This window comes from Seriola aureovittata, chromosome 5 (genome assembly GCF_021018895.1).
Source record: "Seriola aureovittata isolate HTS-2021-v1 ecotype China chromosome 5, ASM2101889v1, whole genome shotgun sequence".
Lineage (NCBI taxonomy): Eukaryota > Metazoa > Chordata > Actinopteri > Carangiformes > Carangidae > Seriola > Seriola aureovittata.
In genome coordinates, this window is record NC_079368.1 from 12,590,417 (window position 1) to 12,662,505 (window position 72,089).

Genomic DNA, 72,089 nt, shown 5'->3' on the forward strand with positions numbered 1-72,089 from the left:
GCCACTGACCCACAGTCAAATACCAACGCATGAGTGTGTGAGTGTCTGTGTGTGTGTTTGCGTGGGTGTGTGTGTGTATGCGTGTGTGTGTGTATGTGTGTGTGTGTGTGTGTGTGTGTGTGTGTGTGCTTGCATGTCTGGAGGGAGTTTGTCCAGAGTTCACAGTCTGTGCATGTGTGAGCCTGTATGTGCATCAATTCATGGCAGTGTGTGTGTGTGTGTGTGTGTGTGTGTGTGTGTGTGTGCGTGATCGTGCGGTCAGTTTACTTTGTGTGTGTTAGTGTCACTGTTGGGCAACCACTGAACAGACCCCCAGCTGTTCTTAAACAGTGAAACAGCCTCCCCTGCTCCCCTTCTTTTAATGTGCAGCCTGCTTCAGACTCAGTTCCCATGAAATTGGCCCTTCTCTGGCTTGCTCAGAGATTGCCCGCACTGTAAATGGCTTCTCTGGAGTCTGCCAAGGGCCAGTGGGGGCCAATTCAAAGACAAAAAGAGACAAAGAGAGACTGGCAGATCCAAAGTATCCTGACTGCTCCTGTAGCCCCGCTCAACCACAGCAATAATTCCTAATCTGCATTTCTGCTCAAAGAAAAGTAACAATAACATATGGAATACATACATTTATTGGACGGATCCAGGCTTTTTGCCCTAAGCCATTATTCATTTGTGAGCAGTATTGTGTAAATAACGGTGAAATAACTCCAGTGCTCTTCAACAAGTGTTGATCAAAGTGCACGGCAATTGACGGGCTGACAAGTTGTCTCATAGAAGACGAATTTTACAAAGTGAGTATCAGGATAAAGAGGATACATGAGACCTATACGTGCTGCTCACTGGTTGCACTGCACTTTTCTTCCAAGTGACCCAGCTAGTGAAGTCATTATGCTTTCCACTCTCTCAACGGGAGGTGGGGCTTTTTAGTGAAAACTTATTCTACCCCGCTGCACAAAGACCAGTGTGCAGTCGCAGTCTCCTCCACGCTGTGAGTACGCAGCGCCTGCACAGATCGCTCCGATTTGGAACTAAAGCCCACATTGCATGAACCCCTGCATACCTTTACTGCAGTTTTCTCGGCCGTGAAAGACCCTCACTTTTCCGCTGTGGCTGTTTTCCAGCAGATACCGTGATCCCGAAAACTGGAAGCCCCGAAAGCTGGACCTGTGTAGAGAGAAGCTGCGGGAGTGGTCTGGAAACTTTTTGCCATCATGAGCACGCGAACGGTCAACCTTGATACCTACAGCCTGTCGCTGCTCACGGCCAAAGAAGACATCCTCAACCCCCGCTCCTCCACCAACTGGTAATGCATAGTGCTCTTGAAGAAAAATTGCATCTGCCTGCCATAGCACAACCTGATTTGTCTGAACATTAACATGAAATTTTAATTGTCAACTTTATAATAATTCTACGTCATTATAATGAGGAAATTACGAAGTTGAATCAGTAACTTTTACGTTCATATTCTCCATCTTGTTTTTTTTTCTGAATGAGCCTTGGCCGCGTTTACGCACAACCAAAGTGGCTGTTGCGTAAACAGAGGCTTGATTTTAGTTAATCCAATAAGAGATACAGAGATGACCAGCAAAGGGCTAGCACGCAACCTGGATTATATTTACAAGTCCAGCCATGACAAATGCATGCAGACTGGTTTAGTGGCACAGGGATGTATTGAGTCTCCCCCTCCTCCGGGAGAGCTGATGTTAGGTGTGGATTGCCGTCCATTACACACGCTAGGCGGCTGGTGTGGCTCAGAGCGCAGCACCTGGCCGGCGGCCCGCTTTCCTCACCCAGGCCTTACGCTCCATGACTTTGCTATTCTTCCCTATGAGCTGCGAGGCTTCATTCTTTGTGCTGAGGATCATGTTTCTGCTCGTGCTGATCTCTGACAGGGGTTGTCTTTCATGGAGTGGAGCTTTAATTTGACAGACAGCATAATATGCATGCAGGAGTACAATCCAGTAACCAATAATGACCAGTATTACCAATAGTAACCAATAGTAACCAATCAACTACTGTTGAGCAATAAATGTCTCCAATGAATAAATGTATTTTAATTTAGGAACAAGATATTAAAAACCAACTGTGCAGAGTGGACCTGAAACATGAATCCAGAACCAGACAATCAAGTGTTTTATGGCAGAACTTGCTCGATGTTTTGAATTTCCGACTTAGATTTCGACTCTAGATGATTCTTTAACTCATGGAAAGTTGGACTGATTTACTCCATTTATTCCTGAGCACCTGACGCTTGTCTCATTCTGTCCTTTTGTCACAGGGTTTGGCTGGTCTGTCACTATGGTGCCCAATCCTTCTTTTCCAAACAGTACCACTTGCCAACTCTGTCTGCCTGTCTCATCCTCTTTCTCCTTCTCTTATACTGTGTGTGTGTGTGTGGTATTGTCATCTTAAGCTACAGACATGTTCTCACTGGGAGAATTAGACATACTATGACCCCTCTCTTTCCACGTATCCACTCACAAGTTATAGTTTTGGGGAAGTAGGCCAAGGCTCAAGCCCACATGTATGGTCATGTGGAAGTGAAGGACTGATTCTGTCTGTCTCTGTTTCATCTTCCTCTGCCCCACATCTCTCTCTACCACATGGTTTCCCTGCTCACTTTCTTCCCACTTTCTTCCTGGCTTTTCATGACGCCATGCAGACTTGAGGAAATGAGTTTAAGGAACACTATGTGTTACTTTTGACAATCTGAAATCTGACATCTTCATGAATGGGGTGGGAAAGAAGTTTCCCCATTCCGGGCAGAACATGCTCAGTTTCCATTCTTTCTTGCATTTGGAAAAATATCTAAAAGTTTCCATGTTCAGTATCATTGTGGAGGTTTTGTCCCATGGCAACACCTCCATATTGACACTTCACTGATCCAGCAGTTCCTCATTCAAGAGAATTTCCCTAAGTTTCAGTTAACAATAGACCTGGATTGTGTCTCTGCCAACCCACTGCCTGTCAGACAATCACAGAAACTCTCTCTCTCTCACACACACGCACACGTACAGATGCATCTATCCATGCACATGTTAAGTTGTGTGAACAAGAGAATAAAAAGAGAAACAGAAAGGAGAGAGAGAGAGAGAGAAAGAGAGAGAGAAATCCCCCAGCATTCATTGAGCCCACTTTTGAAGGCTAAATAACTCTGCTGGAACTGAATAGAGAGGTGGGAGAGGGACACGATGATGTCATGATTCCCAATGTCAAACCAGTGAGAAAGACACCCATCGTGTGTGTGTTTGTGTGTGTCTGGTTGTAGGTTGAAGGGATTTTATATGCGAGTTTGCATGTGAATATATTTGTTTCTGGATGTGAATATGCGGAGACTATTAAATTGAGTCGAGGGCGTTGAGAAGTTTGCGTGGAGAGGGGTAGGAAGCTTGTTTTGTTGAACGATCCCGCCCCCACTGTGTGGCCTTGAGGTCCCTGTGTGTATTATCTAATGACCTTGTGTCCTGAATGGGAAACAGACCCTTTGTGGGTGAGACTCTGAAGAAAAGAGGAGCAATTTCAATGCATCCCTCATTCAGACCTCTCTGCTCAACATACAGCCTTGGAGGTCTCTCCTCAGTCTCCCAGACCACTGAGGACTACAAAGTGTCTCGCTCGTAGGCTGGAAACCTGCTCCGTCTGCATGTGTTTTCTGTTTGTGTGTGCTTTGAGAGACAGAAAGAAAGAGAAACAGTGAAAAAGCATGTTCCCAAGGACACTGTCCAATCCTCAGAGCAGGAAATACTTCTAATTCCTAGCAGGAGAAATCAAGATTTATGTCCAGTTTACAGCAGAATAAATGAGTCAAATAGGCACTTTAGGTAGGGTCATTGCTCCTAATGGGGCCATGTACAAATGGAAATATTTACAAGCAACTACGCTGAAATCTTTCATATGAGCCTTTGATTTTCATTTTTACAAGCTGAAGTTGTAGCACAAACGTAAAAAAAACAAAAAACCTTTGTTTTTAACAATTCAATAAACTCCCTCCGTCAATGGTTTGTTCTGCACATTTTACACATTTGCAGCTCAGCCAGCGAGACAGTGTAAATAAGAACAATTTTCCAAACCAGCATGTATTACCAGAGGTATTTTCCTGCCAAATATCAAATAGACTCCAGCACCAGCCTAGCCAAGCATGCAAAAGAGGGGGTAAAAATCAGTTTAGAAAATGTTTACAGCATTGTTTCAGCCTTGCAAAGCATATCAGATGGGAATTCCTACTGAGCTGTGAAGCAGTGTGACCTCTTTTCATCAGAATTGGGTGTGTGCTGTATCCAGACATCTGTGGACCCTGGTGACTCTGAACACACCTTCTTCATAGACATCTTTCTTGAAGTCCACACTTGGATACTGTGTGCTGTGCTTGTGTTAAGTGTTTCACCATGCTCTCTTATTACAGCGAAGCAGTGACGCATTAAGTAAATATCTGATTTCTTTGTAGTAACAGAGTGATTCAGTTTTGATGAATTACTCAGAGACCAGTCAGTCTTGTCTTCATTCATTCTAGGCTGTACGTGTGAAACGTGTAGTGTAGCCATATTTCCGTAGATAAAACAAGCTTCTTAGAAAGTGACTTTACAGATATATTGTGACAGATGTGCTGTAATATTAGTAATTGCTGACACAGACATACAAAATTCATGAAACCTGTTTGTGTATTTTTTATTTTTTTAACCAGTCCAGATATTACTTTACCAGGTAAAGACTAATTTATTTGAGAGTAAAAGAATTTCCCAAGGAGTGAAGAGGAACTTACTGTTGAAGGATAAGTTAAAGCCTTTACTCGTGACCAGTCTTTTGGCAGAAGTGTAGCTGCAAAGTGATCTGACACCAAATGGTATTGCAGGTCATGGAATTACAAATATTAAGTTTCAGTTTTAGTAGCGTCTTGAAATAGAAACCTTTGGGAACACTCATTTTTTAAGGCCTCCAATTTATTTGAGTAATACATTTTAAATGGGGCTCAAGATGAAGTTCCTTTTGTTAGAAAATATTCCTCGAGTATTGTAATACAACACATTTTAACCAACTGTATTCATTTATTATCTGGATATAGATATAGATGGCAACAACCAAGGCCGGAGGCATTATGTTTTTGGGTCGTATGTCCAACTGCCCGTCAGTACGCATGCATGTGCATTTTTCCATCTTTCCTTTCTCATAAACATGATATCTGAGTAGAGGGAATTTCATTACATCGGGCACAAACATTCACTTGGATCAAGGATGAACTGATTAGAGTTTGGTGGTAAAAAATCGAAGGTCAAGGTCACTGTGACTTCACAAAACACGTTTTCCACAAATGAATACGCTAATTATGACACAAATTAACACAAATGTCTAATTGGATAAAATAATGAAGCTTCAGTGTGACATCATAATGTTCTCAATAACACTCCTGGCCATTATTTAATGCTGTAACTCAAGAAGGGGGGATTGTGACCATATTTCCTGCAACTTGGCTGGTTGGTGGAGACAAACAACTCCAAGGTGGTAATTCTAGTATCTTTTTATTTTTGCCCTTGTTTGTCTTTTCTTTCATTTTGACAGTCTGTTGAAAACTTGAGTAATCAATCTTACTGATTTTCATTTAAGGAGCAACACACTATCCTCTCTGATCTCTTGTGAAGGGACTCTCCTGCTGATGATAAATGGAAGAGCCTTTACTTCATCATTGGCCCGGGGTGTCTGTGTTGCTGCTACTTGCCAACATTTCCACAGGCTCATGCATGATTAACCAAGGTCTGAAAAGTTCCTGGGTCTAAAGTTACGTGCTAGATGGAATACACCTGTGGGTGTTGGGAGAGGATTGGAGGGAAGAAGGTAAAATGCAGGGCTACCAGTGTGTGTGGATGCACATCCTTGAGTGCTGGTGCTTATGTATACTGTAGGTGTACAGTATTTGTTGACTCCAAAGGGAGATTATCTGTGCAAATGCAGCAGGTCAGTTATCTTGGTTGTAAAGATAAACAAACATTATCATCACGCTGTTATCAAGAAGTTACCCACTGCCTGAACTTCCTTGCACGGGTTCTGCTTTTCTGTTCAGTTCCTTAATTATTCACAAAGACCCACCTGTCAAAAAGAGATCCAACAGCAATATTAATGCTGGGTGCTGACACATGAGCTGTTCCGTAATCCTCATCTATCTTGGCTATCTATCATAGCTTTCTATGATGAAACAAAACCTACTGATCACCTGACTCTGGAATCCCATAGAAGGAAACAAGCAGTCTGGTTGGTTTCCTCTGGCTGTTCAGGAAAAGGCTTCAAAGGCCACACACAGCGTTGTTGTCAGGCTGAATGATAACAGGACGTTTGATTGATCCTTGATATAAATAGCGGCATACTGGCAGTTACACTGGGTCAATGCCCAGTCCACTCTCTCTCTCTCTCCTTCCTGTACAATACTTTACAATAGCTGTCATAGTGTGTGACATAGATGTCCACTGATTTCCAAAGAGGTTTGCATCTGATCACTTACTGTTGCTGTGAAAACCTTGCAGTGCTTAGGCCATCCAAAGTCTTTTACTGTGACATTAGGGCAAAGATTAAGTATTCAAGATTCTTTAAAAGCTATTGCACACCTCCAACATGCACCTGACCGCAGCACTGTGTGGGTGTGCCTTCTGCAAAACAGTACCCTCATCTTGCCTAGCTGCTTGTGTGAGCAAGTCTGTGGGTGGCATGTTGGTAGATGATGACTATGAGGGCTATAATGGCTGTTATAAGTATCTCTGTTTAGTGAACTTAGAGAAACGATTCGAGCAGTAATCACTAAACAACTGCTTACTCCTCCCTTAAACATTGTTTAGATTTCATCTGGGGTCTAAGACGAACCTGCAAGGTAATGTTGGGTCTCAGGCATGATGAGAGACGACTGCAGAAGGTTACACTGTATGAGTGTATTTTGTTTGTGTGTGTGTGTGCGTGTGTGTGTCTCTGTATTTGTGAGTTTCTTAGCGTGCAAACGGATGGGTGCAAGACCACAAATTGACACCGTGTTGAAGTGTGACTTGTAATTGCACCATAGAAGACGCAAAAGGTTAGTAATTAATGTTTCATGAGTTGGTGGCACTGCAGTGCTGTTGTTGCTCCTCGGTGTCAGTTTTCTATTGGAAACAAAATAACTCCAACATTATTAACCATAAAGCGGCATTGTATCCAGAGGGTGTGGCATATCTGTTCTACTATAGTAAAAGTTTTATATAGAGGTTGTCGTGAACAATAACAAAAACATAACAAGTATTCTGTCAGTTGTCCTTGCACCAGACCTTTCTATCAAATCCTCCTTTTGTTCATTCAACAAAAGAAGTGCCTCAGAGCTGTTGACCTTAATCCAGATGCCCTCTAACGCATTGTTTTCCACTGGAAATCTTTCCTTTTTATGCCTACAGCAGTGGACACAACAAATATGTTACTGTTGCCCTTTGCAGCTCAAGATAAAGCCTGAGAGACTCTGTTGGAAAAGTTTGGCTGTATCTTTATGAAACCAGATGAATCTTTAATGCTATGAAAAATGGAAGCTGGACTGAGGTGAATTGCTTGTTTAATCTAACTAATGGACCTTGAGTGTAGCAGACAGAGTGTTATTTCCAAGGGTGTGTCAGATAGCTGTCTAAAAACATCTGTATTATAGTGTTTCTTCAAACATTGGCAAGAGAGCGAATATGGTGCATGATGTGTGTGTCTGTCCAGCTGAGGCACTTTCAAGGGATATCTTGCAGTGTCACAGTCAAGTCACTAAACCTTGAGTCCGAGTTGAGTCTCGAGTCCTCAGTGTTTGAGTCCCCGTTACCTGAGTCTGAGTCCTCAAGCTTGAGTCTGGGTCAAGATCCAACTGCTGGACTCGGTTGGTACAGCACTGGATATCTGAGCAACAATGATATCACACAAATAGATTCTTCTGCTGATGTTTACGTGTATCTGAGTTGCAGGGTTTTCCAAAGATATAATCTGTGGAACCAAGCCCTTGGCACTCAAGTACGTTAAGACTCTATTCCATTATGAGAGTGGCCTAACTATCTGAAAACTGCCTTAATGCTCGGATTGCAATATACTGAAGCAGGATATAGTGAGACAGTGATCTGGCCCACCAGCTCCCGAGTATCTCCCACACAGCTGCCTCATTGCTGAAGAATTAAGTCATATGCAATGATGAATGAGGTCAACGAGGTCAAAGTAAATGACTCTTTTAAAGATCGTGAGAGATAGAGAGATAACAGTTGTGTTGCTTTTGCCTGAATTCCAAGAAATAAACCAACCTGTTTCTGAGAAAAATTAGGATGCGTTTTAAAGTCTCTCCCCTCTCGCATCTTTATTTCAAGGCAGCCGAAACATGCCAATAAAGACCCTGAATGAATGTTATGAAAGTAACCAAGCATATGCTGACACGTCTTGTCATGTTCTGTGTGGCTGTGGCTCTCTTATGAGGTGAACGTGCCACGCGCAACACTAGCAGTGTCTGACAGCACACAAATCTTTTGACAGATGATAACATATGTCTTGTTATTTTGCTCTTAATTACACGGTTATGAGATCGTCAGACATATGCACTGACACCCTCATGCATACAAGTGTGCACCGTGACACAGTCCTTTCTCATTCCCCATAGCTGCCATGACACTGTGAAGTGCCATCAGCTGTGTTTGCCAAGTTGCTTAAGCAATTGCTCCCAATTCACCATGGCTACCAAGGAGCAACGCAATTATAATTGTGATATTCTGAGGGTTAACTATTACCGTATTGCAGCACAAGTCACACTGGATGCAGGGCCTTCACTGAGACTTCCACTTTCCCTTTTTCCCTGCCTTGTTTGTTCACTCGCAGGTGGTGGGATTGGGTTGTGGGTGTGTGAGGAGAGTCAGAGGGGCTCTGTTGTCCTGACGACCCTGGTGGGAAAGCTACGTTGTTTGTTAAGAGAGACTGAATGGAATGGGGGAGATGAGTGGAGAAGGACTGATGAGGCTGGGAAGGGGTTGCAAATGAATGGGCAAGGACACTTGGTAAGAAATATAGAGGAATAACAAGATGAGAAAGAACAACACGTGAGAGGCAAGAGCAAGCAATGCTGTGAGTGAAGGCAAGTTCAGCAGGGTGGTCTTGGCAAGAGGCTGTTGAAAAGCAGAATCAGCAAATGACTGAAGTTGGGGGAGTGATAGGGTGGAGAAAAGGGAGAGATTGGAGGACAGGTGTAGGGGTGAAGAGGAATGAGAGAAACATCAAAGCAGTAAGAGAGGCTGCTGAGAAGAGGTCTAAGTGAGGTCTAAGTGGATATGTGATACTTGAGAGAGTTTGCTTTGTTTAACTGAAGGAAATGGTTGAAGATAAGATGCCATCATGTTTTAATGGTCCCATAATAAGGGGGGGCTATTCCTCTATGTGTGTTGTGTGTGTGTGTGTGTGTGTGTGTGTGTGTGTGTGTGTGTGTGTGTGTGTGTGTGTGTGTGCGGAGCAATGTGGGACAGAGCATGAACAGGAAATGCCAGAGCAATCCCGGTGGACAACGATTTTAAGAGGGTTTATCATCATTCATTCCTCTCCTCTCCTCTCCTCTCCTCTCCTTTCCTCTCCTAACTTTCCCATGCCAGGTGTGGTAAAATAAATTCTGTTCCCATCCACTCCCCTATAGCTCTCTGAACAAACCGTATGCCTCCCTGTAAGAGTCATAACAATTTACTCCATAGAGACCCACGACAATCGCCCTGTAATACTTCCATCAAGACACTTGCCCCCAATAACCACATACTCTTCTGCCCCCTTAGAAACCTCTTATACACTCTGGCTGTTTCCCATTGTGTGCCATTGTTAAATGTGCCCCTCTTAGCCTACCCATTTATACCTATCCACAGCCCCTGGTGCTTTTCATCGTTTTGCCCAGTGTGACCCCATCTTTGAGTGGCTTTTCTCCAACCTGAATATATCCCTCCCTCTGGCGCACCCTCTCCATGTGCCCCATCACTGTTTAAGCAAACACTCTCACAACACTGAACTTCATGTTCCCATCTTCTATTAAACTCTGCTTCTACTCTGTTTTGGCCCCAAGCCTAAAGGGCTTTTCTTTATGAGTATGGGAATTGGACCAGACTGACCAAACCAGGGTTCAGCTTACTTTAGCTGCATACTGTCTCTTTGAATAAATCAAATAAATACTTACAATTTAAAAAAAGAAATCTGCTTTTATGTTGACAATATTTTTTAACTATGCACTGTTTCTCAGGTAAATGCATATGGATGTCATTTTAACAGTAAATGAACTATGTGTGATCTCAGAATGAATTGAGTTTTACCTTGAGGTGTAAACATACCTACATCCTCTCTGTAATCAGCTTGTATGTCACACACAACCGAGGGGGTCTAGACCGCTTCCTTCTGCTCAGTTCATATGTTAAAAAGCTTACAAAGGAAGGATACTGTTTCTGTGAATCTCTTTAAAACAAGTAAGACTGAGCTGCTCCAAGTTTCAGACCGTCCACGGTTTTAAAAAATAGTGACGTGTCGTTCGGAAATAAATATTGTTGTCACATTCTGTCTTTGACACCAACACGCCTACAATGACACCCACTCGCCTCGCTTGATGGTAAGGATCATATTACACAGACAGAAATGTGGTAGCTAAGTAATTAGTACGTGTGCAGCTCTACTTACACAGTTACAGGCTAATGTTATCTGTGGATTAACTCATGGCTGTAACACGAGACCAACTGCTGTCCACGCACCCCACCACTACTACCCCTACCCCTGCCTCACAGTTCATCACCTGACAACACGGTGCTCGCTACAGTTCAGCTGCCCATGAGTTTAAGTGTTCACAATGTCTTTTGTCTGTGTTTGTTGCGACTTTACTTGTTTCAGGACATTTTGAATTGAAATCCACTATACAGCAGCATAGTTTCTGTCTGTCTGTCTGTCTGTCTGTCTGTCTGTCTCTCTCTCTCTCTCTCTCTCTCTCTCTCTCTCTCTCTTTCTTTGTCCATCCCCCGCTCTTTTCCATCTGCCTCAGCACAGAGAGGGCTGTTTTCTGTCACATAGTCCTTGGCAGTGATTTAATTACTTATTTGTTTAGTTTGTCATATTCTAAACTTCTCTGGCTCCGTGTTTTGCTGAGAAAGGGCATTTTCCTCCCTCCCCTCCTCCTTTCAGCATTCCATCCAGTCTCTCCCTCTGCCCCTCACCACCTCACCCCCCACTGACTGATATTGTATGCACTCTGTTGTTTACTTACTTTTTTTTCCCCCCTACATTTAATTTAGCTACACTTTCTGTTCTTTCTTATTATGTTGTTCTCCATCACTTCTCCCACTATTTACCACTCTCTCCAGGCCAAATAGCTTCAGTGGTCTGTAATAGTCTCCAAGGGAGTCTGATGTGTCCTCCACCCAGTCACATATTACACAGATCAGTCAGTATTACTCAGTCAGGGTGGATCTGGGCAGGTACTCTTATTGGTCAAACAGCCAGTGCAATTATACGTCAAACTGACTTGCACAACTGTTGGGGGACATAACCACAATTTGTCATCAGTATGACTGTTATTACATAAAAAACAAATAAATATATTTAATGGTGGCAAAGTACGAGTTACTTCAATGCATGTCCGATTCAATGCATGGATGTAGAAATGAAGAAAAAATATATAAAAAAAAAGATTGTGACTTTGCACTAACATGAGATCACGTTCCCAGCCTATGTCTCAACATCCTGTAGTCAGACTGTCAACGTTTTCAAAAGTATTTGAAACATGCAAGGCAAGCAGTGGTTTTAGCATTACTTTGTTTGCAGTGGAGTCACTGGAGCCCTGCAAGTTTACTTGATTTGAAGTCAAGTCAATTTTTATTTATGTAGCGCCAAATCACAACAGAAGTTATCTGAAGCCACTTTTCAAATAGAGGAGGTCTAGACTCTACTCTTTATAATATTATTTACAGAGACCCAACAATTCACACCATGAGCAAACACTTGGCACATCAGCAGTTCATACCAGTACAGAGTTCAAAAGTGTTACTGTAATATGGATTCATGTCATATCCGACAGCTTTGTGTTGATCTGAACTATCAGAGCAAAAGGTGAAGCTTTTCATCACAGTTTCTGCAGTTTCTTGCAATTATTGTAAGATTACTGGAGACGGTTGGATTACTTTTTGTGTGGTGAAATGTCACTGAAGCAGAAACATTGTTCATTATGTTGTATCATTTACATTATTAAAATGGCGAAAGAGTGTTTATTCTTAGAGTTTAAACCTGACATCTGCCTCAATACTGCTATAATTTATGAAACCTAATTTTAAGCTTTACGAAATGTGAAGCATTGACTGAATCAAGTTCTTTGTGTGTGTGTGTGTGTGTGTGTGTGTGTGTGTGTGTGTCTGTGTGTGTCTGTGTGTGTCTGTGTGTGTCTGTGTGTGTCCAGTAGGATATCCTGACAGTCTGTTTGGCCACTGTAAATGCTGTTGATTGGGACTTGGCATGGCTTGGTTATAGGATCAAGGTTTCTGTGCTAAGCTCTACCATCACATAATAACCCAAATGCAGAGTCTCTGCCAGAGGTTTACATAAGGCCTTTCCCCCCGAGCCAGCTTCACTTCTGACACAGTAGTACATGTGGAACAGACCAGACACTCTATGGTGGACTGGAGTTTGACCGTATATGTTTTACTGTAAAATAATAATATGCCTCTGATTATTATTCTTGCACAATTTAGGATTTTGTTATGCACCGCTTTTCTCATGGGACATAAGCTGAATCCCATCTCAGCAGGAGAGGGGCATGTGGAGTGTCCTGTCTTCAGTGGGAATGACAGCAGAAGGATATTACGTTACACCTTACTTCATAAACCACAGTTCTGCTTGGAGATGTTTGGCTTGTCTATATGCGCCTTCACCCCACATCATTGTGGGGGTCCACAAACATCCTGTTCGCTGTTGTCTTTAGTTTGTGTCTGCTCTTTGCCTTGTGACCTTATGAGCACATCAACGTTGTTTTCGATTGAGCTATACGTCCGATTGTAAATTACTTTTCTTCGTTTTCTGTTCAATTAATAACCAATATAAATAAGAATAGAAGAATAGTACCTCTCCAATGTAATTTTAAGTTCTCCTGCGGGAGTCTTTGGTGCTGTGTTCCAATCTCTTCCTGCTCAGCAGCTCTAACTAAGGGGCCCTGTTTCTTGGTCTGTGGGGATTACAGTGGTTACAGCCCACTCTCTGCAGGGCACCTGACTGAATCCGCTGGATCAAGCCATGAGTATGAGGACCAAGGATATCCCTCTCTGCCTGCTTTTTCCCTTCTCTGTTTTTTGTTGCGACTCTCCTCTTTCTTTACCTGCTTTTCAACAGACACTGCCACGTCCTTTATCTCTCTCGCTCTCTTTCTAACTTTGTCTCCGTTGTTCTTTCTGGCACTCTTTCTCCAAGCGGGTCCAGGTCAGCTCTGTTGTGCGATATTAATAAGCACAGAGAAGTGTTCACAGAAACACCATCCCTCAGCAGCAGAGTACAATATTTTGACATCTACGTTTCATCACTTAATGAAGAGCCAAAGAGAAAATTACTGCGAATCGTAGATGATGCTGGACATTCATGCCTTCACTTTTACAACCAAAATAGTTTTTTTTTTGTTTTTTTTTTAACCAGAACAATATAAAACCTAATAAAACGTTTATGTATTTAAAGCATGTGTGCTTCCTAGCAGCATTTTTCACCACATCACAGTTTGAGCATGCCTGTGATTTACCCTGCCACATTTCTCAGTGGTGATGTTTACATTGATGCATCACCTTAGAGCACCCTGTACCACTCTGTAGGCCTCTGCAAGCCAGACAGCTGTAATGCCAATCTCTCTTACTCCTATTCTTCTCTTCTTTGGCTTTATCAGTCTCTCATTCCGACACTTCCTCTCTCTTACTCACATTTCTCAAACTCTGCCCATAAACCCTTAATTTCTCCACGTCTCTGCAGCCCAGACGGACGGAGGAATGCGCGTACCACTGGGGTCGCCGCGTGGACACTATATGAGTAACATGCCGGGCAGGGGGTGGGGGGGGGGGGGTATGACTTTTTCAGCAGTTGAGTCTGGCTGGACTTGTTTTGCCCATGTTTGGCAAGAGGAAATGAGTGCTGTGTGCTGTGGGGACGTCTCTGAGCTCCCCACTCCAGCACAGACAGAGAGGTAGACAGGCTAAAAATAGCATTGGGAGCCCAGGTCAGCTTTGAGCCAGGAGTAAGAAGATTGGGGGAGGTGGGCGGATGTGCTTTAAAAAAACCTTCACTGGTAAAATCACCCGTCTTGACTAATGCCTTTCATGAGAGTTGGTGGGACCGCTGGGTATGTGTGTGCAGTAAGATGAGCAAGAGAAAAAAGGAGCGAAAGAATGATCTGATGGAGAGTTTAATCTGGGCAGTGAATCCCGGTGAGAGCTCCCAGCCTCTCATCCATTTTCCTCATATCTTTCTCTTCGTGCGCAGTTTATCATATCGCAACAGCGTGCATAACCACAAGTCTCTCATATCTCCCCCGCTGGCAAAGATGGAGTGAATAAATGACCTATGAGACCACAAGATCTTACTGTCAGAGGGAAGCGCGGGGTAGGAAGTGTGGAGTCGAGGGAGAAAAGATGAGATGAGATATTGCTTCATGTTTGTGAAAGAAGTATGGCGTGCTACAGGATCTGAAGTAGCAGGGAAAGAAATGTGCTGTTATTGGAGATGGGGGTCAGAATAATGATTTAGAGTAGCAATGATGGTAAGATATCAACAAAATATATGGAGAGACTGGGGATGGTGAAGTGAACAAGGAAAATGAGAAATAGCAGCTGGTTCCAAGGCCCAAAATATATTCTCATAGGTTCATTCTGTTCATTTTGTATAACAATACACAAGAACAATGAAACGCATCCCCGGAGAGCATCAAAACAAAAAAAAAAAAATGGATGAAAGCACAAGGAAAGAAAAATCTCTCAAAGTCTTCCTAGACGTTACAACACAAGGGAAGTGTGTACACTGCATTCAAGCGCTCCCTGTGTATTACCACACTCAAATGGTTCAGAGTTTAGCCTGGTGTAGTGGAATGCTTGGATAAGTGAAAACAAGGCCTTCTCCAGCACCGCTCACCATCTGCTTCTGTTATGTTCATCTTGAAATGGTAGAGCGTAGCATGTTTGGAGGTATTACAGGGGCTCTGGTAGTCCAAAACAAACCACCCCTATTGATACTGGCTCAGGCTTACAGTATATTGTGTGTGCATGTGCTTATGTGTGTGTGTGTGTGTGTGTGTGTGTGTGTGTTTATGTAGGTATGCCTTTGTCTTTGTATACTCTGAGATGAATGGCTGTTTATTTGTTTTAAAGCTGCTTTGAGAAGCTGGCTGTGGTTATGATGCGCAGATTTCATTTCTCATTGTTAATTACTTTTTAAAAAGTTGATGTTTCTGATTATGACGTCATTGTTTCTTCTTCTCTTTTGCTCCCCTTTTCATACCCCTCACACCCCTCACTGACCGGCCTCTTTCCCTATATTTCAGTCTTCTCTTCTCTTCTCTTCTCTTCTCTTCTCTTCTCTTCTCTTCTCTTCTCTTCTTTTCTTTTCTCTTCTCTTCTCTTCTCCACCCTCTGCCCCTCCCTCTCTCAGAGCTGAGGTCATAGCTGGCTGGCTTCGGAGGTGGGCTGGAGTACAGACATAAGAGAGTCTGTTTTTCTCATTAGTCAGTGGAGCTCTCAAGAAACCTACATGTGTGAAGGGATCGGGGTCTATGTGCTCTGTTTGTTGGGGAAAATGTTACTACCACTGAAACTGCTGATGCTACTACAGCATTACAGTAACAAAGCTAATCAAGTGGTGAAGACAAAAAAGCAATATGTTGGGCACCATGGGTCAGCTACAGAAGAGACTCATTGTCTTGCTCGAGGACTCTTCAGCAGGATAAACACTTGTGATGTGAACTTGAACCTCCACCTTCTGTTTGGAGAGCTACACTCACTTCGCCACACTGCTGGCATATCCAGATAATCATTCAGTGGTTTACCACAGGTTTTGACATTATCCTCGTCTACAGTGTAGTATAAGCTCTGCTTCGAAAACATGCATTATGCAGAACAGTGAACATTTGTAAACCGTATTGTGAAAGATATTCCTTTCATTTCATGTCAGCACCGAGGAAGTTTCACATAGTTTGACGTGTTCACTGAACCAAAGAAATGATAGCACATTTCATTTAAGTTGCAATCATGCAGTTAATCTTTTTGATAAAACTGTTTGAGGCGTGAGCAGTACCACAGAAAAGCAGACGAAGGTTCAAGACGGTAACTTGATCCCCTCAATAAACCTTATTGTGCCAGTGCATTTTAAAGATGCGTGTCCTTCCTCAAGGCAGACTACAGGAGAGAGAGGGAAATGCTTTAGCACAATAAAGGTTATTAAAGGGATGAGGTCTTCACCCTGTTTATACTTTCCTCAAAACGATTTTTTAGATTCTGACCATTTCATATTTTAGCTGCTTTTGTAATATCATTGCATTTGCAAACTCCTTGGCCTTGTTCGTATCCAAGACAGATTAAGTAAAGTCCTGGAAAGAAATATGTCTGAAAATAGGATCTTTGCAAACTCCATCTTAGTAAAAGCTCTGGCAGAACAAAGAGTCCCCCACAGCACAGTGTATCCTCATGTGCAAGCCTGTTCCCTGTGGGTGGAGAATTTGCACATGTAATTAAGACTCCTTCAGAGGCACAGCGACCTTTGACCTTGACTGCTTGTGAATGGTGACCTTTTAGAATTTCTTGAGGACCAAGGATCAGTAAATGTGGCTTGGTGTCTGAGCTCTGGATGCTGGTAAGACTAATGAGGGAGTGGAGTGTGTTGTTTCTATTGGTATTGCTCCTAGACTAATCCCTGACGAGATCTGTGCATGATCCGGGTGACACAAAGCTTAATGCTGGAGACCCCTGGATAATGTTTCCACGAGTTGCCTTATACTGCCACAAAATGTTATTTAAAAATGCTTGATAACATGATAGATACACTTGTCAGAATTATCAGCACAATGAAAAAAAATGAGAGAGCAGTGTCAGCCTTCGTCCTCACACATGCAGGGCCAGCTTGCAGCTTGCTCAATAGGGCGCACAATATGGTTATTGTCTCCTCAGCACACACTCCCTCTCTCTCGCTTTCTCTCTCACACACACACACACACTGATTGACTTTTGTCACTCTTTGTTCTTTAGACAGACAGAGACTTGTTGTATCAGGAAAAAATAACAGAGTGATTCAGAGATGCTAACTGAGTTAGCTGGCCTGATGTCAGCCTGCACACAGCTGTGCTGTTGTTTTTACAGTACTTTTTGAATAGAAACAAATACAAGTTTTAAACTTTCTCTTTGTCTTTGTGTCTCACTCTGAGTGTCTCTCACACACTCCCTCCTCCCGACACACATCCACAAACACACTCACACACACACACACACACAGATCATTCACCTTTGGCCCGTTGTAATAGCTGCTCATGGCCTTATGCTCTTGCTACCCAGCTCCAGATGTTCTCAACACACCCCCAGGAGTCCTACAGAGAGAAATTTACACAGACACACAGTCAGACACAGACATGTGCACATACATGTGCACAAACACAGACATATACACACACACACACACACACACACACACACACACAGTCTTAAAAAGCTTTGAAAATTCGTCTCTCTGCAGGCCACCTATTAAAGTCACTTAAACTCACACAAATTTACCCCCAGTTGTGTTTCAAACACACACAAGAAGCTTGTCATGTCAAATAGCACATGGGTATCACTTTGGATTCTGAACTAGCAGTATAGATAGCAGCTGACATATCATAGGAATCATTGCTTTTGATTAGAATCTCTTAAGAAGTCGTACTTTTCTGCAACAAAGCTAACATGTACACTGATATTTATCCATCTCAGAATAATAACTACCATAGTCTGTTCAGCATTGGTCTCATGAAAACACATCATAAGTTGTTGAGTTGCCACAGTGACCTGCAGTTTGACTGACTGAAGGGTGCGGTAGGACAGGTTTTCACCTGCAAAATGTCAAAAACCCTGTAGCTGTGAACAGCAGTGGCTGCATTTATTTCACAAGCCATCAATCTATGAGGTCAACACTTTGAGTGAATGTTACTGTGCTGCTGAGCGCCTTCCTGTTTTACACATGTACTGTAAAGGCCTCTGTGTAACAAAGGCTGAAAGGGAGATAGAAAGGAAAAAGTGAACAAGTGTATGTGTCACAGATGCAGAATGCACAGAATTCATTTTTATTGGTGCATTGTAAAGTTGCTTTGCTTCCTGCAGGGAAGCTTGTTATGATTTAGACAAAGTATGTGCAGAAAACATCTGGCCATGAATGTGTGCGTGCCTGTGTGTGTGTCCCTTGTGCACAATGATAGACTGAACACATGGTGTGCCCAGCTGTCCCACATGTTCATGCTTGGATATGAATGTTTTGGATGTACCTTTCCTCTTGGGCATACAGAAATCAAACAAGTAGTTGTTTAGTCCAGAAAATTCAATCGTGTTTTCTAATAGTCAACATTATAAATGTGTCTCACATGTCTCAGTAGCTGACCCATGTGTGTGTCTGTGCACCCACAGGGCATTATTCGCGTATGATGGAGTGACCAACAAGCTCAAACTGGCTGACTCAGGAGGTAAGATCGACTGTCATGTGTTCTTCAGAAATGGAAATTTTGAATACCTGAGCGCCACAAAGAATGATGCTTGTCAGCTTCCTCACTTTGGCTTGAAAGGAATTCACATGTCTTCTTGCATTTAGTATCCTGTTTTTCTTTTGTCTCCCCCCCAACCGTCCTTTCTAACAGCGGGTGGTGTGGCAGAGCTGGCTGGGAAGTTTCACATATCCAAGCCGCAGTATGGATTGTGCAAAGTGGGAAGTGGGGAGACAGGAGGCCTCCGGATTGCTATGATCAGCTGGGTGAGTGGCAGACAGGCTCCTGGGGCTTAGCTCATGTAAGCTTGAGCCTATCATAACACACATACCAGCACAAATTACAGAAAAGCACATATATATATACGCTTTGCACATACACACGCAGGCGCTCACAGATTCATTTAGTTACAGCAAAAGTCATTTAGCAGCTCCAAGATAATGGGTTTAACATCTTAAGTCACCACATACAGACAAATCTATGCACTTATTAACCTGTAAAATGCCTTGGAGAAAATCCTAAGCTGCTTGGCTTATTCACATTCTATGGTTCTGTTTTGACACAGGCTTACTTGGCATCTGACATGTGGGAAAATGCTGAGAGAATGTGCTATTATGTAATTGTAGTAAAAGACATTTGTCAGACATTTGTGGGACACTTAAATGATTCAGAATGTTATTTTTACATAGAGTTGTAGCACTGTTTTAAACAGGCATCTTGCCACTGCCTGCGATTGGCTGAAACTGGCATAAAAATACAGTACATAAACTCTCATTATCCATTTACATAGTGATTGACATAATATTCGAGCTTTCAGTTTCTTCCAGTTTTATGAAATGGAGATTAGTCTTTATGACATCATTGCATATCCTATTGTTCTTCAGCCTGTCTTCCTCCTCTTTTTTTAGCCTCTTCAGAGAGAGGTATGAAATGAATGTAAGTGTCTACATCCTGTGTTTGTCCGTAGGTCGGCCCAAATGTGGATGAATACCGCAGGACAGAATGTGCCAGCCACGTTCCAGCCGTCAAGAGCTTCTTCAAGGTGCAGTAGATCAAGATGTGCTTCATCACTTATCATTTACCTTTGGATCTGACTCGTACTAATGCTCACTTCATCCACTAGTTTGTTGTGTTTGTTTGAAGAAAAAGTTTTGACTTCTGTTCTGTTTTCCCTGGACTCTAGACTTTGTACTCTCAAAATCTATATTTACACACAGTAGTTTACTTTGTATTGTTTTGAGAGTTTCCTGTCCTCAGTCCACTTCCTGTTCTATTGGTGTGTTGGTCCTGCGTATGATTGGTCTATCTACCATGTCACTACCAAAGGGAGACTGCAAAGTTATGGGTTGAAAGCTCCATTGTTTGTGGTGTAACTTGTGGGCAGATTACAAACTCAAGTGGTGACAGGAGAGACAGGAAGCAGAGAATATAGAGCTTACACTCAGGTGCATGTGTATTTATAGGAGCAACTCCATCCATCCATGTGTTAGCTGCAAATTCTCCTCTATCAATGTGCCCCTCAAACAGTGTTTATTTAGTGTTTCAATCTAACTAGGAGAAGTTCCGCTGACCTCTAGGTTTACTAGTTTCCAAATAAAGGCATCACCCAGCCAACTGCAGAAGCATCTGGGGAATGTTTGTTGTTTTTTTTTTTTGTCTCTCTTTTTTAAACAGAAAATTTCGAGTCTGGAATTTTGTGAGCTGCTGTCTGTAAACCCCTTACCCCTCAGTGAGACTGTGTATGTGTGTGTTCGTGTGTGCATGTGTGATCACCCTTGGGCCTCCGTACATTTTCATGCGGGATTTCAAAATTGTAGAGAAATGATTTCATGGTCAGTATGGATGGGGGGTGGGGGTGGGGGTGAAGAAAATTGTTTCTCGCTCTTTGAATTGTGGGAGAACAGTGACCTCTAACCTCAGCAAACACACACATGTATACATTAAGGCCTGTGACATGACAATGCAAATAACCCCTCGTCACTGCTGCATCTGCTAACCCGCCTCTCTGTGACTATGAGAAAAAAGGGGAACAGGAATAACTGATTTTAAATTAAGATCAAAGTCTTGTTCTGATAGTTGTTATCTGAGCTGAAACTTAAGAACTTGCAAATTTAATTTTACAATACTCAGCAGAGCAAACTAAGATTTATTAGTTAAAGATGACTCAGACTGGAAGAGAACATACTGCATCACCTTAAACCACGGACATTATAGCCAAGCATATGGAATGCATTTGCAGAAATATCCTGACCCAAAGACTGTGGTGATGATACATAACTGTGTTATCTCGTCCTCAACTTTGCCAGCAGACGTGACGTTTTTCACACTCTGTTAAAGCCACGTTACTGCCTTTAATAGCCTTTCCCATCAAGTACATTTTTCATGAACAAAAAAGCTTCTTTTTTTTTTTTTTTTAACTTGCTTCATATGCTGACAAAGAAGAACTAAAATATCAAGGGAAGCTTGTAAAACAGCTCAACTCTCTGCCTCATACCTCTGTCTGGGAAATCATCTGGGGTTGGTGTGTGATAAATTCTTGAAAAATGATTACGCACACTGGTTTGTTTTATAGTATATGTCAATGTTTGGTTTTTCCAGTAATGTGAAATTTCACAGCCACCCGGTAAAAATGAGTAGTCCCAGAAGTGACACTGTACACAGTTTCATATCATGTGTTTGTGTAGACCTCACAAGTATCTAATTTATCAAGAATTACAAGCATCAAATTGCTTCTATTTCAGACTCCAGATGTCGATTCTGCTTCTTATCCATGAAAAATTTGTGGCAACACACGGTTGATCAACCAATAAATAGTCAGTTAATTGATGAGTCTATCCTTGGAAAATGAATCAACAACATATTTTTCGGTTTAGACAGTTGACTGGACAAAACAATTTGTGATGGGGCATCAAGTGGCGCAGTTGGTTGAGCAGGCACCCCATATGCAGAGGTTAAGGTCCTTGCTGCAGTTGGCCCCGGTTCGAATCCCGCATCGGATGGCCCTTTACTGCATGTTGTTCCCCCTCTCTCTGACTCCCCATTTGCTCTCTCTCTCTCCTGTACTATCAATAAAGGCATAAAAAGCCCCCAAAAATAATAAAAAAAAAAAACAATTTATGATGTCCCCTTGTGCTCTAGGAATTTGTCAAAGGCATATTTCAATATTTTCTTACGTTTATTACATATTACATATTGCTTTACGAATTTTTTAGCTGCAGTGGTGCCTAAGAAAGCATCTCTATGAATGAATTTAGTCTCTCAGCACTAGTTGAAGGATATTTTTAGGGTAAAGGAGATTAAAATAGTGGGGTTGTAGATTGTTGCCAATATTATCACTATTGTCCACATTTAGCAGACAATAAACAGATCCGCAGCCTTTTATAAATCTGATCTCTTGAACTCATGATGCCGGGGTAACAAAACTACAGAGATAATCTACATACATACATTGACTGATGATGAAGAACTGGGGGCTCAGTTTGTTTGTTGTCTTACAATCTTGGCTTTTGTTGCCTTGGATACAGTTAGTAAAACTTTCCCTTGGCACTTTTTATTTGTTTGCTTTTGTTATTTGTTTCTTTCCTCCCTTCTTTCTTTCCCTCTTTTTTTTTTGTTTGTCTCTCTCTTCTGGCTTGCTATGCTGCATGTCCCAGCTGGAAGTGAGGGGGTTTTGTCAAGGCGAGTCTGCAACAGCAGATTTGGGTGTGTTACATAGTACACTCTAGTGTGGCATTAAGTTATGAAAACTAAAATATGAATAGGGTGCAGATGTTTCCATTGTTCTACATCGCCATTGAAATAATAGCATAGTAAAGTAGAGTTAGACCAGCTATGTGTGTGTGTGTGTGTGTGTGTGTGTGTGTGTGTGTGTGTGTGTGTGTGTTTGTGTATGTATGGGCATTAGATGTTAGATACTGTTACTGTGAGCTATGCATTGTAGGAGACGTGAAGTTGGACATGAGAGGATCTGATAAAGAGTAGGCAGATATGAGATAGTAGGCAGTAGAACTGGAGATAAATACACAAAATAAGTTTTGATAATAAAATCCATCTTCAGTCAATCAAATGTACGAAAAGTTTAATCTTATTTGACCACATGACTGCTTGGCACAAAGTTTTTAGGGTGTGGCAGGAGATTTGAATTGCAACAAAGAACAGTAGTTCTATTGTAAATAAGGACTAAAGCAACACATTTGGGTCAGGGCACTAAACCCTGAAGCACTTTGAATCATTCACATCTGTCATCTCGCCCTTACACACACTTCAGAACAGACTCTTTGGTTCATGTCAACCACCATAAGCCCTTTATACTGTATGTCTTATTTCAGCCAAGGAGCTCTCATTACAAAAGCAAATGTCATGACTTCTTAGGAGCATAATATGTGATAAATAGAACAAGAATATGGTGGGGTGTTTTTTTTGTATTTTGGTTTACAGTAAAAGGAAAGTAAAATCTCTAACAAAGTTAGGAAAAACAAAACTAAAAGTCAGAATTCTACATGCAAATAATGATATTTACCATAAGTATCCCATCTATCAAACCTTAATGGGGGGCACATTAGTATCCCCACATCCACCTACTGCCTCTCACAGTCTGAACAACTCCTGAGTAGGAGAGAGACTGTATGAAGCAGTTCGGTTCCAGAGCACAGAGACAGTTTGTGCAGAGTTGAGCCCAATTATAGCTGGAAAGTAACTCTCAACCTGTCACATCACCTCGAGCTCCTTTTCCTCCCAGAGAGTTTATATCCTTACACCCGTAGTGAATTTTCTTGCCAAGGTCATCAATGCCACAGATCCTAAAAAGATTGCGAATGCCTCCTATTTGAACACTATTTTGCGATTTTCCCATGAAAATATCTAGAGATAGAGCGTGGATAGGGGTGATGATGACAACTTTGTTTAACTAGAGCTGTTTACTATTGGAGATAATAACGGGATAGCAGTGCTATGAGCTCAAATAGAAAGAAAGCTTTCTGTTTGGCACTTGTGAAATCATTACATTGCTGCGAAACATGGGCCTAAAACTGCGTGAAAAGAAGAGGGAAGAGAATATTTAGGGCAAGGTGGCAGACTGAAGTGAGGGGAGGGGCTTCATTTAATCTCAAACATTTAGGATTTACATTTAAAAAAAAAAAAAAAAAAGGTTTCGTTTTGAAATGAGAAACCCCCAAGCATTTGAAAGCTGTCGAATGACTCCCAGCCATGATATGCTGTGAAAAGGTTTATGAAAAATGTATGAAAATAATAAGAGGTGTAAAATTATGTAAAGTATGTAAGGAAGAAAATATAGACACACGGACAAACATTTCTTTTTTTAAGAGCAAACTGTTCTGATATTGCAAGTTTGTCAATCTGCTAGTCATCCGCATACAGCTGTCTGAACTGTGCATGTTTGATAAAACCCATTTGCCCTGCTTTTATTAGAACCAGTCTGCATTTATTTTGCATATGAGCGATGCTGTTACTAACCCTAGTTTATGTACCTCCTCTACTTAATGAATCACAGTACATTAGGATGCAGGATTGGTGTCAGAACACTAGTAACAGTGATTTTCTGCACTTGCACTTGGCGAAACTGAACAGTGCACTATGCTATGGATTGTTGTTTCCGTGATTTTCCCTGGCAGCACTGTGGACTGCTTGTCTGGTCTCTCTCTGTTTGTGTCTCTGTGTGTGTCTCTGTGTGTGTCTCTCTGTGTGTTTGTGTGTGTGTGTGTGTGTGTGTGTGTGTGTGTGTGTGTGTGTGTGCAGTTGGCAGCCAGAGTGATATGGATTATACACTGTACTGACATGTATTATAGGGCACATTGAATGCTCTGTTCAGTGTCAGTGTCAGTGTTGTCACTCAGATAAAGCTGTGGTTTCCTGTTGGAGGCTGACAGACCTGGCCCTCCATCAACAAGCCTGGACTCACTCTCCATGGAAATTATTCTGAGGTCCTGGTCGCATACAAATGCCTGTGTACATACACGGACATGAGCCCATGCCCATCTGTGCTATAGAAAAAGCATCAGTGGAACACGATATTTTGTTCTGTGATTGAGAGATATTACCTGTCAATAGTCTTTTGTTCATATCTCTCCCTTGCTTGACTTCCAGGTATTGAGCAAGTGTTGCATATGAGGTCTGTTCTCGTTTTCTACCCTTTTTTGCAAACACACATGGTTTCACGCCCTCTTTTTCTCACTGTCGCTGTTTCAACCCCAACTTTTCATTTTTTCCCATCTCCCCCTCTGCTCTCCCTAACCATCCAAACCAATGCATTCCTGTCCTTACACTAAAGCCAGGGAGTGTTTTCATTCTCTCACAATCCTTATAAGTGAAGCCGTTGCACAACTGTTTGGCTCCAAGTTTGCATAACTCCAAGTCAGACCAAGAGAAAACCACCTGAGGGACTGTGTGTGCTTGTGTATGGATTTCTAGCCTTCGTGTGTGTGTGTGTGTGTGTGTGTGTGTGTGTGTGTGTTTGTGTGCGTGTGGCTGCAGTACAGTATGTGAGGGTGGATTAAATTCACATCTGTCTTAGTCTGTTTGCCATGTCATCTCTTTTCATTATATGTCCTCCTTGTTACAGGAAGCACATGTGTTCATTAGTGCAGAGAAGGCGGAGGATGTGACAGAGGAGAAGATAAGAGCAGAGCTCAGCAAGGCCCATGCCCATGCTCCTGCACAGTGGGTGAGGAGGAGCTCCAGGTCTGCTGACAAGGAGGAGTTAGTGGTGAGTCTCCTGCAATACCTCCTCAGTCCATCAGATGGAGGCAGAGACTTGCATAAGCACCTTGTGACACTAGTTAAGGTGGAAACTCAGCATTGCAGGTTACCTCTGCAGGGGCTTCAGGGTTTTACTTTTGATGCCAGTATGTTTATTCAGACATGCTTGTGTAAATAATGAAAATAAAATGGCATTTGAGAGGGTTTTAAACATAGTTATTGAAAATGATACAGTATAATACAGTGACCTGAAAATGCCCCTGTATACATCAGTGGGAAGTTTAAGAAATTTGTGGCTCTGTATTCACTGTTCCTTTGTTTTTTCTTATAGGGGACAAACTACAGAAAAACCAATGCTGCAATGGAGATGAGACGAATTAACAGAGACTCCTTCTGGGCACGTGCAGAGGTATGCTAATGTAGCATTTAATATACATAATTTAATATCCTATAGCTGTGTGATTACTGCCATTTACATTTGGAAAGTGACTTGAAGAGGGATATTTTTATGCCTCCCCGCCGGTGCCAGCTGCAACTGGATGTATTACGATGAATTATTCTTGAGGGAATATCTTCAAATTAGGTACAAACGTTCACTTGGACTCAAGAATGAATTAAAAAGATTTTGATGGTGAAAGGTCAAAGTCACTGTGACTGAAACGTGTTTTTGGCCATAACTCTATTATTCATATGCTAATTATGACACAGTCTAAACACAAATGTCTAACAGGATAAAATTGTGAGGTGTTAATTGTAGGTTTTATTTGAAAATGAAATGAAAGTACAATATACTGTTGTCTCACATTGTTACCCTTTGCGTGTCAGCGTGAAGAGGAAGAAAGGAAAGATGAGGAGAGGAGACGAGCAGCAGAGGAGAGACGGCGCCTTGAAAGAGAAAGAATTATGAAGGAAAGAAGGGACGCAGAAGAGAGAGACAGAAAGATGAACGAAAAACTACAGATGATTGAGGAGCAGAGGTTGGAACAATGTCTGCTTCCTGTCAGTAGTGCCCTCTAGTGGCTGTATTTTTCTATGGCCTGGAACAACAAAGTTCATGGAGGTCCACAATAAATGCACTGAACTTTTGACAATGATTTTTGGATAACAATAATAAAATTGAGCTATTTCATTTGCTTTTCTGTTTCACAGAAGAAAACAGGCAGAACAAGAAGAAGAGCTGCGCAGAAAGGAGAAAGTAAAATGGGTGAGTGACAAGAATTTCATATCTTTTGCATATAAAATGATGAAAAGTCCCTCTGGCAAAAGCAAACCATGTTTTTGTGGGTTTTAACTGGATGTTAACTAGCACCAAACGCTATGAACAGATTATTCCATTACTCCAGTACATGCAAACTTACACTGGCTGCCTGTTACATTCTGCATTGATTTTAAAACTCTACTTATCAACTTTATAGCATTAAATGGCCTTGCTCCAAATTACATCAAGTACCTATTAATCCCCTCCCTGCCTGGGCATTCACTTAGTTCAGTGGATGGAGCGCTGTTGGTTATTCCGGGGTCTTGGCTAGTGACTAAGGCTGTGGAACAGTCTACCTATCGATATCTGACAGGCAGCATCATTAATGTCTTTTAAAACTCTTCTTAAAACATGCTTTTATCGGAAAGCTTTCATGAGTGTTGTATATGTTGTTGTGCTTCATTTTCCCACTATGGACAATTTATATATTCATATAACTTCATTTCTTTGGTTTTTTTGTTTGTAATTCTTGTTTTTTAATACCCCCTTTTCTTTTTTGTTAAGCACTTTGTAACTTTGTTAAAAGTTCTAAATAAATAAAGTCTATTATTTGGCTTGTGGCTTTGGAGTTGGGTCAGACAGGCTTGAACTCATTTACCCCCCCATGAAAGAACTGGATTGACCGTGGGGTGTGTGAGGTCTGACTCTAAATCTTTAATTGTCTCAGAGGACACTATAGCTGACCCTTTGATCCATTTGTCTGCCACAACATCTGCTGATGTGCAGAGACTAATAGATTGCCTGCTGCGTGAACAAAGACAACAGTGGATTGATTTAAATTTACAGGGTAAAGTGGGTTGTATACCCACTGCTGATAATTCAGCTTATAAGAATATAACTAACACAACTGATAAGTCCTTCATCATTTTAGAGCCGAGCAAATGAAACTGTCACTGAATCCTTGTCACACACTATGAATAGTCGCTATGCATATAAATCACAACACATAAAATAGCAACACGCGACAGACTTCTTTACATTTAGCATACAATTATACAGTGTGCTGAATGTACAAACACTTGTATGCATAGGTTGTGCATGCTTGTGCATACCATGTGTGAAATACCAGGTGTTATTGTAGAGTAAGAGAAAAATCTCTGCTTTGGAGGTGGGCTGTATGTACGATCGTGGTTTGGAGGAGGTGTTCCTCACTAGGGTTACAAAAGTAGCTCTGGCCTTTACTCGAGGCTGTCTCAGAGCTTGGATATGAGTGCACACAGCTTACAGTATGTCTAAATTTTGTTGTGTTGATGTCGGGGATGCCTAAGGGAAAAGCTTAGTTTAGTTCAGTGGGCACTGATTTCTGTACTATAAGAAGGGTTTAACGTCAAAACACTCACATTTCTCACTGTTTGAAGTCTCAGGTTTTGTTTTCTCAGCTATGTCAAACAATTCTATTTTAAATGAAGAGATTAAAAGCAATAAAATGTGCGTGTGAATGTGTACATATGATTGCTGCTGTGTTTCTGCACTGACAGGAGCAGCAGCAGAGGGAGCATGAGGATGATATGAGGGCTCGTCTTAGAAGGAGCGAGTCCATAGAGAAAGCAGCAGTAAGTGAATTCTTAGACTACTATAAACCTACAGCTAACATCACTGGATATTACTTTAAATTTGCACTTCGTCAAAGACCTGAATGGGCCACACATTCGCCATTAGAGTGCTGGATTTTCATGAAGTCTGTTGAATAATTTAAGTGTCCTGCTTACATTGACTTATTGTACATAAATGGATCTGTAGGAGGCAGCAGCATTAGTGTCCCAACGATCCATGAACCCGAGGGAGTTCTTCAGGCAGCTGTCATCGTCATCATCACAAAGTCCCACCAGCCCTGGATCCTCCCGCACTGGTATGTGGACGTGTGTGAGCTTAAACAGGCAGTAATGCCACCACTCGAAGATCTAGATGAGTTTTTATGGAAACTCAAGGATCAGCCCCAGATTACAATGCAATTTTTGATATACAATATGTATTCTCTCAGTGTCTGAACTACTGGCAAACTGTTTTCTTTCTCTCCAGGCAAACCATTCAGACGATACCAGCGCAGCCTGACAGACACAGCTTTTATCTTCTCAAAGGCAGAAGAGAGCAGGGCGTCCTCCCCTCGCAGTTCTCCACTGGTCTCCCCCTTCTCCCGGCTTCCTCCCTCACCCATCTACCGTGCCATGTCTCCCCCCACGAGCCCTGATTTCCGCCCTGTCACCTCTCCACAAAGGCCCAGAGCACCCATGTCGCCGCCCACATCACCTCTTCGTCCTGCTCCTCCACTTTCAGCCCTGCCCAGTGTTCCGCCGACTAACAGCCAAGCTCAGGCTGTTGATGAGCCCAAACCTCCATCACCTACAGAACCTTCAGCGCCTCCGGCCTCACCTAGCCTCTTGGCTTTCTTGTCCCCCAGTTTAGTACAGAACAACTCCTCTCAGTCACACCCAGAGGCCCCACCCCCAAATACCCCGACCCAGCCAGAGCACTCAGCTTTCTGCTTTGAGCCTGGTCTACCTCTACAGGCTCCAACTGCACCGCTTCCTGAGAGACCACAGCCAAATACAGGTAGGGTGGAACATGACGCATTGAAGTATTATTTTGGGATCTGATTATATAATGTCATTATTTGTCTTTTTTTTTTTTTTAAACTAATCTGTGGAGTTTTATCACAAAAACAACAAAATGCCCATTCAGGGTGAATCAGTGTTAAAGGGAGTATATTACTCTGCTTATTTCTCATTTGTTTGCCAAAGACATTAATCATTTGACATTAAATAATGGTTGTTAGAAATTTTTATTACAGGCTAAAATGACTTAGATGCTTTTGCCAAAAACTACTCCACATACTCCAGACTGTCTAAAGCAGCCAAGACATATGAATCAGAGGTCTGTTATACAGAAATGACAGAGCTCAGAATAATTTTACAGTCCAGTCACAATTAAATATTCCTAAAATAACCACATATACTCTTAGCAATGCCAAGCTCAAGTGAAATGTGCACCCAGACAACCTGGCTTTTGCATTCTTTGTAGTTCAGTTTTTCTACCACAGACATACAAAACCTTCTTAAGTACTTTTACAACATGTAAACTTATCAAATGTACTGTAGTTTTGTTTCATTAATGATATAAATTTCCAATCTACAGACCTCAACACAGCCACTCACGTGCACACTGAGCTGGTCTCAGACATTAGCTACAAAGTACAGGCTGTACTGGTGGAGGAGGACGAGGAAGAGGATGTAGAAGAGCACGAGGAAGATAAGGGGGTAACACAACCAGAGCCATGTGCTGTTACCACAGAACCAGTCCAGACTGAGGCAGAGGAGCAAGAGCAAGAGGAGGAGGGAGAGGAGAAGCAGGAGGAAGAAAAGGAGGAAGAGGAGGAGGGTTTAAAACAGGAAGCTGAGCCTGCATCACAGGAGGAGCCAGTGGAGGTGGTGCAGGAGGAAGATGAGTCAAAGACAGATGGAGAAGAGAATGACCAATCAGAAGACAGCCAGGGCGCTGCTGAGCCTGCTGAGCCTTCAGAGAAAGAAGAAGAGTCAGCAGTCATAGGTAGCCCTCGTGTTCTTGTATGCTGTCATTTTGTCTTGTTTAACATTTTATAAGGAATATTATTACTGTACTGTAGCTGTCTAAAAATGTAACTGGCATTTGATAAAATGGTACACGATGACAAAAGACTACAACATGATCATTATTTCAGATGCCGAGCCAGTTTTTCAAGAAATCAAACACGAGGCCGTTATCCCGTCAACCAATGGGATTACGAATGGAGAGGACACACAGGAACAGAATGGCATAGGTTTGGCAAGAATTCAGTAACAATATTGTAACACATTCAGACATTCGTTCTCTGTGCTGCTTGGACTGTGTTGATGAATGCTTTTTACTCTTGTCTTCCTCAGAGCGATCTTTGAGTCCGTCTGACACAGAGCTCAGCTCACCGGAGCTGGCTGTGTGCTATGATTTTCAGGAGGAGGATGACGTCACAGAGGATAAGGAACAGGAGATCTCAGAAAACGGACAAGAGGTACTGCCTCCACAAAAACACAAACTGTACTAGTACAGTGTCTTGCACTAATTTGTTTGGAAATCTGTTGTTCTTTAAAAAAAAATGTATTGTAGACTGTATGGTTCCTTCCTCACTGGTGAGGAATATTTTAAATAATTATATATAAATAAATATGATTTATTTTTAATAAATCCCCCAATAAGGCAAAAAAAACAACAATTTTATTAGTCAGTCAGTACTCTCTGACTGCCCTACACTGTCTGTGGAGCTCAGCCCCAAAACCATTGGTTCCTAATAAATATGTAGATCTTTGAAATTGGGTCACAAACATATAGTTTCATGTTTTAAAAAAAATCAGTTGTCAGTCTAAAGGCATTATTTTCACTATTATTTCGTTAATAGTTTTTGGACAACTACTGAGCTTTATTCCACAGAGAAAAGAGATACATCTGTCTTTGGCTACACAGATAAATTCTTTGATAGTTCGGGAGAGCCTCCTCGTGGGATTGTTGACAATAAGACAAACATAGAATAGTGTCTAATCTTTTAGATTAAAGTTCATATGAAGAAAGTTTCCATGAAAATGGTTTTGTTTTCCTTGATTCTGTCATGAGAATTTTTGTTAAACAGGACATGTATTTGATGATTACAGCCTTTCTTTGAATCCATTTTCCCCTCCACCTCAGGTTTTAGCTGAGCGACAAATGTGCGTCCGAGCTCTGTATGACTACCAAGCAGGTAAATTGCCATTTAGAGGATAATCGCCACGCATGTTCACATAAAGTGCCTCCACTTAAAGTAATTACACTGTGATTAGCGGGTCTTCACCATGTTATCTTGCGGTTCCCACAGAGGACGAATCTGAGATCTCCTTTGAACCCGGTGACATCATCAGAGACGTGGAAACGGTGGACAAAGCCTGGTGGAGGGGTTGGAGCAAAGATGGCCGTCAAGGCCTGTTCCCTGCCAATTATGTGGAGACCATATAGAGAGACAGACATAGAAACACTAGCGCACATACACACACAGGCACACACACAAACACACATACACACACAAGAGACATACACTAGCACACACACTCAGGGACACCATCTCCCCTTACGTTAATGCATGTTTTTACCTTAATCCTCCCACTGAATCTTTGTACTCTCTATTTTGTAGAAAGGATAAAGAAAAAAATGTGACTCTCTGTTTTGATGTTTTTGAAGAAAACAAAATATTCTCACAAGTATGCAGAAATTACCCAGCCTCATTTTCTTGGATAAAATAGCAAAGACCTTTTTCCTGGACCAAAATAACTTATTTCCTTTTGAGATACAGTAGGAATGTTGGTGGGAGGGATCAGATCATGATGACAAATGATCACAAACTTGCTTTTCTTGTAAGAAACACAAACAGATTTTTATAGTGTATAGTCCTCTTTTTGATCCACACATATAACAAGCATTCCATTCTGCTCACCGTTTGCTTTGTGTGTTACATTGCTAAAAAAAATAATTTACTGCTCTTGACTGGTATACTGCTATATAATCAAGATTCATGTATCAGACATCATCTTATAATCATCTTCCTGTTTTTTCTGAGTTGTTCTGTAGCTGTGTATTTGTTACTGACAGTCTCACAGCACATTTTAATTACCCAAACCAGAACAGCAGCATAACTAAAGATAAACAAGCAAAGGAAAAAGGCATTGCATTGACACCTGTATTTCTCTATCATTATCACTCTTTGGATGGGCTGTAGCCTATTTTGTTCATATGGTGACAAATCTCCATAGATTTTTTTGACTCTGTCTCATCTTAATTTTTCCTAGATTTGAAGAAATTAAAACACTGTGTCGACACACAGATGATACAAATTTTTTTTTTTAAGTTTTAATCTTCTGTAATGTCTTAATTCTCTACGCTGTATATAAGAATGTATAAAAAAAAAAAGTCAAAGATTTTCTCTTTTTCTATACTTGGCTTGTATGTTTGTATGTTGTATGCTTGTTTGATGGTATATATGTTCTTTGTATTTAGTCCAAACTTACAAATATATAGCTTCTACAAACTCGAACTGCCTCAAAATGTTTGTCTCCTGCTTTATTTCTCACATTCGTTTGTTTTCAACAAACAGAAACTGTAATGGATATTATCATTATTATTATTAACAGCTTTTCTTTTTTTTTTTGAGCGTCCACATTATTTCAAATATTCATTTATAGTGTAAATATTTTATGTTAATGGGTGCAGTGTTCTGCTTGTTTGAAACATCGGGAAAAATAGGTGTTTTCTTTCTTTTAAGAATGACGCTGTTTCTGAATAACAACAAATACATTTTGCAGGAATTATACGTTGTGCAAAATAAACTATAAATAGGTCAGGTACATAACTATTTATGAATAAACCATAAAAATTAATGAATACAATTTTCATAGTTCAGTTAATATTGCTATAGACACACAAAAGTCTGATTTTGATTATCTGTCACGCAACAAGACAGATGAGATGAGATGTAGGCTCGATGAGAGCAGAATATATAACTTTTCAGCCTAAGTTTTGATTTTATTGGAAGAGTATGCATTAGTAGCATCTTTTAATATTCAAGTTTCATGAGTAAACTTGATTCCAATAATGTGGTGTACTTATTGTGTTTATATGGATTGACTTCCATGTACTGGGTAGAAAAAAAAGAAAAGAAAAAAAGTTGTGTGAACTGTAGTGCTATAATTACACCTATAGGTGGAGACATTGCCTTTTCCAATTAGCCAGCAACAACCTTATTGAGACAGAGCTCATTGAAATGAACAGATTCCTCAGGACAAAAGGAAAAATATTTTGACAGGCAGAGAGGAGGCTCATTGTTACACACATTTTAGAAGTGGGATATCCAGACATTTCCAAAGCTAAAAATTGCTAATGCTGCTACACCTCAAACAGGATTTTCCCCCAGGGTAATAATGATTGATTGAAAATGACATTAATATTTCTTAACCATACACCTTTAATATTTATGGGGGGGGGGGGGGGGGGTTGAGGGGAGTGGTGGGCAGGTTATGCTCTTGTAGTGCCAGTGCAATAACAGTGTTTGGCAGATGCGCCGCTGTTCTGAAATAGAGAGGTAATGTTTGACATGGGTCTCATCCTGCCTGAACTGATGCCTGTTGACAGACTGACTAAATCTATCCAGGAGACTATTCTGTCGAGGTTATCCCAGAAGGCTAATCATCAGTGATATGTGTGAAAAGGTGATGAGCCTCTTATGAAATACTAATTGGGTTGCAAGGAAAAGACCATGAAAACCTCAAATGAGCAAGATTGAGAGATAGACAAAAAAAATTGTTAATTTCAGTTTTAAGGAGGCAGTAAAGAGGGAAACTTTAATATTAATATTATAACACCAATTTATATGATTTTATGTGTGTGTGTGTGTGTGTGTGTGTGTGTGTGTGTGTGCGTGTGAAAGATAAACAGCCACAGAGTGAGAGATAAAGTGAGAGAGAGAGGACATCTGTGCGCGGAGAACATGAAGGCAAATTGGTCTCGACAGTTGCGTCCCCCCACCTTCTCTCGCTTTTCCATATCCCCGTTCCCATGGTCATCCCCACAACTCAGCTCTATCCCTTGTCTCTTCAGATTAAACAGAGTGATAGGGGGACACCGGCTAATGTGCCAATCAACTTTCCCTTCCCCTTTGTCTTTAGGCTGTTCCTTCCTTCTGTGACCCTCATCAGTAACAAAAACCCTTTCACTAGGGTGCTAAACTAACAGAGGAGACACCCACCCCACCTCACCCCACCCCACTCCCTCCTCTCCTGACTTTCCCCTTTATCTCTTATTTAACTGACAGACCCTATCTGACTGGTTGAGGACTGACAAGTGTGGGATGGCCGAGGTGAAGTGGCGGTAGGGAAGTGCCACTCATTGTAGTGTTATCAGCACAAAGGCCAACGACAGAAACCTAATCTGACCTGGCTGCTGATGGCTTGTGGCTTATTGGCTGTGTTTCTGCTCTGAAGCAGATCCTGGCAACCCCCGAGATACTTGGAGGGGAGGATAAGCACAGACACACACAAGTGTATGCACATAGGCATGGACACACACACATGAAACACACATGCATGCACACCCAACCGCAGACGCCCACTATTCTTAGCCCCCATTTCAGAATCAACCTCCTTCTCCTTGCCACTCCTCAACCTCCGCCTGTCATCATCTAACTAATAGTTTGCTGCAACTTTTTGTGATTAATTATGTGTTTGGGAGAGGTGTCGGTTTACAGGAGACAAAAATCTTACCACAGCAATCTCATAACTCTGTGTTCAGCCCTTCCTTCTTTATTTTACCGTAGCTGCAAGCACCTGTGTGCAAGTGTGAGACTGGGACTTTTTTTTGGCTGTTCTGCAGGAGGAAACATGAAGGACAGGGTCACTGTGTCTCTCCTCAAGGCTTAAGGTTACCTTACCAATTTTTGTGCCAGAAGACTGCCCGGTTGCATCTTTCCCAAGTGCTATGAAACTTACAGTACCCATAGTGCTCTGCTTTCGTAAAGGTTTGGCAGAGCTCGAACATCCAGCGTTATTCTGAAAATACTTACGAAGCTCCTGTTTTTTTTTTTTTTTCTTCCCTTGCTGAAATAAAGATCAGTGTTTGTAAGCACCTGTACATGAGAACACTCTCTGAGAAAATGGGTTTCATTTTCTTTTTGGCTCTTTGTTCTGCTGGGGCAACAGATACCACAGGCAATATTTCAACCATGGGATCAAACATTACCCACCGGCAACAGAAACTCCATTGCTTGCCTCGGTGGTGTCTCAGAATGTGAATCCACTACTGATGCTGTTTGCTTTTGAGATGATCTCAAGGCTACAACTGTTATCTGGGAAGAATTTCTCTAAACTATTATGCTTCCTCAACATAAATCAGCTTTAGCTGGGTGATAATTCCATCTGGTATAAGTCTTGATTAAACCTTTGCTTTTAGACATCTCTCTTGTTCTTGACATTGTCAGTTTCTGTTTTCCCTTTAAAGATAATCTTCAAAACCGCTGAAGTAGATAACGCCTCGGAAGCTCCTGATGGCTCCAGCCAAGATTTTACTGTCAGCATAGAAACCGGCCCATTAACTTCTGAAGCCCTCTTTGGCAAAGCTCCCTTTCCCCTCCATTGCCATCAAAAAGCTATTTCCTTCGGCCAGTCCCACACAACCCTAACAATGAACAGAGGATTAGAACATCTCTCTGTCTTGAAGCAAAAAAAAAAAAAAAGTAAAAATGGATTAAAAAAAAAAAAATCTCTTTTTACCAGTCATTGGTGAAGACTAGTTGGCAGCATTTCCTCCCTGGGATTTTTCCTGACATGATTCCCAAGAGGCGGTTTTTGCTTTTACGATACAATTCCTGCACTTGCAATCAGCCAACATGTGGCATTGTGATCCAATCACAGAGATTTTTTTCCCCCCTTCAGTTCATAAATGGTTAAGTCTCTCAGTCCATTGTGAAGGAATCTTCAAAGTGGCTGGAAACCACAGGGGAACATTGGTAGTTGTTAATTAATGCAACAGACTCTGTACAAATGCTTTATTTTCCTGATTCTAAAGATGAAAAAAATAATAATCATGCTTTGAATATAGCAACAGGCTCGTCCAAATCTCTTACCTCATCTTCAAGCCGTTACCCTGGACAATGAAATGCTGTTGTTTCTCTGAAAACCATAAGTGATTTTTATTAACTCTGCTGTGGTTCCAGAAGAAATATCTCTCTCTCTGATTTAGGTTTATTGGATTTTTGTTCATACCGATCATTTATGTTTCCATTCAGTAAATTGACATAAAATGTGTTTTGCTAAAATGATCTTTTCTGGTCTTTATGACTATCATTGAATTTGAAAGAAATGGGAAACATGACAGAGGCTGTGGTAACCGCTGAGAGGCATCTAAAGCAAAATTGGCCAAGATAAATGACGGATAATATGGTTTAATCTTAAAATTTTCTAAATTGCTTTCAATCCAGTAAATGACTTTAAATGTTTTGGATTGCTTGTGATTGTGCCCATTTTCATATTTTTTAATAAACAGCCAGAGTAAAAAATTACCCGAAGAATAGAGAAATATTGTCAAAGTAAATCATGTTCTTAAAATGAAGACTAAAACGTTTTCAGGAGTCACCAGTCAACATGTAAATGTAGGTAAAGTCTCGGAGGTCAATTATGGGGTGAGCTGTCTCTTACCCAAAAGACTATCAGGGGTGAAAGCCCCTGTCCCCTCGTGACTCACACACACACACACACACACACACACACAACACACACACACACACACACACACACACACACATACACCCGCTTTGGGTTTCACACACACTGCCTGTGGCACCACAATCACTGCCAGATGCTGTGACTTTCTCTCAGACAATTCATTTCACAAGTATCTCTGAAGGAGTGATGCCGATGGTGCCATTTGAGGGAGACAAATGTACGTGTGCTAGTGAGTGTTGGGGATATGCCGGTGGCAGTGTGTGAAAAGGACACATATGAGATCAGATAGAGTTGAGACTAATTCACAGCCTGGCCTGAGGACACCAAGCAGGATAATGTGAGACATCTTTTCTCACACCATTTAGGCTAGGCCCACAGGGACACGTTGTTTATTTCTTGGCTGAACTACATGATTTCAGGCAAGAAGTGTGGTTCAGAAACACGGAAAAAACATGGCACCATTTTATGCAGCTGCAAAAAAAAAAAAGAAAAGAAAAAAACAAACAAAAAAAACAACATCAAAACGATAACAAAAACAGGGGGAAAAAATTTAATTCAATGCAAAAAAAAAATGATACTAGCCTAACCAATTTTTTTTTTCACCCCTGCAATAAGACATGTACAACAACTTGGTCCTTGCTGTACCAATGATTGTGATGTTAACCATGCAGATTTATAGTGGATGAGACACCCAGAGCCAGCCCTTGGCAGCCCAGGCACAGTGCCCGCCCCAGGGGAGGGGGATGATGGAGAGCAAACAGCTAATAATTAATACCATGATTACACAGGCTGCAACAACATAGGGAGACAAACCTTCACACACCCCGGCAGGGACCTGACCAAGACTGATAGCACAGGAGCACGCAAGTACACACACAGATGCACAAATGTACAAACATAGGCATGCACGCACTGTATCTGCCACACTCACACACTAACAGCAACCAGGGGCAGCACTCAGGCAATTAATAGCACAGCATATAACATCTCTTTGTTCACACAAAGATCAATTAGAAAATGTGAAAGCCACACTGGAGCATAAGTGGAAAAAACTGTAATTTTATTGTTCTGTTCAGATTATGGCATGTGCGACATGAAATCCTATTCTATTCTATTCTATTCTGCTTTGCTCATTTGAGCCACTGGTGTTTGCTGTTTCACTGTAAACTGAACACCAGTCCCTCTGTGTCAGTTTGGCTACTGTGAGACATTTTAAAGTAAATAAATCCAGCTTGCTAACCAACCACTAAACCCTACCTGCTATGTGTAGAGCTGATACTATAATTCAAAACCTAAAAAGACCATAAAAATGTGTTTAGGCTGTAACAATACCACCCAGACCCCCCTGTGTGTATGTGTGTGTGAATGAAACCTCCCTTCCTATACAGCCATTACCTAAGCCACACAGTAGGATAACAACATTAAAACGTCACGGTCACCCTCATTAGCAGCCAGGCTGGAGTTCCTTTGATTTGTACGTGCATGCACAAGGTCTGCGATGGCTTCCATATGGGCACCCCTTCATTTTTTAATATAACCAGCATCACGTTACTCCAAGATGAGGTGATCCCAATTTCTCCGAAACCTCAAGTATTTTTCTAAATGTGCTCGACATGTCCAGGATTTCCTAGCATTTGAAGAGATGCAGGGGCGGTGTGTGTTTTCACTACAGTGTGGCTTGCCTGACTCCCGGCGTATATGTGTGTGTCAAATCCAGAGAGGGAGAGAAAGACAGTTTGTGTGCAGTAATATGTATGTTTAAATGTGTGTGTGTGTGTGTGTTAGTGTGTGTGTGTGTGTGTGTGTGTGTGTGTGAGTATAAAGAGATGCCAACCATGGAGGGGCCATGCAGGGCCCACCGGCCCACATCCCTTGGCCACCACTTCCTCCCTCTCCGTGCCACATTGACTGTGTTTCCATTACCACAGTGGAAGGAACAATAAAGGGCTGATGTGTGGATGTGTGGTCTACTAGCACAGCAAAGGCCTGGACAGCTCTGGACACATTGGACTAAGCTAGTGAGACCTGGAGAGCTTTATGTTTGTGTGTATGTGTGTGTGTGCGCGCGCGCGCACGTGCAAATACTGAGAGCTGTACCTTGTGTGTGTGTGTGTGTGTGTGTGTGTGTGTCTGCATACTGAGAGCTGTACCTGATGACTCACGAGAGGGTTATTACAGTTGTCTTATATATTTTTGCCCCAGTCTAATTTTAAGTTCTCAGCCTGCTCAGATCAGATAATAACAGCTTAAGTTCTAAGTATTGACCCATCTACTATAGGGTTTTTCTCCAAATGGGTCCAAATCCATTTGCTATTAGTATTATCTATCGTGACGTAGTGCCACATAATTATGATCTACCGTTCACAAAAATTGGCAAATTGAAGATATTTATTGTGAATGTCTCAACCCCATTTCTTTGGAATCCACACAGGAAATAACAAGTGACAAGAAATAAGCCATGACATTTATTTTGTCCATTAAACTGCAGTTTTGGTTTCAAAACAAAGCCTCCCCTGCATGCGCCTGCAGAATAAAAGAGCTAAATCATCGCTGAAACTGAAATTGAATTAAATGAAAAACTTAAACCTGGCTGTGGTATCACTGAAAAAAATTAGCTTATGATACAGAAAGAGTTTCTCACCTCTTTGTTTCTTTGTTTCAGGAGATGATGACACATTTGATCCTGTCTCGCAGCATCACATGTCAACATCCTCATGCCCTGTCACTCTGACAGCTCACAGCCCGCGAGGCAAAGGATCATGGGTGCTGTGTCAGACACAGCGGGGAGGTCGGAGGAAGGCAAGCTAAATGCACGATGTGTGTTTCTGTGTGTCACTGTGTGCGTATGTGTCTGTGTGTCCCTGTGTGTGTGTGTGACGACGTGAGAGTGTGCATGTGTGTCAGTCTGAAGGGATGGATGTATGCCAAAGGCGAGAGCAACACCATGTCAGAGTGCTAGCAGACGATGCCCATTTCAGATACACTAATTCAAACAGTCAGCTCAGCCATGAAACCATTTCCTCCCATGATTCCTCCACTCCCTTCCTTTCTGCTCCACGTGCGTCAGCAGGGTATTGCAAGGTGTAGCAACAGTCATACCTACCTTAGTTTAAAGTCCAAATTTTGTTATCTTGAGATTATCAGGTTGTAGCTGCCTCCAGGAAAGTGGATATTGAGCTTCAAAGTTTTCACCATCCTTTCCACCAAAAAAACATTGTCATCCTGTTTCTCCACTCATTTTTCAGGGTTTCCCTTTCATTTGCCACCCACTACTCGAAAGTTTAAGAACACCCCGATTTTCATAGTGTAATGTATAATTAACGCATACACCAAATATAGAATAAAGTTGTTTTTTTTTAATTCTACATTTGATCTACATTTTTAAATTTTGACTCATTCAGCAGCCGAACACTTGTGACATTCTTTCTACAATGGAAATGAAATTTTATTTAGAAAGTTTGTCCCAACACTGTTGCATAAGTTCCAACTAATGTGTTGTACTTGTAAGCTGCTATTCTTTCATTTTCTGTCCAGTTCTTCCCAAACCAGCTCCATATAGTGTTGAAGTTTGGAAAATGTGATGTTCTTCCATCACAGTTTCTGCCTCCATCTGGTTCTTTCTTCTAATGTTCTAGGTCTTGCTGTATCTTGCTCTCTCTCTCTGTCTCCCTCTCTCTCTCTCTCTCTGTCTCTCTCAATACGCACAAACATTTTAACATGAAATATACATATATATGTATATATAAATATATATATATGTATATATGTGTGTGTGTATATTGTGTTGTATATGTGCCTGCAATGCATATTTATTTTGTCATGTAGATGTAATGTTTACACAGTGCGCGTGGAAATGTATTTATTTACATATTTTTCCACAGGGTGTGTTTACTTCAGGAGCCTTACCCTGTAAATATTCTTAACTGTGTATCATATGGTAATTAAGAGTTCAAAATGCAGTTTCTCATTCTGTCAATCAATTAAGTGTTTTTCTCTGTCATTAAGCATCTGCTGTATTTCCAAATCCACATTTGTGTTGTTTTGCCATGGAGTCAGTGCTTGTTTTGCTGCTTCCAGTCTACATGACCACAACTATTACCATAACAGGCACACACTACCAAGGCCTTATATGGCACGCACTGGTTATTTTATCATGCTCATCCATTCAAAAATATTTGCATATTTTTATTATTCTACACATATACAAACAGACATGAAGAAAGAAACTAAGTCACTGAGTTCTCTAACTTGTTGGCTAAGCTTCATATGTGGTAAAGTGTCTTCCTTTGTTGACATGATGTCTAACTCTTAGTGTCAAACGTTGAAGACTAATTTTTCTCTGCGAATGTGGAGATTTGGGAAGTAAAGTAAAGATAAATAACGGCATGCTAGCATGAATGAGACAAACGTCATTGCCATGGTAGCAATGGTATTAAATAAATAAATGACTGGCCCTACAGTGTAATTGCCCATTAAAGCCTGGAACATTGCACGATTATGAGATCTGTCCAACAAAGACCATTCTGTAGTTTAAACCAGAGACCAATCATATTACATACAGAGCTAGTGTGGAAATTATGATGGCCTCATGCAAAGATATGAATAGTAGGCCAGTAATAGTTGTGGCTTTGCCTGAATGATCCCCTTTGAACCAACAGTTGGTTATAGCATTGCCTTCAAATCGCTTAAGCTGTCCGCCACTGTCAGACAAAAAGAGTACCACCTACTTTCAGTGTTTTGGTCAAGATATAATGCGTTTCACAGGTGTAGGAGGCTTGGGGTAATTGGTAATGGGCAACGGCAACTGGGGCCCCTGTGTGCCACCTGGAGAATCACACTACACCCGCCAACCACCCCCCATTTGCTCCCCCAGCATCCACCCTGAGTCACACACACACATACACACACACACACACACACACACACACACACACACACAAACACTACCACACACACACACACACACACACACACACGCACGCACGCACGCACACACAGTAGTCGCAGAAGGATGTTCCTTGGAAGCAGCAACAGTGAAAACTGGCTCTCGAAGTGGATGTATAAATAGTCCCCACACTGCACAACATGTTCTGTTTTGATGTAATTATGGTGCAGGAAGAGCCTGGTTTAGCAGGGAGCGCTCTTGGGCAGCCATTGTGGGGTCTTTAGCAAGGGATTTGGTGAGGAAAACGGTTGCACCTGGCTGAGCTTGGTGCTTTTTGGAGTCGGGAGGAAAAGGAAAGAGAAGACAGAGACCTAAGAGAGAGACAGGCATGGAGTGAGAGGAGGTGAGATACAGAGAATACAGAGATACAGCCACTCTCTCCAACACACACGCACAGTCACAGACGCCGACACATGCACACTCACGCTCTTACTGTTGTAGGAACACCTGGACTTGATGAGGGCCAGATGTTCTGGCCAGTAAGACCTGCTGTAAAGTGGAAAACAAAGAGGACTGAGGGATAACACAAGCTGGGGCATGAAGCAGATACTCTATCTATAATCTCATTTAAATGGATCATTTAGGCCCCCCACGCCACTCGGTGTCACTTGCCAACATGTTGGATTGATTCAGTTTGCACAAATCCCCGGAGAGCGATCCGCTTGTTAACAAAAGTTGAGGAGACAGACATTTCATTGGCAGACTTCGTCTCCTTTTCAGTCAAGCAAATGGAAGATAAAATGAGGTAATGGTCACTGTGCTAAGAAGAGAGGAAGAGGCTGTATGTGATGCGCTAAATTCTGTGCAGGTATCCATAGTGGCAGAGTGCAAAATCATCTTAATGTGACCTGGAGTTACACTGTCCTACAGAGAAGGAGCATAGTTTTTGAAAGCTGACTGAGGCAGGTTTGGAAAGAGGAGTATGTGTGCTGAACACAAGGGGGAGCACTTATCCTTTGCCTGTGTTTCCCAGGCTGCACAGTCTACCCTTACTTCAGAGCGAAGCAATCTTTTCCAGTCCATTGTTCCCTCTTATAAATCATGAAGTCCTGAGTCTGTGTGTGTCTGTGTGTGTGTGTGTGTGTGTGTGTGAAAATATACTGAACACAACCTATCAGTCTAATCAACCTAATCACACCCACCCACACACACAGAGCAAATATGGAATATTTAAAAAAAGCAACATTGTGCCTTCGACTCAAACTTTTCTAAAAACTGAGCACTCAACCTGACTACTGAAAAAAAAATGTATATATAAAAAACAAACACTTCCAAATACTGAAATGAAAGCTGTAACCTTTTCAGGATATGTAAGGCAACTGTAGTAATTCCAAAACACAATGGACCTCAACACGCTCCCTCTTAACACTTGTTCAGGCCTGTGGCATTGAATGATTTGAATTCTTACTCTGGTGAGTTTCCCCCCTCCGTGAATTAATTAGTCTTTGCCAAAGCGGGCCACATTTGTCATTCGAATTTATGCTAATGAGTGCCGAGGTCTCGTGGAAGAGCTGATAGGCCAGAGCAGCTGCTCTGTCCTTGCGGGGCCTAACTGTCTCCCCCTTTTTAACTGCTCCATCTCTCTGTCTACTCCTCTGTCTGGTTCCTCATCCCATTTCTCTCTTTCAGGTTTTGTCTGCCTCTCTAACACCACCACCCCTCCAACCCCCTCCTCCCCTCTTCTCTCTCCCTTCAGCTCCTTCTCCCTCCCTCCCTCTCTCTCTCTCTCTCTCTCTCCTCCTTGTCTCTCCTCCTGTGGCCTTATCATCCCACCTCCTCCTTGTCTCCAACCTCCCGCTGGTCCTGGGCTCCATGACCTGTCAGTGGAGAAGAGGCTGCCCGTGTCCCAGGCTGATAAGGCAGCTAATTATCCAACACTTCACACACTAGGGGAAGCGGATCGGCAAACAGACAGCCACACACATACAGAACTATATGGGCTGCAAAAAAACACTGTCAGACGTATGCATGCACCAGTGGGATACAACACACCAAAAGTTCATAGATAGCTAGATAGATAGATAGATAGATACATAGATAGATAGATAGACAACTTTACAGACAACAATATTAATGATGATTTGATTTATGATGATATAATATAATCTTTATGTTCATCATAAAAAGATAAAAGTGGTGGAAAAAAACAGGGTTCAAACCACAATATTTTGGTCACAAATAAAATAGAGAGAATGAACAGTGAGGCACCTCCTCTCCACTCCTGTATTGTACTGTTGTAACTGAAAGCTGGTTGAAAAGTCAGTGGCATATCTTGGCAGCAGTTTTAGGAGCTGAGCACTCCAGTCCAGCCTCCCAGGCTCCCCATTTGGTGGAGTAGAAATAAGCACTTTGGTGCTCTTTCCACAATGTTCGAATGCACCACTGGTGGAGGGAGGGGTCCGCATTCTGTAATGCTCTATTTTGAAGTTTGCTTCAAGTAGTGGTCAAGTGATTGAGGCAGTGTGATAGAGGACAATTCAACCAGGCAATATTAGGAAATGTTCTTTCTTGTCTGTCTACATAGCAAATGAAACACTGTTTTCTGACCTGATCTTTCACTGGTGATTTGGTTGGTGGGGCACATTATAGATCACAACATAGCATAGAAATGGGACTTTGATAGTGTCTCGATCCAGAGTGATCTGTTACAATTAACCATAGTCTGTATAAGTAATAAAAAACTTGTCTCATGCTAGTGTGGTTTCAGGGCATCTTCTTAAAAGATTATAATGACCAACAGAGGACAAAAGTTTAACATAGTAAATGTTCACTATTTGATGAGACACCTTTTGACTACTGAGGAAGTGAAGTCAGAGTACAGACCAAAATTCATTTACTGTAGAGCCTCTAATTGGCTTAGCATGGAATGCTGAGCAGACACCATATTTATACTTTTTAGACTTAATCAAATTACATTGGGAACTTTATGTGTTTATCACATCGTTCCCAACACCCTAGAGTGTCTTCAGTAATTTGGCTCAGATACATTCCACCTACTCAAAGAGGAGAGTGAGGACTAATGTCATTTCGAGGGGATTATTGTGATCTTTCAACACATCTTTGGGGAGTTAAGCATGTTGTTAAAGAGAGGAAGGGAAGAGCAAGAAAAGTGATAAAACCCCACCATAGAGCCTCTATTTTAACTTTAACGTTTTCTCCCCTCTCTCTCCTCCGATCTCTCTCATTTTCTCCCTCACAGCACCAAAAGCCATATTATGTGCTTGTCAAGATGGATAAACCCCTCAGCCAAATGTTCAGATGAAAACAAATAAGTAGGAGACGTTCATGTAATCGCTTCTGCCAGAGAAAGGCTTTAAGAAGAACATAAACACTTTCTGGAAATGTGCCTCGCATGTACTAATTCCCTCACGCTTTTGTTTGAGTCTCATTCAACTTCAGGACCATTTCATACTGTGCCATGATGAGATGTCACCACTGGAGACACGCTTAAAACTACTTTGCAACACGGTTTGCAGCACCGAACAAAAATATGAGATCATATTACCTTGCTACTTGTACAACTGTCATGATTATATTCTGGGGAATTAAGAAAAGAATTCTTTAATTAACCTGGCTATGATTACAAATGTGGCGAAGGCAAAAAAAAAAAAAAGGGAAAAAAGGGTGGCTGCCGTTAGTTTTTAAAATGATCAAACTCAGAGTGCCTCATTATCAGGCCACGGATGCCTCTTGTTTGTAGTTGTGTGTTTTTCTATGGGACGGCTCGGCCCTTTTCACATGAGAAAAGTCCCCTGAACTGTCACTGCACTCCCACAATCTTTCCAGCTAACCTCTCTAGTAAAGTTCCCATGGTGGTCCTTGGACAGCTCACAGATGAATGCTCCAACTGCCTCAGTCAGATAGGGAGTTTACTTAGGTCATCACACCATAGTGTGACTTCAAATTTCTGGTGAAGGATCATGGAGATCAGAATTACTGGCCGACTGTATATAAACTACTGTCCTGAGGAAAAATGTCTAAACATTTCCTCTGTGTGCTTTTTTTAAGTAGAAATTATAAATATATAAATATTACGTTTGTGAGTGGTGAGTAAGCATATTTGGTTTTGGTGGTTCCTTTTACCCTGTGTCTGATGTAAGGATTGTCTGCAGCATAGGTAATACAGAAATAGCAGGGAGAGAGAGACAGAGAGAGAGAGAGAGAGAGAGAGAGAGGGAGAGACAGAGGGAGAGAGAGGAGATGGCTTGGTGAATTGAGAAAAAAATACAGTGACCAAAAGGATGGTGAAAAGCTTCAGAGAAAAAGCTCTCCTCTTGTTAAATATTAAAGTAAGAGGACATGCAACTTTCCTAACAACTTCCCTGAGTTTCTTAAACTCACTCAGTGTATGTGCAGTACAGAGAGTCCATTTCTCTTCTGAACCCCGGCCTGAAACTAAAAGGTCTGTATCTCTGCCTTGCCTCAGTGCTCACAATTAAAGCTTTAAAGCAACGTCTGTTTCAGCTAAATGTCACATCTATATCAACAAATCAAGCAAACCTTACATGACTTTTAACGCTAAATCTACAATCATTTTATGTTTATATAGTGAAATGGAGCAGCTCAAGAATCGATTCCTCCTCAGCAGTCAGACGTCTAAAAAGAGAAATAACTTCATATGATGTGGTTGGAATTTTAAGGAAAACCGTAAAGCCTGGCAATGGGTAAATCCCAAAAACTAACACTCTGCTTGTTAAAAAGGGAGCATTGAGAAGTCGGAGCTTTGGACTAGCCTGATTTCAAAGTGATGTAATACACACAGAGCGCAAATAGCAACTGGATGAAGGGCTGTGGCCGTGACCTCTGTGTCTAGGGAACTCATTTTCATAGTAACTAAACACCAATGAAATGTCTTCTTTGGAATGAGCCAAGCCAGAGCACCAGCCAGCCAATAAAAGGGATAGGGATACGTAAATATGCTGAACAGGAAATAATATTAGGGATGTAAAATGAAACTGCACAAACCTGTACTGATGACCTCTTTAATTTCCTCTGAACTCCATTTCGTCTGTCGCTAATAAATGTATTGAGAATATTCTAGAGCATTCGGTGAAATGTGAAATACACTATTGTCTGCTTTGTTAATCAGTTCAGTTTTATAGAGCTGATAAAAAAGCTCCTCTTTGGGAATTAACTTGGCAGAGCAGAGCAATTGCATTTAACTTCCTGAACCTCAGATATCCTGTGGTTCATAAATAAAATGCTCTGCTTTTCCAACAAAATGACATTATCATGTACTAAAAGCATTTCACAATATGAGCATTTACTTCATTGATTAAAATTTGTTCAATTACCCCTCAACAGGACAGCCAAAATAAGTGAGCTGTGGACAGCCATGTAAGTCTGGTTTTAGGCCTGTGGCGTGTTAACTGATAAGCAGGCAGAGCATGTCAAGCTTGTGGGCCAGCTGGCAGGGCTCTAGTGTTTGTGTTGTGCTAGTTGGGATGTCAGGGCTCGAGTCGGCTGAAGGGGGCTGGAGGGGCTACAGGAGGACCAGGCCTCCTCCAGACTTGGCTGCTCCGACTAAATGGACCAGATCAATCACATTGGACGGCCCTGTGACAGTGAGTTAAGGTTCTGCGGCACGGCACAGCGTTTTTGGACACAACGGCCCTCAGCAAGGCTAGCTGGCTGGCTGGCAGACGTACGCAACCGTTCCTCTCGTTTTCCTTGGGCTCACCAAGCAGATGGCGATGGCAAGGACGGAGGCGGCAAGCCTGCCGTCAATCCCAAGCCCCCATCCATCCAGAGACAAGTGATGAGAGAGATTAGGGTGTGGGAGATGTGGAGAAGGATGGAGTGGATGGTGTGGATGGAGGGCGGGCTTGTGTCAGCCAGGTCCAGGGCTGGATCACACACAGCTGGACAGAGCTGGCCTGGCCTGAGGCTGGATCTATGAGGCGTGGCGCTGGATAGTGGTTTGGGGATACAGTGGCAATGGAGGTCCCAGACAGTGGTGCAGTATGGTAACATGTCTGAGGTCTGCCTGGCACCACTTCTGTCGGAATGAGTGTGTGTGTGTGTCTATGTCTGTGTGACTGTGACTGTGACTGTGTGTGTGTGTGTGTCCCGAGAGGTATTGCCAGCTCTGTGTTTGGTGGCATTCAGAGATGGGGCAGGGCTAGCCTCATGCTGGGACACTCAAGAGGCAGAGTTGGAGGAAAATATGACCTACATTGCCATAAGGGAGGGAGGATGCTTTGCTTTCACAATGTACACAGAAACTGAATGTGAACAATATACAGCTATACAACATGTCCAGTTTTATCTCAAAGATATTCTCTGAATAAATTCCTCTACAAGTTCCAAAAAATAGATTGTTGAAATAACTTTTTTTTCCGTACAGTTGTTCAGCTTATTATGTTTCAAGGGGGACAATGTTATTTTCATCAGTAATGTCACTTTCTAACACTGGTTAAAGATGCATGTTAGAGTATGGCCTGATTTTCAATAAAAGTGTCCGAAGAAAAGATCCACTGAGCTACATGCTTTCAACAGAGTAAATAATGCCATCCAGCAGAATACAGTTATACCAGATGGTTCCTTGGTAAGTACCTTGGCAAAGCTTGCAATCTATACAGTTGGAAGGTACATGTAAAATGCTGTAGGCATTTTATTCTTAATCCAGATTTGATCTGATTCTTTATTGTGTTACAAAAACAGTGGGGAGGGGTATTGGCTTGTCACACTGCTTTGTTTACTTACTGACAATGAATCCTCCCACTTATTTCTATGCAATTCGAAATGAGTGTGTTTTTTTCCTGAGAAGCCAAATTTCAAAGCTCCCACATAACAGAGGTTTCTGTGAAATCTGCTGTATGTTCACTATGCGAGAGGCTTTGCTGTATTCATTGATTTTTCTATAATTATGTTGTCAGAATTGATTTTAATTATTATTCAATCCATGTGTATCAAGAGAATCTAATCCAGCCATTGAGCATCCATCATTCCTTTCAATGTGCAGTACATCTGTTTGAAATCATTAAATGGACTAAAATAAATGGCGTTGCAAAATGATTTTAAACCATGCACAGTGGTTCTAATATTGAATTCTGGTAATAGTTCAGGCCCCGTAACATAAAAATTTAAATTGGCACCTATGATCTATTCCCATGTTAAAGAGAGAGATAGCCAGAAAAAGAAGGAAAAAGTGCAGATAATGTAAAGAAACAACATACGAGGACTTACACAGACTTACACGTTCCTTCAATGTAATCGCAGTGTACATTGAAAAGCTTTTTTAGAACCAAGCCTATATTGTTTTTACACTTTCTTCCCTGTTTAGTTTGAAAAAGCAAAAGTTTGGAAAACTATTCAACTCATCTCCTCCAATAACCTTGGACGATGCCCAGTGCAAACCAATGGGTCCTACGACATTACAAATATTTATCAGAACCGTCACAGCCGCCTGTGTCTCACCATGCTCTGGACACTGTAACTAATTGGGGATCCTTTTTTGTTATCACTCCTCTCTTGGTGGTTGAAATGTAAACAGGGTGTTATGAAAGTGCCCTTATGGTCGTGGAGGGAAGCGAGCGAGGCCACTCTGGCACTTACACGGCATGCCTTATAAATAAGTAATGGTACTGGACGTGTAGCGGTTAGTCACAGAGGAGGAAGGTCCACGCATCAACCCCACCTCTGTTTGCCTTGTACATATTTCATAAGATGCTGGGGTGGAGGGAAGTGGGAGTTGTGGGGTATATGGAAGGGTGGGTGAAATAAAAGGCGGCTCACACAGGCTCCTCTCTGTTCACTGTCATAGGTCTGTTACTATTAATAATACCAAGTGTCCTCTCTCTCTCTCTACTGATACGATTTCATGGTGTTTTTCTCCACCCTGCCTTCCTGTATTTGACAACAAAATAGAGCCAGCTGCCGTTGTGCCTACTGTAATGCTGGGAGAACACAGTGCAGGTTGCACAGTGTTAGTTTTAACAATTAAGACAAAGTTTCCTTTACAGAGTCCAGATGACCATTTCCTTAAGGCCTCTGATGAAAGTTGGCATGGAAAAGTACACACAAGCTTTTCGTCTTGAGACTAAGAAATGACACTGTGTGAGTCCTTTGACCATAAATGTGTTTATAATGTCTTATATGAAATGAGCTTCAGAGTCATTCTTATTTAGTTAGTGAGCTTTGGTTATAGTCATGTGTATTGATTAGAAACCATAGGGGCTAGTTGATCTTCTTACCTCTCCACTCACAACCATGTTGCCTATTAAATGGAGCTGCAGACGAATCAGCTTGACAGTCGCTAATGATTCCCCACCAATCAATGACCTTCATGTCTTCATGATAACATAATGGAGGTCATGTTATCTGAATATATCAGGATCCTGTTTACTGTTTACTCACCGCTCAAACAACACCTTGAATTATTGATTGGAAGGAAGGAGGAAGTCATACAGAGCAATAATATACAAATAATGCTTAAGAAGAAGAAGACCTTGAGCACAAACATGCTAAAAGCAGAATCACATTAATTAAGTTGACTTCAATGCCACCAGTTCACACAGTTTGAGACATTTATGTCCAAATAATTATCTCTGACATACAATGATTAATAATGATCACAGAGGACATGATGTAGGAAGATAAGAAGTCCATGTCTGGATGTATAATTTATATTTCCATATACTACCAAGAATGAAAAAGAATATGCCTTCTCCTCCCAGTGTTCTCATGCTTTACCTACCAGCATGATAAATGACCATACTACCAATCAATTCCAGACAAAAGCATGCTCTCATACAAACGTTGAGCTTGAGTAATGTTGGGGATAGTATTTCCACCAGAAGAGTGGAGCAGAGGGAGCATGAACACACCACATATCTGAAAACCAACTCCAAGTAAGTGCTCATCTAGGCCACAGTTTTAAACTCACAGGCCACATTCATACATGCAAGAAGTTCCCTCTATCCTTCCCCCTTCCCTTTCTTCTTGGTTGACTTTGTTATGAGTCTTTAACTTCATGTTTCCCACCTGCCAGTTTTCTAATGATCAAAACAAATTCAACTGTACACACTCGGACAGTACTCTTGACTGAGGAGTGAGGGAGCTTACCTGACTTTTTCAACTGTTACACAAGCAAATGTGTTTTTTTTTTTTTGTGTGTGTTCTTATAAAAGCACACGCTGAGTGATGAGTACCTAACCTGTTGCCAGGTTACTGCTAGCCTGCAAGCACTGCCTCTCAAGGTGGAACAAAGACGGAGCAGATAGCTAGCACAGCCTCAGCAGCACACCTCTAAATATAAAAGTCTTCAGCTCTTGTCTGTTTGCAGTTCTCTCCCCCCTCTTTGGAGGAGGTTAATGGGAGGCGATGGTCGCGCTGTGTGTTGCCATAGGCAAGTTAGCCTCAGGCCAACACACATCTGACTGCCCTTTGTGTGTGTGTGTGTGTGTGTGTGTGTGTCTGTGTCTGTGTATGTGTAACTGACCAGTATATGACCAATGTGGGATTCAAACCTACTTTGAGAACAAAGTACTACAGACCAACACCTAACATTAACTATGCTGCAAGCTACTTTACAAATTACACAGATGCACAAACAAGGTAATTATTCCTGCCTTTTAACGTCCTCAGAGGTTCAGGGGCCAAGTGAGGGCAGCCTATTCAAAAATATAATTCAGCTACTACCTACTTAAGCAGTTCAAAATCATTTTGTTTGTGCAACATTCAACTAGACTAAAACATTTACTGTATATTTTTAGAGCGTATCAGAGCTGTTATGTTCGGACATAATGTCACCAGAAGTGTTTGTTTAACTACAAGTTAAGTACTGTGAAACTTAATGTATGCTTGTACTGTATTGTACCTTGCACTGAGTTATGTGGGTCAGACATTGTGCTCCTGGGGGCCAATTCCAGCCTGCAGCTGAGGGATTTGGCTGAGTCAGCATCTCCAGTCCACTCTCTGGGACCAGGATGCAGCGCTGTGTTCCGCTGTGACTAGGCAACCAGCCTCAATGTTATGTGCACACATGCAACTGCTGTGCCTCTCTCTAATTTAAGTCTGGCTGTGTCCCAGTTTTACCTCATGCAGTCAGGACAATACAGCTACACTTTGTAATATCACTCTACAAAAGTGACTTATGCAAAGAAAACAACACTGCATCAAGTTTCACACCGTCATCCAATTTTTAGTTGCTGCATTGTTGCCCGACTACCCTTTCTTCTTTTTCTTCCTTTCTACACACCCTAATGTTGTGGTTATTCGGATTTACATGGAAGTTTAATTGTATCATTTGCAATCATACAGTACTTTCTCTATCACGAACTGTAGAAAAAATATACAAAATTCATGTTCTTCTCTTGCCTTTTTGTCAAACTAGATGTCTGGTTGATTGAAAATCTCTTAAGGCCAGCTAAAAATCAGTCAAACCTTGCCCATGTTCCTCACTACCTACATCCTTACTGTAGTTAACCTTGATATTAAGACACAATGTCAAAATTTGGAGCTGTAATCTATCCACCCAGTGGTGTATAATGTAAATCCAATGTTAGATTATGTTTTTACCATTAAAACAGAAAATAAAGTTAATTATTCAGTAGATCTCAACATAAACCCCCCACATAACCCCCTTTAGTTGCTGCAAAAGTTAAAATCAAATAAAGAGTGTTGTCTTGAGGATGCAGAGATTTGAAAGGGGCTGGTCAGGGCTGATATATAGAGCTCAATTCTTAATGCTGGGTATGACAGAGGGCTGAGTTGTTAGGCTGATGCAAATGGATATATTGTGTTCAGTAGTTCACCCTGCCAACCTTGTGATGAATAATAAAATTTTATTCATTTTCTCCATCTCCGGTTCCATGTGATGAAACCTCACACTGACGTTTTCCCCATTTCTTCTTTATCATAGGATAAATGCAGGTGTCAGGGAAGTCCAGAAAAAGGGGCTTGTTCAGAGCAGTGATGGTAGCTATTTCCTGGGTATCAACAATATTGATGAAAGGGCAAGTTGCATGTAGTGCCTATGTGAGGAACCGACCCAACATTTTCATAAAGCCATATTAGTGGCTCTCTCAACTTGTCAGAAAACATTATTAAAATTGATTGAATACAATACATATCCAGGCATCTTGGAAACAATGCCCTGTACTAAAATTCTAAACATAAATTCACTAATTCACATAAAAATACTAATTATAGCAATCTTGGTTCACAAATAGTCCCTCCCACAATTTTCTCTTGGTCACAAGGAGGTTGGACATCTTCACTGCGCCCTCTCTCTGATCAGACTGGGCCACATTATACAGATATTACTTTTCGACAGAAAGGTTACCGTGGATACATGGCTATTACTTAATCGCTCAGCTTGTGGCATTTAGAGCCACCGCTGCCTGCCCCTATAATTACTCAATTCCAACAATTCCATCCATTGCTCTTGTTCAGCTGTGATATGAATAATTGTACAGTGAACCATCTCTGGGCCCAGTGGAGTGCCTTGGATCCTGTTATGGGTCATTGTGATTAAGAGGTAGTGAGTAATTGTGGGAGCTTTTCGAGTCAATTGAGGTTGATAGCATTGGCTGTCACTGTCCATCTGTCTCTTTTGCTGAATCAACACATTGGTTATGATGGACATGAGGGAATCATAGGGTTATATGGTATGGTTCGTCTGTGGTAGTTATTTGGATTGCGCAATTTCTTGTGCTGAAATTCTATCTAATAGGGGCACTGACATGTGCTATTATGTAGAGACTAACTATCCTGGTCCTTTTGTAGGCTTTTTCAGCATCACACCACAATCAGATTTCTAAACCCTAAACTTGGAAATGATTGTCAATATTTTTAACATAATAAATACACCACCTCTGTGTCTTGCTCGCATACACAGTAAACACATTTACACAAATGCACAAACAAGGGGAAGGAAAAACACCCTATAGAGATTTGTCAGTTGAGGCATGTGTCTCATAAAGTCTTAGATCACAATGTGATGAAGTGAATCAAGACAACAGCAAGCAGCAGCGTTTCATTACATTTCATTTACAACTGCTGCTCCATCAGCATGCCTTTATGGGCCCCAGAACTCCTTTTTGTGTGGCTTTGCTACTGCATACTTTTTGTGTGTGTGTGTGTGTGTGTGTGTGTGTGTGTGTATGTGTGTGTGTGTGTATGTGTGTCAACAGCTCACATTTCAGAGGCTGCCCGCTTTTACAGTAACTCCTGATGACAATGTCGTGGTACACAAATTACATACGCATTTTTTTCCAGCCCTCCCCGCAGGAATAACAATTTGTTTCTCCCAACATAAACACAATGCCATAATAAGGGCTCATTATGAGGGGACCAGATTCATTTTGTCTGTAACAGGAGAAAATGCTTGGGAGATTTAACATGACAGCTCCTTTGCAAGGATAAACATTTTTCTTTGATGCATTGTTGAATTTTTACATGTCATGTGTTCTGTGCTCAACAGCATTTCACTGAATTACTGGATGGAAAAAAATTGTATGTATAGTATATGCCTCTCCTTTGATGAGAGATGAGAGTCATTAAGCACTTAATTCAGTTCCTATGGTTACATCTTAGATCAGTCTTAGACTGGGTAATGATGTGGATCAAGTAAAGGGTAATGTATTTTCTATATTAGATATATGCACTATATGCATGACTTTGTGCCCGGTGAGTTATGATAGGACTATAACGTGACAACATAGAATCCAAGTAACCCAGATATGGTGGGAGTTAAATGCTCTCAGTAGACTTGGAGGTCTTTAGTCGATGAAAATCAAAGAAACTGACGCTTTCCTTTTGCACCCCCTCTGTGCCTTTGTCTTCCTCTAAGCCCTTAGTAGTCCTCAGCAGACAAGTGCAAGAGGCCGCTTGCTGTTAATGCTCTTCAGTGGAGAATTTATTTTAGCTGGGATACAGTGCATCATGCCAAAGGGAAGACTTCCTGACCCACAATCCGCTTAAGCCCCGACCAAGGGCACAGTGAGTTACGGCTCCCCACAGCATGGTGTCACAGAGAGAAGCATGGAGAAGCAGAGGTCTGGGGAACAGCGAGGCGCGTGGCAATCGATTTCTCCTTGGGGGAATCCAACACAGACACTGTTGTCGCCTTACTGATTCCTCTCTTCCACCTCTCTCTCTGCCCTCTACCTCTCTCTCTTTCTCCTCACTCTCAATCTATTTATTTATCCACTCTTTTCTCTCCCTTTCTGGCTCTTTTTCACCTTACTCAGGCCCACCTGCCAGACTCACATCTAGAGGGGTTACTCCACAGTATCTGCATCCTCGAATCCAACAGCATGAGCTTTGTGACTCTGGCCTGACCCAGCCCTAATTAAACACAATTAGACAAATCCCATGGACACTGGCGTAATCCTCTGGACTGCAGCAGGAGCAAGAGAGAGCACAAGCAAGAGAGATAGTCGAGGGAAAGAGGGAGACTTGGCAGGAGAAGGGACAGCACATCCCTGCAGAACAAAGCCAAGCAGAGCGTCTAATGTATCAAACACATGGATTAGCGGTTAGCTGGGAGAGCTGGGGCTGAACGAGAGCCTGTGGTTTCCAGCTTTCTTGGAGGCTGACTTGGCCCAGTGAGAGACAGGGGGCCCCAGTTAGTCTTGTGGGAGGCCGAAAATCCATTTCTGAATGTGTAAATTGACAACTTTATAAAGATAAGTAAATATATCATAATTCTGTCTGGGAAGATTTATTTTTGTTTGAAAAGACAGGTGCTGTGATTATTAGTTTTCCACATTCATGTAACCAGAATCCCATGATGAAACATGGAAAAAAAAAAGGGAAGACAGAAATGAGGTAGGGCTGCAGATTCACTCATGCCATGCTGAACAGAGGCACTCTTCAGTGAAAAGTGATATTAATACATTTCTTCTTCTTCAAGTAGGCTTATACCAGAGTTAGTTTCTCTTTGCAATACACGACTAAACAAGGCTCATGCAGATGCTTTCGGATAGAGCATTTCAGAAACAACTTGGGTATCCAGAACAATTTGATAACAGATTCTTCACACAGAGCAGTAACCGTGAGCCTGCTTCATACGATCATCTTCTCACCTCTCCTATTGTCTTACGAAGGCTGCAATATTTTCATAACCGTGGAAAGATAATCTCGCACTTGACTCCCAGTATTGAGTCATTTCAACAGACCCACTTTTGGCCATGTATTATTCACGGGTATTCAAGCCCCACTCTGGCCCAGGGAGGAAGTGCTCTCTCCCAGTCTCCGTCACAGGATATCAGCCTCTAATTCATTATTCAACATGCTGGAGCAGGGCCACTCAGTCTATCTCAGTGAGATGCTGCCCGGACAGGAGAGGATAGTGTGGGACTAAGGAGGCTGGTGTGAGGCCTCCAGTGATTTTTTTCTTTGCCTTTCCTTTTCTAGATGGACCAACGGATGGATGGATGGATGGATGGATGGATGGATGGATGGATGGATGGATGGACGGATTGCATTCCATCTGGGTTCCAGATCTAGTTACAGAATTTATGCTGTGTGGTGCCCAGCAAATCACAATTGTTTACTCACGAGTAAATGGTGCGATGGTGCGATTAGTGAGTCTGATGATAATGATGATGCAGCTGTAGCTGCTGCTAAGAATGATAGCAATGATGGTTTATGACAATAATACTGATGACAGAAAGTTAAACAGTGAAAATCTTTATAATCAATAGAATGATTTTCATTATTTTTCACTGCTACGTCTTTACTTCTGCATCTGCAATATCGGTGAGCACTCAGTAACAAGACTTCTCTGATAAACTCTAACAGACTACAATATAGACACGTAGAATTATGTAATGTCTTTGAATCTTTAATATTACTGATAAAGTAATATGATATAAAGTAATGGCAAATATTTTTTAGATTTGTTATGATGGATTTTGCAAGAATACTGACACATTTCCATGAAAAAAAACCAACATATCATGTTCACCTCATTCAAATTCTTCTTGGCAATGAATTGAAAATCAAGAGGCTTTGATTGTGAACCTCATATCAATCACATAGAAGAACTGATGATGAAAAAAACATATTAAGTAGAAAAGGGAAGGGATTTCTTATATTGTGCTGTAATGTAATTATGACTAGAGCTTGACTCTAGCTGTCTCCACGTTAGTGCGAGGAGAGAGAGAGAGAGTAAAAAAATTGGATCATCAAAAAAATCAAGCAAAGTACCATCAGACACTTCCTGTACATGCTATGGCACAAATTCTTCAGAAAAGTAAACACAACATTTTTCCTTTCAGAAACAGGCTATTAGAGGAATCCCTGGATGCAGCACCTCTTTTCAGCATATTAAGCCTGATCACTACCTGATTTACTCTCTCGATATTAAGCTGCTTTTTCAGTGTCACGTAAAAACACCATGAAAAAGCAATAGCACAATAAATAGACCAACAATAGACTTTTTGGTAAATAGATGCACACTTTCCTATTTGTATATACAATATGCATTTATCTAACTAAATAACAGGCATAACAGGCCGATTAAAAACAGTTACCCTCACCAAAAAAAAAAAGTTTCCAATCCAAATTTGTAGCTGTGTCGTAGAGAAAAGTGCTCGAGAGGTCACATTTGAGGGTTTGGAAGAAGATCAATCAGTGCGAATTAGGTCAGTGCCATGGTGGTCTCGGGAGGTGGATGACAGCAGGGAGAGTTTCTGGTTTTGGGTCATCTGTGCCCCTGACAGAGCTAGCTGTAGACCAGTTGACAAACAGCTGACCACTGTCCATTTCCATGCTTCCTTCCTGTGATTTTCCTCCCTTGCTTTCTTTTATAAGGCTTTGCTCCAGTGCATCGCCATCATCCTTCATTCATCCCCGGTATCTCTCACTTCCCTTTCTCATTTCCCTTTCTGACCTATTATAATCATCCCCTCCATATTTTAATCACTCTCCACAAAAACCATTAAACCTCTTTTGTCCTTTGTTGGAACAATAAATTCACTAAATTAAGAAATACATTCATCCATTTTATTCATTTTAAGGCATATTTCCAGGTCTGAGTCATGGTGAGGTATTCTGGATGTGTTTCCCAGCTGTACTCTCAGCTCCACCTGGGGATACCGGGGTGTTTCTAAGATAGACAGGATTAAAAAAAATGAGTACACAATAACATATATCATTTGATTAAAAAAAGAGAGCAAACACTGGCACAAGGTGGATTATATTTGCTTGCAGCATTTGCCATCACACTCTTCCCATATGGCCAGTGCATAGAGCAAAGCTTGAGAGCTAGTTGGAGTCAGTCAAAAAATATGAATTTGCCTCACTTTTTGTGCATATTTTTTTGAATTGCCAGAAGAGGATGAAACCATATGCTTCACATATGCACATTTTAAGACATTTGCCTAATTACAACATTCAGCATTTGGAAAAAAAATCCACAGAACAATTAATTTTTCATTCCACTTGAAAAGGAAAATGAGTGGAGAAACAGGATGACAATGTCCCCATCCATAAGGCACGAGAGTTCACTGAATGGTTTGATGAGTATAAAAATGATCTGAATCGTATGCTGTGGTCTAAACAGTCACCAGGTCTCAACCCAGTTGAAAACTTATGGGAGATTTTAGACCACACTCTCCACCATCATCATCACAACACCAAATGAGGGAATATCTTTTGGAAGAACAGTGTTCATCCTTTCAGTAGAGTTCAGAAACTTCAGAGGCATTGTCAAGGAGTATTAAAGCTGTGAAATAGTAAATATTGGCCTAACACCTTACTCTACACAACACATTATGTTGGTTTTTCGTATAATTTGTCACCCAGCATGTAGCCTCCCCTGGGAACATGAAGGCTAGTTAGCCTTTCTTGCTAACTTTAATGTTGGTACTGATTTGACCATACGGCACTTTTCGGGCATGTTACATCAACATCTGCTTAGTCGTTAGTAGATCCTGAACACTTGGTGCTGTGTTCTCCTCTCACATTATTGAAAGGATTATTATTGATGATTATTTTAGCTTAGCATAAAGACTAGAAGCAGGAAAGTTATAGGGCATAGAAAACTACCTCTAAAAACCACAAGTTGTCATTTTTATGTCTCTGTTCTAATCTTTTCTTTGAACTCTCTGCAAATAACTAAAAGTGTACTTCCCAAAATGTCAAACTATCTATTTAAACATTTATTCTGAAATTTAGACAGACAGCATTTTAATTTAAATCTTAAACTCCATGATTAGACCAGGTGTACAGTAAATGAGGTCTATTTCTCTTACACTGTGCAGTAGATGAACGTCAGATGGATAGAAATGGCAAGGTTGAGGTTATAATTGTAGTTTGCTTCACAGCCGTCCCTGAGCATCTAAAGCACAGGTGCAGTAGGGAGGGGGGCAGGTACCAGATGTGTCCCAACTATAGCGTATCTCTGAACAGATAGGGACAGGCATCTCCACTTGCCTCTCATATCATTCATGGCTCATTAAGTCCACACTGTACGCTGGACATCTGCTCTGCATTTGTGTGAGTGTTACTGTCTCTAATTGTTTATACACACTATATACTCTGTATACTATTTCATCTCAGCTTTCTTTCTCTCTCCAAAACACACGAAAGTGCTCTCTCCCATTGCACTTTCTGTACATCCAGGTGCATTGCTGCAGCCAGGCATCACTGGAGATGAGAGAGACAAGAGCATGATATGAGATTGACCCAATAGGTGCTTGAGATAATTAAACCTAAAGAAGGGATTTAATGATCCATGTCTTAAGTAAGAGTGATCTTACTCTGTCAGAGTCCCTGTTGAAAAGGGCCACTGGTTGGTATTGTGCAAAAATTTCTCCTGAAAAAAAATTTGCGTTCTTTTAAAGGGTTTTGCCAAATAACGCTTTAGGAACCATTGGTGGGTGGATCGTGTTTGTTGGCAGTGTTTTTTTTTGTTTTGTTTTTTTCCAATTCATGAAGTGTTGCACTATGTGTTTGTTCACAAGTCACAGAGAGGTGGTCAGGGTTATTGGTGAGTATACTAATCGAAGGGCTTTGACACTGGGAAGTTTAGGCTACTAAAACATGAGTGAAAAGTTGTGGTTTTGGTTAAATATTATTAAAAAAATAAAAAAAATAAAATAAACATGATCTGAATCTTTCCCTAACATAACCATAAAAATATCTCTCATGCTTTAGTTGCCACACCTGAGCTGAGCCTTTGAGTGGGTCTTTGGTATAAAAGAATTCAAACAGTTCAAACAGCTGTTCATTTCATTTTTCATATCATCCTCACAAAGAAAGTTGTTGCATTGTGCTCCCAATGAAGGGTTGAGTCCACAGTTATCAAATAATGTGTTGATTTGGGGTCATCAGAGGCAAGTACAGCTTCATCTCTTTGTGAATCAATCTGCTTCTTGGAAAATGTAAGATGATTCATAACTGATTGGCAGACCAGCAGAGAAGTAACAAGTTATAACATTGTTGGTGAAGGTCAGTGGTTTTCAAATAACATGAAAGATAGGATCTGAATCCTTTCAAAGAGCTAGAATATGATCCATGATTATCGGCATAGCGGAAATGCTGAGGTTTTATCATTTGTAGTTGCATAGTTTGTCTCAAAGTTTCAGCACACTTGTAAAGTGATCACTGCACTAAGGCAAAAACCGCTGCTCAGCACTTTGCCTCTGTTCATAATAAAATCTCAAATCAAAAAATCTCTGAACATTTATACCACAAAGGCGATAACCACGTTGCAAATATGCAAAATGAACCCATACCGTTTCTGATGTGGGTAAGTGTTTGGTTCATTTGAAAGTGAGGACAAACTTCCACACCTCCTAACATTGGGAAGCAGTGTCTCACTCGAACATAGAGTTTGGCTTGTCTCATTTTCATTTGCCAAGTTCAATTAAATGACACATTTTACTTAGACATTTTAAAGCGCTTCAAATTATGCATGAAAAACATTCAAAGATGATTTAGCACAAAACACTGAAACACATTAAAAGACAATATTATGCAGCAGAAAGCAATAAAACGAATGATCAAGGAAACAAATCCATAAAAACATATTTAATACCACACCTATCTTGAAGAAAATGAATGCTCAGTGAAGTGAAAATAATTTGTAGACAACAAATTCAATTTTCACTTCTTTTAGAGGTCACTAAATCAAGTAAATGAAAAAAAGAAATCAATGATGATGTCATTTCCTCACAAAGAAACTCAGACTAACAGAAATCCACTATAAACTTTGTAAATCCTCCCGGCGCTCATTAAATAACCAATCCTGGGATATTTTTACAAGCAACATGTTCGATTAAGTGTAAATAGACTGTGAAATCACAAATATTTGGTCGTTTTCAAACACACGATAATTAGATACATCAGCCATACATTAATAAATTGTTTACTTGCCTTAGCAGGTTCCTTATTGCGCTAATAGGGCATGACAGATTTTGCTTGTTAATAATTCTGCCTGTTGCCTGCTAGAGATGATGGATGGGGTGCAAACAGCTGTGGTATCAACATGCATTTCATGTAAAACAGGGACATGAAGACATGTGGTGTGTGTGTATGTGTGTGTGTATGTGTGTGTGTGTGTGTGTGTGTGTGTGTGTGTGTGTTTGTTTGTGTGTGTGTGTTTTTGCACTATGCGTTGTTTGGCACATTTTCACGGAGGGGTGTGTGTTATCCTTGTCTTTTGGAGTCAGACCGGAGGCTATGTCTAATTGGAGTCTTCACACTTTCAGGCTTGACTCACACTGACACGCTCGACCTTGGCTCTCCTCCCTTTGCCATGAAAAGGGAAAACAGTGACACAGAAACATGCCTTCTTCTTTGCTGAGAAGAGAAACTTTGCAGCTACTTATTTATTTATTTATTTATTTTTTGTTTTCCCTCTGTCTGCCTTTCTTCTGGTCTTGTTGTCTGCTTCAAGAGACTTCTACAGTCTTTTCTCTATTTGAAGAGATGAACTTTTCAACCACAAAAGCATGATCTGAGAGACACGCGGGAAGGTCATAACTGTCTCTCAGCATCGTGTTGCAGTTGGACGGATCCCTTATCTTAATTAAATGTATATGTCACATCACTTGTGAACATATATTTTACCAGCACAAAAACATACATGCCCAGGTATACAGCACATGAATATCAGCATAGGGTAAAGTGCTATAGGGTCAAACGCTTCTACTTCTCGGAATTCAGCCATCAATATACCTCTCACCATACGTTTTAATGCTCCGTCCCTCAGGTCTCACTCCCCTTTTAGCATCCAAGGGCCCGTTTATGGGCTTGATTTTCCCTTCCCATCAGGCAGCATTGATCAAACAACACACTTAGGGTTTTTCAAGGTGGACATTACTACTGATGGCAACCAGTACTGGCAGCTATAGTGTAAAAACTATGGCCATTATTCACCTGATTGGCCTCTACTCCATCTCTCAGTGGTAGGCATTTCATGATTTGGTAGGTATTTATATCCCCACAGGACCAAATCCCCCTCACAGTGTCAGTGGTGAAGTGCATGCTTTCTGGTGGAATCAATTTAGTTATTTAGTACTGAGGAGGGACAGGGGGTGGGTAGATGATTGTAATGATGTGTTATAGCTGAGCTTGGACATGCACTTTGCAGGTTGTTTGTCCACCTGCCAAGTGTTTGATTTTTTCATCTGGGCTGCCAAATAAGTATAATCAAACAACGATTTAATATACAACTGATTTAGAGGTATGATATAATTTCTTAAAATATATACTGTGGCATTTCTTGGAACACCAGGGAAGTTCAACTAGAAGTATTAAGATGTTGAAACTACTGTGCAATGAAACTTTGAAAAAGGGCTTCTTAATAATGCCAAAATGTTTTTTTTTTGTTGTATGATTTCATTCAGATTTCCAAAAAGTTAAAAGTGAGAACCCACATTATTATTGAAAAGTGAAACCTCTTAATAACTCGATATAACCGAATACTTGTACCACAACCAAATGTGGATTTGTGTTGTTCATCAATGCCAATTATTCACAAACATGCAGTCCTCCATTCCGACAGTAGTTAATGTTAATCTTCTTACTCACATATTTGCATTGTCAATGTAATTGTGTTGATAATTTCACTGATGAAAGCAATTAAAAAGCTGAGATTGGGCTTTGGAGAAATCATGTTGTTACCAAGGAGACTGTGACTTTTAAATCCCTCCCCTTGTCAGTGGCAGTAAGTCTGTCTCAGAGCTGGAAAACAACATTCCCTTACACCTCATGTCTGCTCTTATTGTAGTCCCATTGGGCAAACATGCTTGGTCTGCGTGGGCCGATGCACTCTGTAAATAAAGGAGCAACATACAGATGTAAAAGTCTTCAGATTTTATCCACAGAAGCAGCAGTGGAAGTAATAACAGAACGACAATGGTGTGTTTCTCCCGTGGCCCCCAGGCCTGTAGCTTAACATCATAGTCCAGGCATCATGTGTGAAAGAGATTGACAGACAAGCGGCTTCAAACCAGCAGCTGCCTCCTCGAGCCATTCACATGCATGCACCATGTGATGTGACCAAAAAACAGCCCCAGATTTCTCTCTCTTAATCTACAGTGCACGGATGCAGAAAAACAATATGCATGAGGAAAAACAAAGACGTTTCTTATGTGCATGCAACAATTCTCCACTTCCTCTCTTCTCCATACTCACAGTCTTCACTAAATAATCTCATGTGTTTTAAGAGTCAGGCTGCAGTGGATGAGAGGCTAAGCATTATAGCTGGTGGGTGTTGATGTCCGTTGCGAAGGGTCACTCATACCCCTTGTGTGTACTTGGGAGTGAGAATCTCATTAGCGCTAAATGGAGATGTTGTGGTAGTTGATGGACGTGTGTTCAGTCAGAAGTGGGATAAAAGGAGGACACAAGGGTAAAACGAAGACCGGTTCTCGCTCACACTCACTGACAGCCATCCAGGGTGAGTTGATTCATTCCAAGCAGACCGCCGCTGGGTCCCTAAATGTGTCCACGTAACCAGGAGTTGGCATAATAGACCCGCCTCATTTGTTTCCTGGGCTTACAGTGACACGGTTCACTATGACCTCAGCCTTGACAACATGTGCTGGTGCCACGAACTGTCCTTTGTAGCAGTAGGTGTTTTTGAAGGGTGCCCAATCTTTTCAGAGGGCATTGTGACACAGATTAACATTGTGATTCTTTGTGAGTGTGTGTGTGTGTGTGTGTGTGTGTGTATCTGTGTGAGTTCATGTGCCTGCACAGAAAGCTGTGTAAATGTCAGGGCATCTGTACAGTGACCCATGCTTGTGGTAAGCACCCCTTTAACATCTAGACAGGCAGAGATAACAGAGGAGCAGGGCTATTTGTCTGTCTCCACCTTTGTTAGATACACGGCCCTACACACACCACACACACACTCTTACAATATACACACATTCATGTGGACAGAATCACTTGTCCTTCACAAGTCATGAAAATATGAGGTAAAATAAAAATAGACTACCTGAATAGTCAGATTGTATAATATGTTTTAAAAGTATCAAAGTATAAACAGTATAAAATACAGTGTGCGCGCGCACACACACACACACACACACACACACACACACACACACACACACGCACACACACACACATTACCACATCTTGTTAAAAATTTGACATTTTAAGTGTCAAAGTCACATTTGTTCACCCACATCAGACTCCAGACAAGAGAATTAAAGGGTAGTGGTGTTCTACAGTCCCCGAGAAAAGCCTTTCTCTTTTTCTCTGAAAACTGAAAATTGAGTTAACAATGTCTCATTACATTTCCGACTAAAGGAAGGGACCTTTGGGGTCTGATCCATAGATGAGGATGAGTACTCTTGTTCTGTCGTGTCTCGCAGAGATGCACAGAGAAAAGGTCCTCAAGAATATCTTCCTCGCACTTGGACAGGAAGCGCAATTATGCCTGCCACGATTTCAGCAGAGACGTACAGATACCCGTCATGTTGAGTGGGTATGCAGGCTGTGGGCGGTGTGCCAGGGGAAGGTCAGAGTGTCCATCTTGTATCCAGATTTGTCGGCTCTGCTCCTACATGTGTTTTGTCAGTGCACTGCGGTCCAGAGAAATCCTGAAATAAGAGTGCTGATTGCTGTGATTGCTGCGCTGCCTTACACCTAGTGTAGTATTTTTCAAGCAATGTGGAGGAAGAATGTCTCTCTTTAATGTTTTTGAGTTAAGTTGCAACGTTTTAAATAGAGGAGATCTGAATAATTTCATGCCACTATGAGATATACAGTTTGACTTGTGTTCACTTTAAAAGAACAGCATCACAGGCCTTTCCTCTGTAAAACATGATAAAATAAGCTGATGCACGGAGAAATGCAAACTACTCTGTCTCCATGTTACCACATAGAACATAACACACTTTGTATTCAGAGCTTTACACAATCAGTCTCTGAGTCTGTTCATAATTCATACAGAGCAGGGTACTAAACACACCATGAAAGTGGGTGCCAGAATGAGGAGGGTGCTCCCAGGGGGATTCCCGTTCCTGCATTTCTACCTTATCCATACCTTTTCTCAGGTCCCATCTGTTTGCCTGCTCAAATCCCCCTGGCCTGTGCTAAACACAGTGCTGTGCACTCCTCCACGGTTAGAGAGGGAGAAACGAATGGGCAATATTTGGTATTTAAATGTGGTCTCTGTGATGCATGGTATTGCTCTTATGAAGCTATATCCCCAGAGTAACATTTAGCTACTGCTGAGCAGGTTACACATGCGACTGGGTGAGTTAGCGGCACCCACACACTGTAAGTTGAACACACTAGAAAATGAATTGCAGAGGAAGTTGAGAGGGAATAAGTAATGCTTCACCAGCAGGCTCTAGCTGTTGTGTATATGAGTTACTTTGTAAGACAGATTTTTCTCTGAGGATGCTCATTTCCTCATGACTCAGTTCACTTTGTGAGGCAATTACCCTTCCAGAACCCCAAGCACCCAGTCTCCTCAGCTTCAACACAATGCAACATACAGGCAAAAACACAGTACTTCTGTCAGGCTGAACGACTGATTATAGATCTGAAACAGAAGCCATGATGATTACTGTACACGTACACCTCAGGAGAGGGGCGTTCTCTTGTGTTACAAGTGTGACACTGTCAAACCACCTCCCTGTGGTGCCTGACAGGTGCAGGGAGTTGGGGTTTTATGGATCCTCAGTGGGGGCATTGGACAGGATATCACGCCCTCTGATCCCACACACTGTCCCCTGCCGACCGGGAAGACGCCTGCCTTTTGTCTCTAACCCACTGTTGACAAGTACCTCTTACTGCCACTTGGTCTCCTGGGGCAGCTGTCATGGTGAACAGAGCCCCCCATCACCGACTACACTGTATTAATACCTACAACTCATTTTACACCCATTACTAACATGGGGAACATGTTCCCAGAGGATGTGTTCATACGGCAGCCAAGATCAATTTGAACATGACAAATAAATTCAAAAGGAGGTTCATTATGTGACCAATTAGAGAAGTAGGGCTTATCTCAGTTGTCTGGGGTGTAATATAAACTTGGACATTCGGTTTGGCTTAACATGTAAAAAATAATTGTATAATTGTAAATTGCTACCCAGGGCCAATACGGAGACATATGACAGTGAAATAAAATCAGCAGGCATTCTGTCAAACCAAACAGAGACCTGTTTATAATATATGAACACAAAATGCCCAGAACAAAGCGGGACTGATATATATCACAGCCCTTCAGAGGAACTATTACTCTTTCTCTTAGCTGATTCCCAGTGATGCATTTATGTGGGCTGTTCCCACTTATTGGAGGCTAATGAGGAGTACAAATGTGGTTTCTGCCCATCTCTCCTATCTGCCTGCCTGTCTCGGCTGCTCGGGGTTGTCACGGTGCTCTGAGCTCCTGATGTGGCGTATTAGGCAGGACAATCGTTATTAAGCACATTTCAGGCTCAATTACCACTCAGATGCACAGCCATCAAGGCTCCACCACGGGCTCCCAACAGATGGTTGCGGGTGTCAGATAGACAGAACTGGTGATGTCTTCGTGAGACTAGGTGCTGTAGTGTAAAAAGAGGACCGTACTGGCACCAAAACAAGCTGATAGCACTGCTGTGAGTGATTTAAACAGCAGAAATGTATCACTTAAAAAATTAAAAAATAAAGATTTTGCTCAGCCCATCGTTCAGTAACAGGTATAAAACAGTGGTCTTCAAATAAGTCATCTGTGCAGCCTATCTATCATGTGCTTGACCTATGTGAATTATCACCTCCACATTCATCATGCAGAGTTTGTCAGACGCATTCTTTTTAGATTTTCAATTGAGTCTCTCTCTAGATACTTCTTTATTCATCATTATATTCTTTTGGTGTTTTGTTACAGAAGGTGGCTGGATATTATCATGGTATTTTCCCTGACAAACATTAGATTTTTGTGGTCTTTATCCCAAACAGTTTGAAACAAATGCACTGTGTTAGGGATAAGGTTAGGTTCATGGTGGTACTAGAACAGTAATGTATGTTGGCTGTTCAAAACAAGTATCTAAAAGTAAACATACGAAACGACAAACTCTCAGTGAAATAAGAAATGATGACTTATAATTTGATCTTACTTCCTCTAATTATTCAGAGTTCTCTTTACTGAACTTCATGAGCCTGTTGTGTATTTGAGTGGGACAAAAACGACAACGATGACAAAATTGAGCCATTAAATCATAAACAGTATGATGACTCACAGCCTCACAATTTACATTGCTTTGAAAATGACATGTCATGTTTTCAAAATCAAGAGCAGTGAATGAATAAATAAAGAAATATCAAGTGAAAGCTGAATATTTTCTACTGAAAAATAATATGGCTTTGTCATTTTTGGCATGAGAACAGAATATTGCACCATCCTTTATCTTTGAGAAATGAATAATATAAAGGGAGGGCTATTATTTCCAAAACAGAGCACAGTCTAGAAGACTTGAAGATGATAAATTTAAAGGCCTGCCAAAGTAATCACTGAGCTATTGGTACTGATAAACTGACTTCAGTATGTTTGTGCCATGGGAACAAGTTTCAACCCTGTGTCCTAGAAATGATGTTTCGAAACAACTAAACTGCAACATCAAATATGTTTTGTAGGAAACATAATTGGGCACCAATTAAATTTTCTATTAACATAATGATATGATATGTTGTTGATTATATATTTGGCAAGTCGCAAATATGTTGATACTGAACCTATCAGCAAAATGTTCAGAAATAACTTATTTGTTCTCCAACAAGATCTTACCATACAATATCCACATATAGTGAAAAAAAACATGTATTTTATGGTTATGTTTATGTTCTGCTCTGGTTTGTTAAAAAAAAAAAAAAAAGAAACATTCACAGTAAGTTCAGACACAGTGAGTTTATTTGCAAAAATACTAAATGGCAAAAATGTACAGACTGTCTTCTTTTATAATTTCCAATCATGTTAACATCATAAAACATTATCTTTGTACTGGAGTGAAGAGAACATTGTCAGTCTAAGGTAAAAATGTCCAGTCAAGGCTTTGTGTGCTGTGCGGTTTAGAAAAGAGATGTTACATAGCCCTCAGATAGTGACTCACACTCTGCTTTACAGACAGCCAAATTATATGAAGATAATCACGTTCAAAGATAAGCCAGTTGCGGTTCCCCCCAGTGCACGCAATGTAACTTAGTCACTTTAGCCTGTCAGGGAGAATTACGCATGGTAGAAGAGAAAATCTAAATCTATAACTTAAGGCAAAAATTTAAAACCCTTCCACTGAGAGGAAAGAGCCTTGTTGTCGATCAGCATTGGACTTGCGGGCCTACAGCAAAAGGTTACCATATCTATGATTTAAATTTGATATACTTCAGCACCACAAGATAATGCTTAACTTTCATCTTCAGAAAAGTCTTGGATCTAAATCTTGTCTTAACCCAAACACAATCTAATGATGTCTCCACTTTGTATTTATTTGATTTAATTTTTTAATAATCTCAGCATGTTTTGAAGATTGTAAAGTAGCTTTACAGCCTCCACACTAATTCAAAAACATTTAATAAAAACCAAATATTTAATTTATACACAACCATTCCAAAACACTTTCCTGTGATGAGGCAAATATGAAAATAACTCAGAGAGCTGCATGGTTTGGATGATTATGATAATGCTGATCTGCTAATGTCATTTTGACTCTGAGGCTGAGGGAGCTATCATAGTAAGTAACAGTCATCCCAGCAAATCAAATCAAGAGCTTTGGTTTGTCTCCAAAACAACCTAGAGATATAACAGTGACGATCTTTGAACTGTAAATCACATTTGAAAGCTGTTCACATCTCCAATTTGCCCGTGTTTTAGCTACTTATCAGAATATCTCCCGTGTGAAAGTGAATGCGTTGGAGAAGCTACAGTTAGCCTATTTAACCGCCCACCTGGGCCCATACCACCCACCTCAGCATCTGAGTCACACTCTGCCTTCTCTTTCAGATGGGCTGAGCAGGAGAATCAACACAGCGCAGCGCAGGACAGCTCAGCTCAGCGTACGTGTGTGGGTGGAACAGCCTTATGGCTTCAGTCATTCAACCAACCATGAGGGCATCAAAGAGACACAAGCAGAGAGAGAGAGAGAGAGAGAGAGAGAAAGAGAAACAACAACTCAAAACGAGATGTCAAACAAAGAATCTGAGAATATGAGGGGGAGGTGAGGATCCATAGACAGAAAGTGAAATAAAAAAAGCCAAGAAGGAGCAGGACAGACAGACAGGCCAGACACCGGAGGAGCGAGCATATAGAAAGGAGAATGCACAGCAAACAAAAGAAACATGACAAACATCCTCTTCTCAGCCACTGCTGAGAACGGTAATATTACCTCCACCGCAACTCAACTCATATGCCCAAGAACTTCCTTCGGCAGGATCGTTGGCATGACCGCGGAAGCTTTTGTTCTGCCAAATAACATTAGGAGGTGGGCAGGCAGAAGAGACAGGGCCCGCTTCTGAGATGGCACAGATGCCGGCAAAGAACGTGTGAGACCAGTTAAACACAAGGAAGAGGATTGTACGGAAGTGACAGAAATGACAGTTAAGCTCCCCGTGGTGGACACTAATGCTACTGAGATTCTGTCTCTTATGCATATTTTACAGATTTACTGTATGCCAGCAATGCTATTACTTAAATGATAATCAATTTGTCAATGACTCATTGTGGATAGATCAGGGAAGAGGTGATTAAAACTAAGTCAGGATGTTCTCACAAGTTTTTGTGATCAAGCACGTCCCTGCTTTGCTATACCTGAAGAGTTTATGACAGAATACTGAATCTACACCAATACAATCATCCTCTCCACCTCCTGTCTGCCTGCATATTTTCCCACAAAAAAATACATCATTCTTGAATATGTCAACTGCTTTCTCTTTTGGCTGCTGAAGAGCCATCCACCACTAAGCTCCTCTATACATCGAACTTCTCAATTCTGAAAATTGATCCTATCTCACTCAAAATCAGGCCTTGACAAACTGTCAGCTAAAGCGCTCTCCTGCTCGTTTTTGTGTTATATATCCCTGTATTGTCTGTTCATTTCCAATTTCCTCCAGCACTAACCATGATAAATCTTTTCAGCTAACTGTGAGACCAGTACTTCTCGATCGCTCCCCCTGATCCCATCAAGGAATCTTTGTTTTTAACTGCTGACGCTATAATGCTTCTGTCTGAGCAAAAAGCGGATGGATTCCTAAGCCATGGAGAGAATGCATGTTGTTCCATCCCCATGACTGGGTGAGTGTTGTGTGTTAATGTGATTAGTGAGACATTAACGCCTCCATGCTCAACCAGGCAGACGCAATAACAGGCTTGCTATGGAACAACAATCTCTCTCTCTCATGCTCTCTTTCTCTTATTCTCAATGAAAAGCTGCTGCTAACCCTGTGGTTGTTTAAAAAAAAACATTCATCTCAATCATTGTAAGGGAATAGGTAAATTAAAATGCTAATATCCATACGAGTCAAATCAATGGGGGAAGTTTAAATGTCCTTGCATCTCAATCAATGGAACTACATGCATATTTACATCAGTATAGTGCATTTCTCCACTAACATTTAATTGTTCATTATTATAATGGGGGCATCACTTCCATGCACTTGCAGTCTGTGCAACTGTAGCTTAAAAAAACAAAAACAAAACAAATAGCACAACTTCACGTAATTCCACACATGGTATTTTCTTTACAATGAAATGTACTTTAACCTTTGTACCAGGTCAAATGTAATGTTAATACAATGGGAGTTGAGCGAGAGGAAACTAATGTCCCCTCTCCTTTTTTTTTATCAAATCAAATCAGCACAAAGAGGCAATATTAGTGCTGTATTTCTGAATATAAGTTGAGATCTTTATCGGTGTTGTAGGTGCGTTTTCACATGAGCAGGCAGACTTGCAGTAAAAGGTTTTCATAACTTTTGATTGGTGTAACTTAAAATTTTTGAATTACTGATGGTTAAATTGGTGGAGCACTGAAATGCTGTTACTGCTGTATAACCTGCCCCACCGATAAACACTAAATCATTGTGTTAGGGATGAAGAGAATGCTACATAAAAACCAAACATACATGTGGACTAACATTGTGGCTGGATTTCACGAAAAAGGTTCCTGTGGGCAAATGTGTACTTGTGACAACAAAGTAGGGAAAATGAGTGGTAACAATTTGTATAAATTCTGTCAGTTGGAGGGTTTCCATTAAGCTGCTTAATGCGCAATTTGAAATTGCGAAGTTAAAAGCAAGTAATGTAAACTTTGAGAAACCCTCAAATGTGGCCAAAAAATTACTATTCTACAAAATTGGAATGGAAACACTTTTTGCATTCAAGTTGTGGCACCTGTAGAATCGTGCTCCAGGGAGCCAGTTGCAAAAGAGAGGCAGACTGCTGGAAATCCGTCGTCACTTAATTGGAATGATGTCGCACGTGAAAAAAATCCTCAATGGTAACACAGACCATTCGCAATTGTGTTTTGTTGTAAAAAAATGTCTCTGTTGTACAAAACTTCAATGGAAAACGGTGTAACTAGTCTTAACTGACCAAAGTATTGTCCTGTAGTCATGCATTATCTTTTGCTAACGTGCAGTGCATTTACAGTGCAGGTAATGTGTCACTGGCTGCAGTGAAAGTTCCCAGTCCAATAGGAGGACATGATTAGATAGCGAGTGTGTTCACGCATTACTCAGTGTAAACACATGACCTTTCCACTGTGTCTATGGCTACAGTCCTGCAAAGGGTTCTTTCTTACATGGCTGGGTGCTGCTTTAGATGAGCAACAGCCAAATGCAAAGTGCTTGGCC

The 72,089-nt window shown here is 41.3% G+C and overlaps 1 protein-coding gene across 2 annotated transcripts; it reads left to right on the forward strand.

Annotated features, from left to right (window-relative positions):
* Positions 1–919: 919 nt before the first annotated feature.
* Positions 920–32,721, forward strand: si:dkey-40c11.2 (drebrin-like protein A). Of its 2 annotated transcripts, XM_056376560.1 has the most exons (17): positions 920–982; positions 1,116–1,297; positions 18,612–18,667; positions 18,839–18,951; positions 19,653–19,727; positions 25,263–25,406; positions 25,731–25,808; positions 26,225–26,376; positions 26,549–26,603; positions 28,136–28,210; positions 28,398–28,506; positions 28,677–29,207; positions 29,790–30,200; positions 30,352–30,450; positions 30,554–30,678; positions 31,347–31,398; positions 31,513–32,721. In XM_056376560.1, the coding sequence occupies exons 2-17, from the start codon at positions 1,206–1,208 to the stop codon at positions 31,647–31,649; spliced, it is 2,304 nt and encodes a 767-aa protein (XP_056232535.1). In that variant the 5' UTR covers positions 920–982; positions 1,116–1,205; the 3' UTR covers positions 31,650–32,721. The 2 variants fall into 2 exon arrangements, with proteins under 2 accessions (XP_056232535.1, XP_056232534.1); XM_056376559.1 differs by having other exon boundaries at positions 951–1,297.
* Positions 32,722–72,089: the final 39,368 nt, after the last annotated feature.

What these genes read in the sequence shown, in the direction of transcription:
- si:dkey-40c11.2 (XM_056376560.1), top strand. Translation starts at nt 1,206, where the DNA reads ATGAGCACGCGAACGGTCAACCTTGATACCTACAGCCTGTCGCTGCTC. An exon ending in CCCCGCTCCTCCACCAACTG is followed by an intron (nt 1,298 to 18,611) that starts GTAATGCATAGT and finishes GTGCACCCACAG; the next exon opens with GGCATTATTCGCGTATGATG. An exon ending in CAGATGATTGAGGAGCAGAG is followed by an intron (nt 26,377 to 26,548) that starts GTTGGAACAATG and finishes TCTGTTTCACAG; the next exon opens with AAGAAAACAGGCAGAACAAG.